The sequence below is a fragment of the Hydra vulgaris genome, chromosome 06, assembly GCF_038396675.1.
Source record: "Hydra vulgaris chromosome 06, alternate assembly HydraT2T_AEP".
Classification (NCBI taxonomy): Eukaryota; Metazoa; Cnidaria; class Hydrozoa; order Anthoathecata; family Hydridae; genus Hydra; species Hydra vulgaris.
In genome coordinates, this window is record NC_088925.1 from 54,702,070 (window position 1) to 54,774,158 (window position 72,089).

The 72,089-nt window shown below is 30.8% G+C and overlaps 2 protein-coding genes across 2 annotated transcripts; both read right to left on the bottom strand.

Annotated features, from left to right (window-relative positions):
- Nucleotides 1–24,303: 24,303 nt before the first annotated feature.
- On the bottom strand, nt 24,304–25,260 carry LOC136081513 (uncharacterized). Its single transcript, XM_065798835.1, has 2 exons — nt 25,206–25,260; nt 24,304–24,890 (listed from the first exon to the last, which is right to left on the bottom strand). The coding sequence occupies exons 1-2, from the start codon at nt 25,258–25,260 to the stop codon at nt 24,304–24,306; spliced, it is 642 nt and encodes a 213-aa protein (XP_065654907.1).
- On the bottom strand, nt 24,444–25,940 carry LOC136081984 (uncharacterized). The gene is made up of 2 exons (XM_065800490.1): nt 25,878–25,940; nt 24,444–25,751 (listed from the first exon to the last, which is right to left on the bottom strand). The coding sequence occupies exon 2, from the start codon at nt 25,722–25,724 to the stop codon at nt 25,284–25,286; it is 441 nt and encodes a 146-aa protein (XP_065656562.1). The 5' UTR covers nt 25,725–25,751; nt 25,878–25,940; the 3' UTR covers nt 24,444–25,283.
- Between the last annotated feature and the right edge of the window lie 46,149 nt (nt 25,941–72,089).

Below are 72,089 nucleotides of genomic sequence, written 5' to 3' on the forward strand. Positions count from 1 at the left end.
CCAGTCTTCTATGGAGAGCTTTACCTATCTCCTTTAAATAGCCATCTATCAATGGACCAGCTAAACATGGTTGATTTCCAATATTTTTTATTTTTATATAATTAGTGCCATCGTTATTAAATAGGGAGAACATGCATGGGATATATGTAAGTCGATAGTTTATGGATTTAAATGTGCAAAATTTATATATATATATATATATATATATATATATATATATATATATATATATATATATGTATATATATATATATGTATGTATATATATATATATATATATATATATATATATATATATATATATATAAATATATATATATAGATCTGATTTTTTGTCAGAAAGTTTGTTACCTATTTTTTTGACAAAAAGTAAAAATTAAAATGCAAGGATGGAATTTTTTTTATTAATTGATAGACTGCCTGCCCCAACCAAACCCTCAGTCGATGTAGCAGCACTCCCTTGCGAGTCAGGCTATGAGATAGTCGATGTAGTAACACTCCGCGCATGATTTTCAGTAAAAAAAAATGAAAATAAAAACGCTTTATTAAAAAAAACAAATCATTGTTTATATTGTTAAAGACATTCAGAATGTTTTAAAAACATTCAGAATGTTCAAAAAACATTCTGGTCAATTAAATTTGCGTTTTTGTGGCTTTTTTAAAAAACGATTAATTTGTAATTAAATTAATGATTTCGACTTTCGTCCAACACGCAAATGTTGGACGAAAGTCAAAAGTAATTAAAAGTGACGTATATGTTGGCGTAAGAATCACTTTTTTCCTTCCGTGCTTCCCTACGCAACAAACTATATATAATATATATATATATATATATATATATATATATATATATATATATATATATATATATATATATATATAGATTTGTGTGTTTAATTTAATAGTACTTATAAAGTTAATTATTTTATATTACGGGCAGTTGTAGTCATGTAGTTGGTATGCTATTTCGTATAAAGGCTACAATATTATCAAGTTTTACACAGCGAACATGCACTGAACAACTTGCAAAGTGGAACAGTGGTTCCTTCTGAAATGAAAAAAATAGAACCAGGAAAACTTACTAATTTTGTTGTTAGAACAGACCATTACAGAAAAAAGGTTTTAAAAAAAATATCACTCTATTCAAATTTTGTGCCCAAAAGCGCCTTGAGTATGTTCCATTTTGTGAAGAAAATAAAGTCTACCTGAATGTCAAAGAGAAAACAAGAAAAACTCTTTTCAATGAAATAAAGGATCTTATACCTCAAAGTTGTTTTGCAGAAGAAATGATCGGAAAATAACTTTCTTCTGGAATAAATGAAAATAGTCAAGTTATTGATTCGATTAAAAAATTGTGATGTTATAAAATTTAAATAGTCAACCATTTTCAGCTAAAGAAAACATTACTTGATTTGTCGAAAAATCAGTAAATTACTTTTATTTAAGTGATGAACAAATTGATAATGTTTACAAGAAATTATATTGCAATCTAAGTCTAAAGATTGGATACTTCATCGAAAGTGCAGGATGACATCTTCAAACTTTAAGAAATTTTACACACGTACAAAATCATATTTAAACAATCTGACAATTTGTACTGCTTCCATATCAAATATCATATTAGGTGAGTCAGAAAATATGCAATTATTTTCAATGAAGTATAGCATTGCTCAAGAAGTTCATGCTAAAATTAAATATAAACAGTTAGTAAAAAAAGCTCATGAAAATTCTAATTTTGCTGATCCTGGAATGACTATTTTTAATACTCATCCATTTATTAGTGTTTCACCAGATATGGAAGTATTTTGTACATGTCACAATGCAGGATTAGTTGAGATAAAATGCCCATCAAGTTTAATTTTTGATATTTCATCCATCGAAACTTATTCTACCCATTTAAAGGAAATTGATGGCATAGTAAAACTTAAAGTTAATAGTAGCTACTATTTTCAGATACAGGAACGATTGAGTGTCACGAAAAAACTATATTATGACTGTTTTATTTTTTTTGAGTGTGGTTTTCATCTGGAACGAATAAAATTTAATGAGGTTTAATGTGTTGTATCACTTCAATTTGTTTTGGCAAAAAGTTATATCACCCATCCTCTTTGATAATATTAATGAGGATGAGCCTTATTTAGTTATAATTAAGAAGCCTTTTAGTGGATTTATATTTGAAAGTGTTTTGGACGACAATTGCAAGGATCATTATTTAATTGATTTTAACTTTGATATTCCTCTAGAGAATAACATTTAATTTTGCAAACCTTCTAAATATATATTTTTTAATGTTTGTTTTATTTTTTTTAAACAACTACATCATTGAATAATTTTCGGCTCAAAACTTCTTATTGTATAGAAAAATCATGGAAAAGTTTCACTTGTAAAAAAATCCTATATTTCTTGCTAGGTTCATATGATATATAAAAAATAGCCATCTCCTTTTACAAACAGGTTTGGGTTATTACAAAGAAACAGATTTGTCATAATAGGTTTAACAAACCATTAGTATTCATTCTAGTACTAAAAGTTTATTTAATTAACTTATTACTTTAACTACCGGAAATCTAGTACTAAAAGTTTCTTTGAGTTTTTTTTAAGTTTCTTATTGTCAAAGGTGAAGCCGCACAGAAAAGCAAACTTAAATCAGTTAAATCGCATTTATTTATTGATTATTCTATAAAAATAAGTTTCTTATCAAAAAGTAACGTAGTACTAGTAGTTTCTTAGAATTTTTTTCTTTGGGGGAGGGGGTCTAGGTTTCAGTTTATGAAACTATAACTACTTGAAAAAGAAAACGTCTAGTATTGAGATCTTGCCCTCTTGATTACTTTCCATTTATATTGAAAGAATCTGACTTTGAAGTAATCTAAATAGATTACTTTTTTCATTTGCTCAATTTTTGAAATAAAATACTGACATGATTTGAAAGAAAAAAAAGGACAAAAACCACACCTGTCCAAAATTGGTAGAAACTACTTTGAAGCCCTCCAGAAAAACCCTTTGGAGGGATGATTTTGGTATTATTCCTGATCACAAAAATGTAAAATTTAAAATCATCTGTAACCGTCCGTGAAAGAAAATTTGATTTGAAAAATTTCTCTGTTTTAAGATAATTTAAAACAATGGTTTAATATCTCATTTGCATTTTTACAGCATTTTAGGGTAAAATAGCAATCAAATACTTAAATAAATACTCAAATAACAATTTTTTTTGCAATAATTTTAGCTTTCCTGGAATTTAAAATATTTAAAAGTCAACAAAATTTTTTTCGGGAAATATCAAATTCTCTGATACTTTACCTTTAAAATTAGACCTTTATTGAGCAAAATTTTGCTAAAAGTCTGAGAAAAATGCCAAACTCAAAGAAAACTCATGAAGACTGTAGAAAAACAGTTTGTATCTTTTGCTTGAGAAAATGTACAAGAGAGTTGAACAATCAATTGATCAATACAGTTGAAACTGTGCTCCAAATAAAACTTGACATATCAGACTCAAGAGTTCCAAAAGGGATTTGTGACACATGCAGGATTGCTCTTGGAAAGAAGAAAAATGGTGAGAATGTTTCACTTCCTCTTATGTTTCAATTTGAAACTATAAAAGTCAGACCTTCAACTCGGAAACAGGACTGTGACTGCCTGATTTGTCAAATAGGACATATAAAGTCTTATGAAAAACACCCACTGGAGACTTCCTCTGAACATTCACAGTCTTCTTCAAACCAAACAAGATGTTCAGAGTGCTTGTCAATTCTTGGAAAAGGAATATCACATAACTGCTCTGACTTCTCATTTCGTGGAAACATGAGAAAACTAGCAATGAGGGATTCTTTTGTCAGTGAGCAAATTGCAGCTTCAGTTGTTACTGTCAAAGAAGCATCTCCACATGGAACTGTCAAACTTGCACAAAGCAGAGGTGGCCGCCCTTTGTGTCTCACAAAAGGTACATAAATTTATGCTAAAATTACTATTGTGTTATGTACAAGCTTTAAGACTAAGCATTCTTATCTTTAGTTTACTATTTTAAGAAATCACAGACACGTTATCAAAAAGCCCCTTGTAAAAAGAGATATGTTTGTTAGTTATCTCTTATAATAAAATAAAAGATTAGTTAGTGTTTAATGTACCCTTAAATTTGAGATAGGGCAATGTTTAACTAACTACAAAATTTATTTTGTTGCATGACAAAGTACACCAAACTTAACTTACAGCTGAATTTAGTTGAATCAAACATATCAAATAATTATCCAGGTTTAGTGTAGTGTCAAATCAGTAATTGCATATTTTCTTACACATTTAGACTATCACCTAGCCAAAGATCAAAATTTGTTAATTAGATAGTCAAATGCTTTTTACTACTTATGTTTGTTTATCCATCATAATATCATTATACTTTAAGTGTCTATTTTACTTGTAGCAAACAAATACAACTATATATAAATGTTTTCAACTTTATTTTAGGACCATCAAGTGCCAAAAAACTTTTTGGAGACACCCCACTACTGACAGCAGAAGATCTGGTGAATGTCTAAGTCAACACTGGTTTGTCCAATTCGTCAATCAATAAATTGGTGTCTACCATAAACCAAGTCACCAAAAGTCACGTTGTGGAACACAACTTTAAAACAAAGTTTATTGAGATTGGAAAGAAGCTGTCTGCTCATTTCACTCAAACTGACATTTAAGTCTGCAATGACAAATCACAGAGAAGGAAGCAATTGGTTATACACTGCAAAAACCTAGGAGAACTTCTGAAAGATGTCCTGCTTCAAAGACAAGTCTATATACAGCACATTGTGAAGCTTGGTCTAGATGGTGGTGGTGGCATCTTTAAGGTCAGTCTGGGCATTCAAGATATGGAGCAAGTGTTAGAGTCTAGGTCTCCACCTTGCAAGAAAACCTTGACATCACAAGTAGCTAAAGAAAGTGGAGTGAAGCGTCAACTTCTTGTTGCTGTAGCAGAAGTTTCAGAAAACTTCAACAATATAAGAAAAATTTTGAATCATGCAAAATTTTTCTTACATTGTTTACCCATGTACTTGGTGTGAAGTTGACTGGAAGGATTTGTCTGCATGTGGAAGTCCTCGAACATTTAGTTCATTGAGAAAATGCTTCAAAGCATTCCAGGACAATGGTCAGGACTACAAAAGAGCCAAAGATTTTAAGAATGTTGTCCATAAGCCTCTTTTAAGCTTGCCTGATAATGTCCTAGTCTTGGACTTCATTCCACCAATGGAACTCCATCTCTTACTTGGAGTAGTCAACCATCTGTTCAGAGCATTAAAGGAAGAGTGGTTGAAAGCTGATGAATGGCCCAAGGCTCTTCACATCAAGCCTCAGCCTTTCCATGGTGGTCAGTTTGCAGGAAATGAGTGTAGAAAACTCCTCAAAAATGTAGATATCATTCAAAGGCTTGCAGAAGAAGACTGTGCGTTCAACATTTTTGGCATTGTTGATGCACTGAGAAAATTTAATGCAGTGGTGTCTGCCTGCTTTGGAATGAACCTGAAACCTGACTATTATGAAAAACTATCATCATTCCAAGCCTCCTATCTAGCTCTTGACAGAGTAAGTGTTACTCCAAAAGTCCATGCAGTGTTTTACCACATCAAACACTTCATAGAAAAGAATCAAGACTCCCTTGGAAAATATAGTGAGCAGGCTACTGAAGCTCTTCACCACAGCTTCAAGTCTAATTGGAGCAGATACAAGAGGCCAGTAGACCATCCAGAATAAGAAAAGAAGCTGCAAACTTGTCTCGTAGACTACAACAGCAAGAATATCTAAATTGGGAGTAAAAACTATTTTTATTCTGCCAGTAAACTAAGATTTTTTTTTTTTTAGGAATGAGTAATTTAAAACTTTCTTCCTTCTTAGAACACACAGAATACTTCTTTTTATTCCTATCAATATTATGGACATGATTGTGGTTTCATGTGTGGTTAGGAATGCTTTGCAATGTAGAATTTAAAAACTAATATTTACTAAAGAATACATCACTTTATGAAAATGTCACAAAGTTTTTTAGCACTTTACCTCATGTTTTAATCGAGTTATGTACACATATGATATAATTTATGTTTAAATATAAACTTTCAAATTTGAATGCTCTAGAAAATCAAAATAAACAGAATGCTCTTATTTTGTCTCTATTGTGTAGGATGTAATTTTCAAATCAAATTTTTTTCCAAGGACGGTTACAGATGATTTCAAATTTTACATTTTTGTGATCAGGAATATTACAAAAATCATCTCTCAAAAGGGTTTTTCTGGAGGGCTTCAAAGTAGTTTCTACCAATTTTGGACAGTTGTGAAATATTGTTTTGATTTTCATGTATTGTTTTATTTTAGGGTCCCAAAGAATTCCTAGAAACAGGGTCTTCCGCGGTGCTCTTTGATACAGTTTTATCAGAGTGCACCGCCAAAGATTATTTAACAGTAGGGATTATCTTTTTCCGTATATTCCCTGAGTTCCGGATATTTTTCTGAACTTTTAGTTTTTCCGGATATCCAAAAAGTTTTTCATACATACATGTTTAAGTATTTGTATGTTCATATTGCATATACATACATGTTTAAGTATTTGTATGTTCATATTGCATATTGAACAGCTGCTACCGCTGCTGTTCAATATGCAATATGAACATACAAATACAAAAAACACGATTGATTCCAGTTTTCCATTAAAAAAATAAATATCTAGAGGCTAATTTAGATCGAGTCTCTTGTGACAAATACAAAAAGGGGACATTTAATAATATTAATAATAATGTTAAACAATAGGGCGATAATAAGTTTTCGCTCTATCGTTTATTATTTTCTCTAATTTTCAACAAAGAATTTAACCAACCAAGTAATAAAAAAATTCAAAAACTAATGTTAAATTAATAATGAAAAGAGTTGATAATGAAAGTATTTAGAGGAAAGTTGGGTAGCAACGGAAATTTAAGAAAAAAATAAAGACTTTACACTTGTACTAACAGAAAATAAATTTTCATGAGACTTTTTTGAAAGTCACAAACATAAATGTAGGAATAGGAAAAATATAATGTAGGAATATAATGTAGAAATATAATGTAGGAATAGGAAAAAATTTGAATTTTCCATTACTTAACCATAATTTCAACTTTCCATAACTTAACCATAATTTCCATAACTTAACCATAATTTCAACATAATTTAACCGTTAGGCAAAGTCATAACATATATTTATTTAGTTACAGAGTGAGCCATCACAGTGGCGTATTTTTCTATGTTTCAGACATGAAACTTTTATGTTTGAAACATAGAAAAAAACACAAGAATGATCTTGTGTTTTTTACTATGTTTCAAACATAAAAGTTTCATGTCTGAAACATAGATAAAAGTTTCATGTCTGATTTAGCCATTGCACAGTGATCAGGAATAACTTAAATTTAGGCCAAAATTAATTTTGTCAAAAATATTAATTCAAAATTGCTGAAAATTTACTCTAAGATGTAAAAAAAGTAGACAAGGAAAGAAGACTTAAAATATTTTAAAAAGGGTTAAGTATGGTCAGGGGTAGCAAATTTTACTGGACCCCCCTCCCCACCACCTTGCCCTTGAGCAATTTTTACTAATTAATTTTTAAACTAATTATTATTTTGAAAACCAAATCAAAAATTATGAAAATAATTAATCAACATGATCTATACGTTATATATTTCATCTAAATTAAAAAATAAGCTTCAAAATAAATCAGCATTGTCTTATTCATTATGTTCATATACATCTTTGTAATCTATTTCCTCAGTAACTAATTCATAATTTTCTTCATCTTCGTCTTCATTGTCATACTCATTGTACTCATTATCAGTTTCATTATCACTTTGGATTTCATCAATGGTATTTTTATTTGATTTTTTTATCAAGTTCTAGAGCGCTCTTTGATAATTGAATTGTTTTAACTTTACTTCTATCTTGAGAAATTATTTCAGTTGATATTTTTAGATCACTTTTAATAAGAAGATAGTGAAGTTGGTCCTCAATTGTATGGAGTCTTGTGTCTTTTCTTGATTGGTGAAGTCTGAGTTGTTTATTATCTTTATTTCTAGATTCTTGAGCTTCTTCTGAATATAATCCAATTGGCAACAAGAACTTTGAAATTATTTCAAAACTGTGAAGCAATAACTTATGCATAGATACAGGCATATAAAACCAATTATATTTTTCACAATAAAGCTTTGTTGTTTTAGTGTAATATTCACTGACTTTTATTGTATCTATCTCATAACTTGAATTTATTATGTTTAAAGTGTTTGCTAAACGTTCTATTGATTCTTTATCTATGCCTGTAATAGAAGAAAATAAATCAATTTGTTTAAATGCTCGTCGGGCAGTATTACCATCATTTGAAGTTCCAGAACCACCTTGTCTAGGAAAATCTACTCTTAACCCTAGCTCTTCCATGAATTTATTTTGTATGATTCGTTTTTTTTTTCCACAAACTTTTTTGTTGTCATTACCACGAATTTGCCATTTTATTATTTCAAGTCTTTAAGAAATGTGTAACAAACATTTAAAACACCTTATCCGAACATGCAATGGAGAAAGACCTAATTCAATGTTATCTATATTAGAAGTTGGAGTTGGTATTGAGCCACATGCAATAGAATTCATTTGTTTAGGAGAAGCTGAACATATATTACAAACTTGTTGTGAAGAAATTGAGCATATTGCATTGCCTTAGTTACAATTACTTCTATACCATTTATCAACTCAAACTCTGAATCCTCTAGTAAATTTATTTGATTTTAAATATATTCTTTTTCAAATTTCAAAAAGCTTCTGTTTCCTTAAGATATTGAACTCGTATTGGTCGACAAAATCTACTTGACGATGGTTTAGTGTTTGTCCAAACAGAAATGTATCCAAATGAAAGATTTAAAGGAACAAAAGTGGTACTAAATAAATCAGAGTCTTTCAAACTATCATTGTCAATTTTTTTCTTATATTCACTTTGACCAGATGCACCATCAAACCCCCATTTACAACTTAATATTCCTTTTGTTTTATCGTTATTCACTAGTTGCATAATTTGATTTATGATTGAATCAATTTGAAAAAAAAAAATTATTGTGATCAAGATCACTTTGAAGTTTAATTTCAGCACTTTGCTCCCTAAATATAATGCCATCAGGATAGCATTCTTTTCTTGCTAATAAAATATCACTATATAAAGGATATATATTTGCATTTCTTTCCTTAGCTGTAATCCTTATTTTCTGATAAGCTCTTTGTGACAAACCAGCTGAGACCATCAAAGCCAAACCTTCTTTTGGAGATAATTTTATAATAGGCTATTCATTTTTAATCATATTAGCTACTTTATTGGGTTGACTGGGAAAAGAAACCAATTGGTTTAAAGTAAAACACAGACTATAGCATTGACTTCTCCTTGAACTTACTATAGCAGATAAGATCAACTTGTCACAAGTATGGTTTGTTCCCATTTTTTCACTCTTTCTTCTTTTTGTTCTATTGATTGTTCCCATTCAAGGCATTTTCTTCCGAGTGTTTTCTTTTCATTTTGATACGTTATGTTATTAAAAGTTGACGCAATGAAATATTAGTCTAATTTTTCTAGAATAACTAGATCTGATTGAAGCCAACTTGCTTCTTTAATTTCAAAACGTTGTCGATTATGATTATAAAGTTTCTTTTTTAAGATTTGAATAAAATTTCTATATTGTTAAACTTCTATATTGTTTAGAAGAACGCAAGTCTGTCTGATTAACTTCCAAAATGTAATCAAAAAGTAAATTTTGAAGCAATTCATTTTTATCGACTAAAACTCTGTCTTTAATAACTAAATAAAGCTGATTTTTAATAAACTTTATATTCATTTTAAACTAAAAAGAGAGATAAATTATTTTAACTGTTGTATGCATATATATATATATATATATATATATATATATATATATATATATATATATATATATATATATATATATATATATATATATATATATATATATATATATATATATATTTATATATATATATATATATATGTAAATTATGTTAGTGTATTTTACAAATAGAGTGCTCAATGTTCTTAAAGAACAGAGCAATAATTAATTAGTAAAAAACACTTATCTAACTTTTATCTTCGACTTGAAGTTTCACCATTGCTGGATCATCAGGAAGAGTTACTAAATCTCAAAAAAAATTTAATTTATAGAAAAAAATATTTTACAGGAAGTTATAAATTATTATAAAACTATTATAAAATTATTATAAAAATTATTATAAAAATTTTTTATAATAATTTATAACTTCCTGTAAAATATTTTTTTCTATAAATTGAATTTTTTTTTAGATTTAGTAACTCTTGCTGATGTTCCAGCAATGGTAAAACTTCAAGTCGAAGATAAAAGTTAAGTAAGTGTTTTTTACTAATTATATATATATATATATATATATATATATATATATATATATATATATATATATATTAGGGTGTCCCAGAAATGCACGGTAATTTTTTTTTTTTTTGAGTAGTTGATGTCTCACCCTCTGAAAAGTGTCTCTTGGGTACAATAATTAAATTGGTGAAGTTACAGCTCATTTGAACAAGTTTGAGAGGTCCCCCTTTTACTATCGAGTTAATTCAAAATCCATATCAATAATCTTAAACAATATGCACAAAATGAGTGAAATAAAGCTAGAAATGCAAACTAGTTTAATTATCTCACTGCTGACATTAATTAGAGTTTAAAATATTATCAACAATTACCTATAGAATGATAATCTTTATTAGAGAATGCATAAAATGTATATTTTTGACCAGTCAACTCGCTATTTTAAACAAAAGTTTAGAAACAAATTTTACTTTTACTTATTATTATTTTCTGCTGTGCTATTGTCACATGACCAAATGGCTATTTTGTTCACTTTTATTTTTAGTAAACACAATTTGCTCATGTTTTATTGTATATAAATTTGTGCAAAAAACAAGAAATACAGCAGCAATTCGTGGGTTTGATAATTATTGTCCTAATAATATAACAATTATGTAATCATTTTTTAATTGTATTCTCCAAATATTTCTAAAATATATTAAAATATTGAAATACAATATTAAACTACTTATACTTAATAACACTTATACTGTCATTGGCACTTGTATTATTTTTTTAGGGTATGGCTAAATCTACAGCAACCAGAAGCAATAACATATGGCCTATCGGCTTTCCAAAAGAAACCATTTCAGGTGCTCGCCTCCCTTCAGGCCAAGATCTCATTCAAAATTTTGTATTCTATCACCGTCTACAGAAGCTAAACAATAATAAAGCCGCACAACAAGTGCACGAGCAACTGCTCCCATTTTGGTTAAAATCAAGACTGCCTGTACGACAAAAACATCACATAATCACAGAAATTTAAAGATCTGTATGCTGACCAAGTTCGTTTGATGAAGCATCGTAAGAGAAATAACTCCACTGATCAATTGAACCAAAAAGAATACACAAATAAGTTGAGTCAACTTTTCGACATCAGCCATGCCAACGCTGAACAGTTGATAAAAACTAATGAAGACAGACAGTTTTTGAAATTACAACAACAATCAAGAACGGGATCGATTGGGTCTGTGGACAAAAAACTTATGGTTAAAGAGAAACGAGTTGCTAAACGTCAAAAACAATTTATCAGGGATGTCGATAATGCAGCAAAAGATGCTGTATCAAAAATTGTTTACCGTGGACGGAGTGGGTTATCATCAACAGCAGAGTCAGCTGCAGACCAACAACTGGACAGTGCAACACATTAACAACATCATCCTTTTGCCATGATTCTAATTTAAAATGATAAATCTGATGACGAATTTCTTGTACAATCACCATGCTCAAGTAAAACAAATTCTACAACACAACGCAGAAATGGCAGAGACATTATTCTTCCAAAGTTGCAGCTGTGCTGGATAGGACAAATACCAGCATTAGAAAGTCAACTATGATTCTTGCATCGGCATTCAACGAAGCTGGTGTTCCGATATCAGAGACAATATTTTCAAAGAGTACAATGCATAGACATCGTCAGCGCCGTCGTCAACAAGCTGCAACTCTTATAAAAGAAAATTATGTTCCCTCAAAATCCATTGTTCATTGGAATGGGAAACTTTTGACCGATGTTACTGGTGTGGTCAACTTAGATCGGTTACCTGTCCTGCTCTCATCACTTGTTAATGGCACTACAAAAGTTCTTAGAGTGCCAAAGTTAGCATCTGGATCAGGACGAGCAGCTGCTGATGCAGTTCATGAACATATAAAATCTTGGAAGTGTGAATCAATGATTATTGGCATGTGCTTTGACACAACAACTTCCAATACTTGAAAACTCAATGGAGCTTGCACTCTTCTAGAAAAAGCCATGGAACGTAATTTATTATGGATGGCTTGCCGTCATCATATGTTTGAAGTGCTGCTTGCCGATGTATTCAATGTTTGTCATGGACCATCCACTGGACCAGAAATTTTACTTTTCAAAAGGTTTCGTAAAAAATGGACAGAAATGAATCACACCAGAAGCCAGATCAACCCCTTTAATAATTATTCAGATGCAATTAAAGCATTCATCAAATGTCAACTTGAGGTCAGACATTCACGAGATGAATATTTAGAGTTTCTACTTCTTGCTGCACAAATGGTTGGGCTGCAGCTTGATGTAGCCATTCGCAAACCTGGTGCACTGCACAGGGCACGATGGATGGCAAAAGCCATCTACGCATTAAAAATTGAACTATTATTCACCGTAAATAAAACCATTTTTAACTTAACAGCTCGAGAATTACAAGGTATTCAACGTTTGAATCGGTTTATCATTCGTGTTTATCTTCAGTCATGGTTTTCATGCAGGCTCAGTGCTGATGCACCTGTGAATGGTAGATCGAGGCCCACATCTGATGAAAGCAGATCGAGGCCCACATCTGATGAAAATACTTACCACAAATTTTTTGAAACATCTAATATTGATGCCAGTTTTCTTGATGTACCTGGTCAGATACTCCTTCTTTCCAAGTTGCAGCAGTGTTTGTGAGGAATCTGGTTTGCATCAATGACTCTGCAGATTGGGGAACATTTACAACATTTCAATGAAACCATCACCAAAGACAAAGAGCAGAAAAAATTTTTGATTCAAGTAGTTGAACAGCATAGGAAAAACTTTGCAAAATATAATCGTGAACTGCTAGCTAAAATTTGAATTATTTGCATAATCTACATAAATGCTTATTAATTAATATTCAAACGAATTGAAATTCAATAAAATCTTGTTTTTCAATCATTTTTGACCTAATTTTTGAAATTAAAAAAAAAAAGGTATTGCAGAAACAAATCATAAAACATTTACAATCATATCATATAACACTGTATCAAAAGTTGGTAGCGAACGATCAAACACCAAAATCGTTAACTTACGACCCCTTGGGGGACCTCTAAACATTGTCCAAATGGGCTAAAATTTGGCAGGTAAACTACTGTTACCATACAGACATATTTATTTGGGAGAGACATCAATATTTTGAAACTTCATATTTTTGGGACACCCTTATATATATATATATATATATATATATATATATATATATATATATATATATATATTCTACAACAGAGATAACTACATAAGCTATGTACTAGAATAAAATAAAATTAAAAATACTCAGACGTGTCAGGAAAAACTCGCAAAACATGAAAGTTGCTAATTTTTTCTATAAAATGAACTTTTTAAAACTACACTATTTCCGAATGGGGCAAGTTGGGGCAGCTAACTTATACAAACTCTCTTTAAAAAAAGAATCGGCTTCGTGAAGGAAGTTTAAGGTAAAAAGTCCTAGCACCATAAAAAACAGTTTAAAATCGTTAAAAAGCATTTTTTAAATGCACTTTTTACAACTTGTATAAATACATATTTAAATTTTCTTTTATAAATTAAAATAGAATTACCCATTATCTTTGCATGTTACAAAAACTAAAATAAAAAACTTTGTATATAGGGATAAAATTAAGTTTTAATAATGATAAAAAAGCTGTTTTCGATCAATTTCAAACGTATATTAACGTTTAAATATATTATTTCAGTATTTCTTTTTTATACCATTAGAATCATAAGAAACAGTAGAAAATAGTTAGCTAATTGAAATTACGTTATTAGTTAGCTTATTGAAATTACGCTACGCTAAAAAACTATATTTTGGCCAAATTTTCAGTGTTTCTGAACAAATTGCTCTTATCCATTATTGAAAAATTTCAGAACAAGTTGAAAATGCAACATTAAACCTAACAGCCAAATCTTGATACAAACTTCCTAATCTCAACTTCATTAAAACAAGCAAGAATTCATCTTTAGAACATAGTTTTCTTGGTCTTCCTATTTGTTTATGGTGTTTTGGTAAGGTTCTTTTTGCATTAGATACAAAAGGAGACTTAAACCTTCTTTTTACAAATGGTAGCAAGAAGTCATGAAGCTTGTAGAATAGTTTTATGGTAGATATATTAGTATAGAAATTGCATAACTTATCATTTCTAATTATTATTTCATAAGTATATTTTTTCATTATTGTCTTGATAATTTGATTAGAAGGAGTTTTATGAGGTTTAACTTGGTACTGTATAGTATCATTCTTTTTTTCAACTTCGAGAATTCGTGAGCCTTTAAATTAAATATGAGTACTGAAAGTTTTCTTATTATTGCTAATAATTCAATTGAAAAAATAAACATGTAAAGAAACTTATTTTCCTTTTTAATTAGTTGATTATCATTAAAGCAATATATGTTTGTTTTGTCTGAACTACTTACTGATGGCAACGATGAAAAAGTAGGAATAGGATTATTCACATAGGTTTCCAAGTGCAGTAGATATAAAAGTAGACAGTGGAGTCATACCCTCAGTAAAACTATTTTCTGGTTTTTTAGTTCTGATAATAGGTTTATTTAAGAGATTATACGGATTCCCCTGGTTATAACAAATCTTTAAACTGAATTGATCTATTCTCGAAGAGCCGGACGATGTCATATTCTTTGCTATATTAGTTTTTCGTATCTTAGATGGAGGAGATAGAATCCATGCCCTGCGTTTTGTATTATAGTCCATTTTTAGCGTAGGATAGGGATTACAATCAGTAGGCATACCATCTGCAAAGTGAATTGAACAAATACGAGAATCTTTAGAAGGACTGAAAAGTTTATTACTATCTTTGTCTATTCTATTTAATAACTTATTCCAAGAATCTCTTTTTCCATAATTTTTCTTTGAGGTTGGAAACGGATAAAGTCTAAACAATCAATTATTTCAATTTTAAAATTATCTATTTTAAATTATATATCAAAAACTTAATAAATTTTATTGCACTTTATATTAATTTGTATATTTTACATTATAAATTTAAAATAGATTTAAGTTTTATTGAAGAAAAATTAATTTAAAAGTGCAAATATCGCAATAAAAGAAATAATTAACTGCTAATGATGTTATCAAATGTACAAGTAAATATATAAATTCATAAACATAAATTACTTTATGAAATAAATAAAATTATTTGTACAGCAGTGAAATTTACAGCGAGCATTTGTTTTAGCGTAAAACGAATAACCCTAAAATTTAGGGTTATTCAAATTTAATTTAGGTTAAAGGTTTCTAGGTTTAAAATGTTTAATTAAAATTTAGGTTAAAGAGCTTATTATAAGCCCTATATCCAAATAAAAATAAGTAAGATGTTGGTAAAAGAGTCTACCTTTCATTTTATGAACTTAAGTGAAATATAAAATTATGCCTAATATAGCTGTTTTATTTTTTGTATAGGTTTTATTATTATTTTATTATTAAAAGTTGAAAAACTTGTAATATATTATTAACTAAAGTTTAGCTAATAAGTTTTCCTTTAGCCTAAAGGAAAACTGTTTTTAATGTTTACGCTTAAGTGTAAACATTAAAAACATTAGGTACTTAGCATAATGGTTTTGAACACGAACGCTCGTTAGCGTGCCTTATGCACATATGTTGATCACAATTAATGAAAAAAGCAAATGATTCTACTAAGTAATAGTCTGGACGCTACGAGTAATTATTTTTTGAAAATGAAGTGGTCACTACAAAAACTAGATAAATAGTTTAAGGTTGCTGTCTTTAATAAGGAAAAACTATACGTGCCTTTCTGAATGTGCTTTTAAGGGTCAAATATAGGTGATGATGACGTCACGCTGATATATACTTTTTTAATCGAACTAAAAAATAACCTCTTGAGAAAACCTTATAACAAATAAACAACATCTTGAGAAAATCTAACAAGCGATTCTCAAACGTGTCAACCGTGCGAATGCAAACGGTTATGAAACCAATAGATGCAGCGTGCTAAGAGCACAAAAATACTTTTGTATTAGCCTCTTCTTGACTTGTGTGCAGTGATATAACTTTCTCACTGAAAATCTTAATTTTATACCGAAGCAGAAATAACTTATACCAAGTAAATAAATAAAACAGAGTATTAATTTAATAAAGATCCTGATTGACTTCTTCGAGCACGATTGAATAATTTTATCGAGCCAGATTGGTATTGGTCTGTCTCAAAATATATTGGGTATCTCCAAAATACTAAATTTTTCAAATGTATCTCCAAAAGTTTTGAGTCTAATGTTGGCGAACTGTTGAAAAAATGCCATTCCGTTAAAAGCACATGTTTTTGATGCAGCACTTTGAGGAACATGTAAGTCAAATCCTTCAAAGCGTTCTTGATCCAACGAAGATTTTTTTACTGCTAAAAGTTACTAAAATTACTAAACTTATGCATAAAATGTTATCTAAATACTAAAAGTAGTATTTATAATTTTTGTTGAATGACTAATATGTTCTTAATACACAAATAAACTCGGCTTTCGGCATCTATTTCAAGTTAAACTGCTAATTGAATGAGGGGATTACCAATACCTATACAAACAGTAGTATGAGTAAATTAACTTACGAAGAAGGTTCATCTGATTTGTTTTGACAAGGCTACCATCAGGAAATCCCAACGCCCATTGGATAGGACTCAAAAGAATAATATAGTATTTATGTATTGTGCATTCAATAATTTTTTTTTAACTCATCATTTATTCTAAATTAATTATTAACCAAAAAATCTCTTTGCTCAAAAGGAATCCAATTTGTCATTAGTATCAAAGCTCTCTCTACACATTCGTTGTTGAAATCTTTCCTTGATGGTTTTAGATTTTTTGGTGTTTGTGTTTGGTTGTGATTCCAAGTCATTTTTTAAAGTTAAAATTAATTTTGAAGCAATATGACTAGTAAGTACCCTGCGTTAAATGGTTTTAAAACCTGATTCTCCCTTGGCATTTCTGATCGTGATTGATAGTTTGTTCAATGCATTGTTCAGATGGAACTTTGTTAAACGAATCGGCTCGTTCTTCTTCTACAGAGAAGTTTCCATACCTTTTTTCGAAAAGATAATAAATTATAAAGATTTAATTTAAAGCCATTTTTATAACTAAAATTTGTTGAAATCCAAACAAAATATTTTTGGATTACAAGCTTACATAAACTGTTGATAAATACCTGGATGAATTTTAAGAAGTTGCATCATTTTGGTCCAATAGATAGTTGTGAAGCGAGAATAGTTCGGAAAATCATATGCAAAAAACCAAAGTAGCATTTGGCGTGTTGCCTCTCACTGGTCCAGTTACCAACCTTTGTTGAACGAAGCAGTGCAAAAAAAAAAAACAAAGTTAGGATTTCGATAAAGGAAAACCATGAAGTTGTAACTGGTTCAAAAATATCAATATCTTTTAACACATTTGAGTAAGAGTTTAAAGTTTTGGAGATATCATCAAACGAAGATTTCAAATTAACATAATTCATCAGAAATAAATAATGCATAATCTTGATATCAACATTAGTTTCACAGATATATTAAGGAAAACATATTTACCTCCTTTAAACAGTTAATGAACTCAGGTGAAGAAGGGAAGTGATTCAACGAGGAAAGATTGTTTTCAACTAACCTACTTTCAAAATGTTTTATCCTCAGCTGGGTTAGTTCATCTTTGAGATATTGATAAATTCTAACGGCACAATTATATTGCTTTCCCTTCAAAATACGTTCTAATGAACTTTAACCTTGAAAATAAAAAAAATTTCTTTAGAATTTTGACCTTCTTTGGTCCAAAAAAATTTGCCGGAAAATTTGCTTCGTGATAAAATGCCAAAAAAATGTAAGCAGATAAAGGAGTCATTCACCAGCGGTATCAGCTTCTTTTATTCAGACTTGTAACCAGATATCATTAAATCTTTTGCTAATATACAAGAAAAATTAAAGATGTGTGAAAAGCGCCTATTTGGAGAACAATGAATCTTTTAAGATCAATATGAGTAGGTTAATGAGGATTTACAACACTTTCGCATATATAGCTTGATCCATTATAACGTCAGTTTCTGAGACCAAGATTTTTGGCTTTAGCTTTGGGCTGGAGCAGAACTTCAAGCACTGTGCTCAAGTTTGAAGGCGATGAGTTAGAAGCAGGCAGCTAACAGTGTAGATATCTTCTGATATCCTTTATGTGTAATTAGGTAGTTAAATCCAGTCCAACTTGGGACAAATGTTATCAAAAGAAAGAAATCAAAAGAAAAATGTTATCAAAAGAAATCCAGCTTTTTTACCATTAATATGCTGTCTTTTGATAACGCGTTTGTTTGACGTAGGTGATCTAGTTTTTCCTGATTACGCTTTACATACAGAGGAAACTCTTTCTCATTTGCTTAAAAGGATCTTTCTCTTTTTCTTAAATTATTTTGTTAACATCCAGCCCGTAGTCAAAATTTTCAATGACATTTTTTTTTTTTTTTTGAGATCCTAAAAGAAGAAATCTAAAGGCGTCAAGTCGCACGATCTTGGTGACCAATTTACTTCACTGTTTTGAGAGATTGTGCGATCAGAGAACTTCACATTCAGTAAAGCCATTGTTGCATTGGCTGTGTGACAAGTCCTGTTGTAACCACAGATCTTTACAATCCACATCATTTAATGCATAAATAGTTGGTAATCATGGCACGGTATCGCTCGTCTGTCACAGAATTCCCGGCATCATTTTTATATGGCCCAAATGATTACGTTAGCAGACATTGCACAACATACCGTGACCTTTTGTGCATGGAGTGCCATTTCAACAATTTTCTTTGGTTTTCCATCAGCCCAAATGCGACAATTTTGTTAATTAATGAATCCTTTAAGATGAAAATGGGCTTCATCGCTAAAGATGATTTTTTGAGAAAAAGCAGGATCGTGCACAAGAATTGTGCACGATCCTGCTTTTTCTTGAACCTCTCAACAACAACATTACATGGAATTTTGACAAAAGATTAGTGCATGCACGCTTACAAAATTCAATTAACTTAAGAACTCAAGCCTTATGACCATTTAAAGCGCCGTAAATTCGTCAATTGGGTACGAGAGCAAAGGGGAGTCGATGAAGAATTGAGGTGCCTGGATTCTCGGCCACATTCTTGCGTACTGCAGCAATATTCTCATCTGAACGGCGTAAGCGAGTACGAGTTGTTGTTTTCACATCTGTCACTGACCCAGTTTTTTAAATTTTGCCACAATTTTTCTAATTGCACTGATGGTTAGTCGATTATGTTGACCAAAGAAATCGCGAAGTGTTCTAATTTGCATTTGTGGTTGAACAACCATTTTTGTAATTCTCTTCAACAATTTTAATGCGTTGTTTGTTTGTTAATCTTTCCATTATTTTAATTGCTAAAAGCTGTAGTTTTAGAATCTGGATGAAGAAGAAAAAAATTATTCATCGTTCGAATATAATTTGCATTAAACTTTTTGTCCGTCCTAATGAAACACCCTATACATGGGGCTTTTAATCTGTTAAATGGAATATAGGGACGTTAATGAAAGCATCATACAACCTTTTTCATGATTTTCCGGCTAGAAGAGCTGATTATGTGAACTGTTACTGAATGTGATAGTTTTCCTTAAGTGTTTCGCTCAACAAATTGGGTTGAAGACCAAAAAGTTGCAAATAGACTTTGTTTAATTTAGAAGAATCTTAAAAAAATAATCAAGTAGTGGGAGACTTTTAAGTATCACGTATTGGGAGACTTTTAAAACTAATAAGCAACCAAAATGCAAGAGCTGTGACACAGTGTTAGGGGGAATAAAAGATGAGTTAACTTTGACTAAATTGAGGTTTTTTGGTTACATTGTAAGTTTGTTGCAGAAAATCTTACTGAGATATCTAACCGGTGCCCCAACGATTCCCTTCGTTTTTGAAGATTTATTATCAACTGTTAAAAGTTGAATTGGTTTAATTATAAAACATATTTATAGATATTCTTAGCAGCATCGACAATGCTAGGCAACTTCAAAAATTTGATTTCACTAAAAAGGAAAACTTTCTGCCATTAAAAATTAATGACAATTGGATTTGCTGCAGAACGTGATATTACTGAATTGAGGAGAAAGGATGCGTTATCTCAGGATGTTATCGACAGCTTCATTGCCGTCTCGTTATCATTGGAATCCTAGAAAATTTATTCGAAAGAAGTTTGAATCGACTTTCTTTTCTGGAAGCAACTGTTTGCATCAGTCCAGTGTCAATTTTTTCTAAACAAAAAGCTGATTCTCTTTATCAGATAAAATCCGTTATAAATCTAAATCTTTCTTGCTCGTATGTTACTTCAAATGAATGTGATCAAGCTTTCATACAATTTTCAAAGTTGTTAGAGGAAAGTTCATCTACTCTTTTACCTGCATTGAAAAATTTTCACGCAGGAAATTCTTTAGAAAAGTTTATTTTGTAACCATTAAAGTTGGTGTAAATTACAAGGTTTTGTCAAAAGTTCTGCTTTTATATTTTATATAAAATATTTATTTTAATGTTATGAGCAAGCATCAATTGAGTGAGGCTTCATTATTAACAGTAATTTTGTCAGTGAAAACGTTAAAGAAAAGTATCTTATATCTTGTGGTACTATCTTATATCTTGTGGTACTATCAAGGATTTTATGGTGTCAAACAAATTGAAGGCTCGCGAAATAGAAATAAACAATGAAATGATGAAGGCTGTTCGTAGTGCCTCGTTTCAATATAAAAACTATTTTAAGGAAGTTAGAAAACTCAAGCAAAAGAAAAAGAAAATATCGTGATAATTCTTTTAGATCAGGAAATATTGGGACTTAAGAAAAAGCAAAAAGTATTGAACGAAGTATGTAAACACACAATAAGGATTTTATTACATTCACCAAGAAAGCTGGCAAACAGCAGGATGTCTTAAATGAAACTTCTTCTTACAAAAAGCAATGATCGTAAGCGAAAAAGTGAGGAACACAATTAAGAAATAAAGATGCTTGAAAAGGCTTTAGTTATATTTCATAAGAAAAAAGAAGTCAATAACGAACAATTGTATTTTACTAACAAAAAATTGTTTGATTTTTATATCCAACCTTTCAGTATTTAACAATTTTACCTTTTTACAATCAAAAATCTGGAAAAAAGCAAAATTTAAGCAAAAAAATCAGGGCATTTTGTTCTTAAATAACGGTGGCAACCCTGCTTAGTCATTTCACTTTCATTTGATCCAGCTTTTCGTTTAATACTTAACCCTAGTAACACGTGTTTAAAGCATCGATGATGGTCGTTTGTTTCGTCATAAAAACATCTTCACAAAGAGTGTTTATTTTGACATTGCCTCTTTTACTTACTTTAGAATGAAATAGAATTTTAGCAATAAAAGTTGATGCAGAAGAGGTGGAATTTCATTCTTAACTCTTGCAACTCGTTTTCATAAGGAGGCCATTCAAAGTATGTTCTTTTTTTCCAAAACCTCGCTGTAAATTTATTGTGCGACATGACCGATAAGCTGTTTAACTAGTTTTGGAATACCTTTTTTTCAAAATTCTCAATCTTTTTAAAAAAACTTAAATGATTTTCCCTTTCTCAATGTTATTGTTGTATAAGAAAGAAAGAAAAACCGTAATTTGGTGAACACTACTAAACAGAGCCGCCAAATTCTGCAACTACAGCTTCCTGCAAAGAAGTGACGGATCCAGGGGGGGTTATGCATCCTCCTTCACCATAATTTAATATAGATAAGATTGAGGCGATGTATTTTTAAGAAACACAAAAACGAGCCTTTATTAATCACAATTTTATCTTAGAATAAAAAGGATTAAACAGAAAACTGGCTATTTTACGAAAAATTGGGATTAGAAATTATAATGCAATAATTTTTAAAAAAAAAGGGTAATAAATTTCTAATAAAAAAGCGTCATAATTTTAATAGTACTATTTTAATTGTACTTTTAACTAGATTGCAAGCAACTACTATGAGAGTTTAAAGTTAATGGAAAAGAAAATAAAAAGTTTATAAAGTAAAATAACAATTACTAGACGACTTAATAGACTGCAAATTATGAGTCAAGATTTATATTTCTCTATTAAATTGTAAACTGTCCTCTAATATGCATAGGCGCCAATCCCGGGAGAGACAGGGAGATATGTCCCGACTCTTTGCTCAGGGGGGGGGGGCGACTATTTGATCGCCATTCTCTTTTAAAAAACTAAAGTTCGCGCCGGAGTCTGTTTTTCTCCGATAGATAGTAGAGTACCAGGAGTTATGGTATATGCCAATACTTATGGTTCCTCTTATTTATACGCAGTGTGCATTTTTGTGGGGAATTTTTGTATGTTTCCCTGAGGCACTAAAGATAAATTAAATTTGTTATATAAGATATATTTCGTCTTACACGTTATATTTCTTACGGTCATAAAGTAATTCAATATAATTACAATATATAACATAGCATAGCGTAATTCCAATGTGGTTTAAAAACTTGTTCATGCTCAATGAGCCGCTAATTACTCTCAAACAAATTAGACGAGATTTACAATATTTTTACTTATTCTGAACGATAATACATTGTTTTGGCGAGTAATCGCCAAAACAATGTATTATCGTTCAGAATAAGTATGACACTTCGTATTTTAGAATTTTTGCTTGTTTATTGATTTTGGTTTCCGGCGAAAATTAAAAGAAAACATTAAAAAAAAAGATATTTCCGGCTATTTCAAGTAAGGATTTTACTAGCTTTTTAGCATGTTATGCACCACATAACAACGCCCCACGTGGTGTGATCTGGACTTCAAAGGTAAATTCTACTATGTTTACATAGGGCTCTTTTACAATAGTTACCTTAATACACTCAACTCTTTAAGACCTTTCTAAAAGTATACTACGCTATGTATTATTGCCGTCAGAATCAATGTTAGATCTTAGAATACGTTTGATTAGTTTAAGAGGTAAAAAGTACCATGTTTTCAGAGTGCTTTTAGGTCAAATTTTCTTGTATCAGCCATTTAGGGGCACATTATGTTATGTTGACTTAGTGCACTTCACCCCTTGCGGCCAACTTAAAAACTATTTGACATAGTATCATTTTCAAAACAACATGGAAGGTTTTATTTTATAACCTTTTCCTTGTTGTTGTAATTAAACTTTTATTGTTTCTTTAATGTTTACTATTGTGTAATATTCAACAGTGTTTGTTTTTACTTATTCTCGGTTTCATTAGTGTCTTGAGTTGTATAAATATAGGGCAGAGCTGTTGTTTTGTTTTTTTTTTACTTATCTTTGATTTATTAGTAAATGTGTTGTAAAATTTTACAGCAGTGCTAATTTTTACTTATTCTTGGTTTCATTAGTATATTGTGTTATATAAATATATGGCAGAGCTGTTGTTTTTTACTTAGTCTTGGTTTTGTTAGTATACTGTGTTGTAAAATATACGACAGTGCTTGAGGTCTACTCATTCTTGGTTTTATTAATATTATAATTTGTTGATAACCTCAAGGAACCATTATATTCACGTAGTAAATGTTTATAGAGATGGCTTTGCAAGGAAATGACGTAAAACATTGTGGTAAGTAACATGAATTTCTTAATTACACATTATTTGTCTTATTTATACTGTTTTACTAGGAATGTTCATTAAAAAAATAGAAAGACAATAATATAATGTAGCCAAGACGATTCTCAGGCCCGGTTCTAACAGTTTTCTATGTGTAGGCGAGATGCAAATTTGCCGCCGCAAAAATTAAAAATGCAATAATTTCCAATTTGAAGGAAAATAGAAAAACACTGAAAATCAAACTTTAATATATTTTTACTTTATTACGAAAAATTACACAAAAACAAAGTAAATAAAAAATCTGAATTTATACAAAAATAAAAAACAAAACAAATTCCATTCATGAAAAAATAAAAAACAAATCGTAATTAAAAGTGAATTTTCCTAGCTTTTAATTCTGCGAAATCTTTAACCAAATCTTCTATGTCCAAATGATCAGCAATTTCTTTCTCGATGGAAATCGTAGCTAGACCAACTAAACGATTTTGACACATTTGTGATCTGAAATAGGATTTTATTATTGTCAGCTTTGAAAAGCTTCTTTCAGCACTAGCAACTGTGACTGGTAACGTTAGTAGTATGCGAAGAGCTATCGAAAGGTTTGGGAATACTTCGACAACATTAGATGTGTAAATACATTTTAATACACTTTTTGGATCGCTATTGGAAGTACCAAGTCGTCTCCCAATAGCTTTAATTTCATACCAAAGTTCGACCCCGTTGATATCAGATTGGCCATCAGACATAAGCGCTAACTGCAAGTCCTTACAGTGTTTCAATAACTCATCATCCGTAAAGTGTTTGCTGCCGATATTGTAAAGAAACCCAAATAACTCGTTATATTCCGATAATTGCGTAAATCTTTCATTTATTGCTTGAATTGCGATGTCCAATATTCGATTGAAAAAAGATACTCTGAAGTTTTGTTCTGGTGATACTATCGGTTCATCACGACCTTCGTATGTATATAATTATTTTCTGATTAATTTGATCAATCGTAGCCCCTTATTTAAGTCTCACCTCCAGTCTCTCCAATTTAGATATGCAGTAGTGTGGCCACTTGATGTTTCATGTCGTTTAATAATAACAGAAATATTTTTCCAATCTCGGCAGCCGTCATGCGATGTCAGGGAGAATTTATTCGGACTAAATATCCTACAGCAAAAGCAAAATACAGTGTCTTTCGTAATGGAGTACACCAACCAAGTGCGTTTAATTTTATCGCCATTAGACATTCGGCGATAAAAATGAAAGCTTGAAAATTTTCTACCTTGTTCATCTTCGGGAAATAAAGACGGCAATTTTTGAATTGGACCATACTTCATCAGCAATGCTTTAAATTTACCATCTATTTAAGGCCATTTTGCCGGATCATAAAATTAAGAGGCAAATCTTTATTGGTTTTGGGGTCTTCACCACTTTGATCTTCATTGTTTTCATTTTGTCCTATATCATCGACGTTCTGTACAACAACTTCACTTAAATTGGAGATAAATTCCACTTCATCAACATTTTCTGGTTCTTTAGCAGTTATATCATTTCCAGAATTTCTATATTCATTAACACTAACACTATCCGCATATTCTATTTCTCCACCCCTTTCGATTTCAATTTCAACTTCATTTTGGTTTGAAGTTGAAGCTACTATAGGTGCCAGTGCTTTTTCGCTTGATGACCTGCTCAAAAAGTGCAACAAAGCATTCTTCTGTTTGGCAGAATTTGCTTCACGTTGAAGCCTAATTTTCTTGTATTGTGACCCAGACAAGCGCTGTCTCTTACCACGGTCCATTATATTGTATCGTTTAAAGAATTTAAACTTAAAAAAAATATAGCATTGATACATATACCTAAATTTTTATATTTAATAATAATAATAACAATAATAACAAGTTTATTCAAATACATGAAAAAGAAAACGAAAAAACAAACTTTAACTACTTACTTATAAAAATTATTGTTAGACAAATATTATTCAATTTATAAAAGGGTATAATAATTTTTTTTTTCAAAGTTAAAGTTCGTTTAATAATACACTTTTATAACAATTTACAATAGATATCTCAAAGATAACTTCAATAAAATTTTTAAGAAAGTTTCTTAGGAATATTCTGGAACTTTAATTTACTTAGTCAACGTATTTTATGAACCTATAGAATTCGTTTGTTTGTATATTTGGCGGTTTGCTAACATCCATCCCTGAAAAAGAAAAAAGAAACTTTTTTTTACTGTTTCTTCTTCGCCAAATCCCAAATGTAAAACATGTATACAAACAAACGCTTTTATTTCTATATTATTTATTTGAAAAAATTAGTATGTAATAAAGTTCCCGTAAAATACAACGCCGCCTAAGCAAAAAATTTGTGGACAAATAGGAAATGTTATAATCTACAAAATCCATAACTTTAAATTATAAAAATGGAGTGAGTACGTAGAAGAACTTGGAAATTTTAAAAAAAAAATTAAATAATTTCTTGTTACAAAAAAAAAATTAAAAAATTTTTTTTTTTTTTGGGAAAACACAAAATAAATTAAGAAAAAGCCGCTCTAGAAAAGTGCCGCCGTCGGCTGTCGCCGACGTCGCCTACGCTTAAAACCGGGCCTGATGATTCTATTCAATAAAATATAATTGGTAAATCTGCACTAATTGGCTAACCTATTTATTTCAAATTGTTCCTTTTTTTTCATCTTAGAAAAATAAAGGGAGGTTATGCATAGTTAGGTCGAAATGTTTAAAACTTAACCAACTTACAACTAAACTAGCAGTAACCTTATTTAATTTTTCTTAGGGAATGACACTTTACGAATTTTTAAAAAATGACTATTGATGGTACAACCGGAATTGTATTTTATAATGTAGAAAGGAACAGTTTAAAAACAGATGTAAATCAGACTTTAGAAATAGGTGGGCAAAATAGTGCAAACTTGCCTAATTTTATTTTCGTAAAAAATCTTTCTAAATTGTGTTGTACATTTAACAGCAAAGGATGTGTCATTTATTAGGCCCTTTAATGTTGATAATAATAACAAGAAACTTGAAGGTTTTGCTGAGATAATATATTTTTGCAATGATTCAGATGAGTTCCAGCACTTAGATCAATCCAGTGAGTACATACTATTTAATGGATCAAATTATTGTTTCTTATTGGAATGGCCTGTAACATCCTTATTTTTCACACCCGACCTCCTTAGTCACAGGTCTCGGCTCCTTTCTGGGACCTAAACCTTAATGTTTAGTATACATTTGTTAATTTCACTTTTACAGATCATGGTTTAATATATAATGAAAAGGACGTGATAATTTTAGAAACTAGTGAAGAGGTGTTAATGGATCAACAAATGGCATAAATAAAACATTAGGTAATATTTTTTATCATGTAGAAATTTTATCGATTTTAGAAAACTGAGTTCCAATCGAGAAGTTTAATAATTAAAAATTTTTTATTTTTGCAGGAGTGGATGTCATTGTATATGAAGTCATGACAAATAATTAAGAAGTTTACAGTGAATAGGCAAGTCTGTACACAGCAGCCAAAATCTTCGCTAGTCAGTAGTCATTCAATTAATTTTGAAAAGGACGATAATAATTATAAACGAAGCTCTCATTAACTAACAGCTTCGGAGTCTGATTCACAAGTAAATGGAAATGACATAGGAAATTAGTCAGCTATATTTAAACGCAAAATTAAAAATGCGATAAAAATCAAGCAATCTGGTACAAAACGAGTGAGACATTAGAATTTATGTTTATGCAACAATAGAAACACAAACTGCGCTTCAGGAGAAGCGTACATAAGCAAAAGAGGAAAGACTATTTCAGAAAGGGAAATCAGACCACCATGCTCATGTAAATTGAAATGTTACAAAAAACTTACTGACGCACAAAGGATGGAAATATTTAGAAATTACTGGAGTTCGGAAAGAGACGATGATAAGCGCCAATTTATTATTGCATCTCTAAAATCGGAAGAAATAATTATTCATCGAGCAAAAAACGCTAGTTTCCACGTTTTTTATCAATGATATTGATATTAAAGTAAGCAAGGTTATGTTATTGAACACTTTTTCAATTTGACAAACGTTTATCAGGTGGACTGATTAAAAAAGACGGCAGGGGCAAACATGAGCCAAAGAATAAAACTCCTCAAACTGTGATTGGCACAGTCACTAATCATATCTCCTCCTCTCCATCTTACGAGAGTCACTACAATAGAAAGAAGGATTCAAGAAAATACCTGTCACCAGAACTAAGCATTGAAAGAATATATGAATTGTACATTGAAAAGTCTAAAGAAAATGGTTGCAAAAAAATGATTTTATTTTTAACAAACATTTTAACCTGGGATGGATGCCAACAAAGAATGATACCTGTGGCACTTTAGTAGCTGCAAAAAAAAAAAAAATAATATAAACATTGAAAATATACAAAGGAGCACGACGGCCATCTTACAGATGCAAACATTAGATATAAAATGAAGAGTGCCGACACTGCTCAAGCAAATACAATTCTTAGAGTTTTGACTATAGACTTACAAAAGTGTCCCAAGACCTTCGTTGACCTGTGGCACCTTATTTTATAAAAGAAAATTGCGGACCTTTAATTTCAGTTTATGATTCGTGTGACAACACTGCTCATTGCATGATGTGGGACATAATTAACGCAGGACGAGAGGAAGAAAAAATTTCTTCTGCCTTGCTAACCTGGGCAGATGCAACACTTCCAGGATTTAAAATTGAAAAAATAATAATTTGGTCTGATAATTGTTACGACCAAAATAAGAACATGATAATAATCAGCTGCTATTTTTAGATGATGATCAAGTGGCCACAAATAAGGAAAATCAATCACAAATTTTTCTTAAAAGGCCATACACACATGGAGGCAGACCCTTTAAATGCTGTCATTGAAAAGAAAAAAAGATTCGTGCAAAATTCTAAGAATATTTTACCTCCAACTCACTGGCAGCAGTTGGTGAGACAGTGTTCAAAAAAATACGTGGTCCATAACATGGAGCTTAATAATTTTTAAAACTTCAAGTCACTGTTCTATGCTTCAGGATCACCTTACATATACAGGAAATTAAACAGTGATAAGAGATCATTTCTACTTTTCCAATGTACCCACAATTATTCAAATTTTTATAGTACAAAATACCAATGTTTCTTGGCGAACTCAAGCTTAACTGGCTTATAAACGTTACTAAAAGAAATACTATCAAATTAAAAATCATTGATACTTGAAATGATTAGAGCTAGGCAAGCTGAAAGTAATTGCTGTCAAAATGCAAGAAACGCTGCTTGGCATGAAAAAATTTATTTATACTTAAATTAGTACATTATGGTTTCCGCAAGCTTTAGAAGATTAGCAGGAAATTATATATATCATAATTCCAATACCAATTTTTTGATATACAAAGTGGTGCAGAGTAACTGCATGTTTTTCGAACCGCTAGTACGCGGCGACGGGAGGGTGTATTAACCTTGAACGAATGTTGGCAGACGACCCAAACAATGCCGTTTCAGTCGCTGTGGAGCATTGAAGCGTACAACATCGTGTGTTCGTTGTTGAGCAGTTTTTTAGAATGATTCTGTAGTCACAGTGCAACGTCTTTTCCGTCAATATGTTAGAGTTGGACGTCGAGGTGCAGTGCCTGACCAAAAAACCGTACTCCGATGGGTTGCAGCGTTTGGAAGTACTGGTTCTGTGATGAAAAAAAACCACCTGGTCTTCCCCGTTCAGTTCTTACTCCGGAAAATGTAGACCGAGTCAGAACGGCAGTCGTTTACTAGTCCTAGACGATCGACTAGACGACATGCTGTAGCGCTGGGTATGTTACGTCGTTTGTTTCACCGCATCTTACATGATGACCTCAAGTTCTATCCGTACAAAATAATGATTGTCCAGCAGCTTGATGAAGGGGATTTTGTACAGCGCAGAGAGTTTTATCGCATAATAGATAAAAGTTTACGGAAGATCCCGATGCTACATTCTTCATGAGTGATAAAGCACATTTTCATCTTGGCGGTTACTTTAATGTTCAAATTGTTGGTGTTGGGCATAGAACCTAAAAGAATTACACCAAAGACCTCTGCACAGTTTAAAGGTAACAGTGTGGTGCTACATTTTAAAGTTGGGGATTGTTTTTTTGAAGGGATAAGAATTGCAGTTACTGTTACATCAGTTCGCTACGTTGAAATGTTACAGCCTACATGAGTGGTATATAAAAACCAATATGGGTGGGGCACTTGCCCCACCCATATTGGTTTTTATATACCACTCATGTAGGCTGTAAAGTAAGAAAATGTAGTTTATATTTATGAACACACAATATAATCTGGGTGTTCTCTAGTTTAAATATTTATTAGAATGTAGCATTACACTGCGATGGTGTTAGACCATAACGAAGACACGCAACCGTTAATCAAAGATACAACTCTAATATTTGGAATAAATGGAATTAGGTATGCGGAAATCGCGTTTTACGGAACCGTTAAATGTGCTAAAATCTTGTGCGACGCTTTTTGAAGATTGCTTTTAGAGATAGAGGTTGTACCAAATTTTGTTGACTTATTTTTTAGAATTTCATATAAACATAGATATTTTTTTCAAAAATAGAATGATTTAACTTGAATATGTGTCTTCTGATTACAATGACGAATTTTATAAGCGGGTTTATTGATATTCAAAACTGTTATTTACTTTCTGTATCGAGCAAATATTGAAGATAAAGCCTGACAAACTCTATCTTTTTCTGACACTCGAGTATGCTCATCTTTTATGTTCCTGCCAAATTCAGAGGCGGTGACATCCTATTTGGGCGTACAATTTGGGTACCTAATTTCCTTTTTTCTAAAATCTTGTTCAGACTTTTGTTGGTTTATTTTTCAGAATTTCATACCAACAGAGATATTTTTTTAAAACTTGAATGGATAAACTTTAATAATATGTGTTTTCTGAATAAAATAATGAACTTTATAAGTAGATTTATTGATATTCAAAAGTTTTGGCAAAAGTTTTTTTTAATTTTAAACTATTAAAAAATATTGGAAGTTGTTTTTATGTTTGTTTATTTTCTTTAAATGGATCTCCAGCTGCACCCACAGGTATGCTTACATATTAGAATTTTTTACAAATAGTAAAAATATGTAGCATTAAAGTATTGTTATGCTTATCTCATAAAACTAATGCTAAGTTTTCTTTTTACACTTAGTTGTGAATTTAGTTAAGCATCAGTGTATTTTTCAGAAATATTCTTATTTTAAAAAGAAACTTATTTTTTGGTTTCAGAACTTACTTACCAAAATTATATGGTGTATAGGCGCCAGCACCCGGGACCACATTCACACTATTCATATCTTATGTGGTTGCATTATGGTGGTGAAGATAGGCAACACTTTAGTTGGTATCATGCTCTTCCATACCCGGGTGCTGGATACCATGGAAGAAGAGCTAGAAGAGGAAGAGGAGCTGGAAGAGGCAGAGGAAGAGGAGGTGTTGTTGAAGCAGGCATATTTCAAGATAATCAAGAAATCGCGAATGGATGGGGAAAAGGGGGAATATTTTTAATTACAATGTCTACAGTTAGTGAAATAGGAGATTTTATATGTTTATTTATATGTATATGTTATATTTTATATGTATTATCTAGCTTACATGAACATCTATTTACAGATACTATTTACACTAAATGTGGACATTGTAATGGTCTTTTAAAAAACAAAAAAATGTATATATCATTATAAATTAGTCTTTTGTTTTTGTACTATCAACAAATATTAAAACTTGCAGATAGGTGGTTGTAGGAAATACTTAAGTTTTTAAAGCATTTTTAACATAACTTTTTTCTTTTTACTTAATGAATTGTTTATCTATCCATTTTTTGCTTTTTACATTGTTAATTAGTTAAATGTAGAAAAATTAAAGTAGTTCATTTCTGCTTTAAAAATCATTTAAAAAACTAATCCAACTAATATAAAATCTTACACTATTATGTAATACTTAGTTTTAGTTTCTTTTAAGCAATTTACCTTTTTCAATATTTTTCTTTAAATTCTATAGAAAAATTTAAAGAAAAAAATGAAAAAACAGCTAAAGCGGAAACATACGTTTCTAAGAAGCGTATCTTTCCGCTATAGCTGTTTGTTTTTTTCATAACTATTTTATTGTTTGATTTGATTAGATGAAGTAGTACTATTTATTTTACAAAATGTAATTAGTATTTTTTTTTATATATTTTTCAAAATGTATATACAATAAATTATTTTGATATATATTTCCCTTTAGATAATTTTAATAATAAAATTAGATATATAGAAATTGATTGGACTTAAGGAATTCACACAACAATTGTTTTTAGTGGCAAAATACGTATCATACTTGTAATACTTGGCACTGCCAGTGATAAGGGTTTTAATTTTTAAATAAATAATAATTTTTAAGGTCATAATATATATTAGCTTCAAATAATTTTAATTGCTAAAGTTTTGTGCTTGAAAGGTAAAATGACTCCACACAAAAAAAGGACTATATTTAGAGGAGAATTCAAAAAGTATTTAGCAGATAGTTTTTAATTGTCATCTTACACAAATAATGAGTGTAAAAATGGACATGTACTGTTTCTTTACAGTACTAATAATCAGGTATTAACCGAAACGACTGCAAAAGTCAATGAACATTTTAACTAGAATAGTTGCTCAAATCAAATCAAAATGTTAGTGTATAAAGCCGAAAAATGAGCATGTGTTTTTTTAAAACAACATAAAGATTGTGTTGCATTTTGTATTGAGCCCTTTGCAAGTATTGCACCAGCAGTTACACTGTCATTACAGCCAATAATTAGTAGCACTAATTACACTATCTCGTGTTCTTCTGTTGTATTAGTGTCAGAACACCCAAGTGCTTAATCTATGATAAGTAATGAACCCCTTTGTTCCACTAGCCATATTGTAAATTCAAAAACTAGGTTGACTTTAAGAGAAAAACCTATAACAAAAAAAATAAAAGCTAGGTTGTCTCATTTGTCTTCTAGATTAACTAGTTCTTCCAGAGATAACCGTAAGAAGATAGCTTTTTTGAAAGCCAAATTAATCAGCTTTCCGTATAAATTGAAAGTTTTCAGGCAAAGTGTTCAAAGAAAAGATCAGATTATTAAAAATTCGAGAGCTGAGGTTAGAGACTTAAAAAAGAAATTAAAAACATACTATTACGTAAGCAAATTCGCAATTTTATTGCTCAAAAAAAGGCAATGAAAAATAAAGAGAGAGAAAAGTTTAAAAAATTAACTCTCAAACATAATGCTGATATTAGAATAAATACAAATGCTATTAATAGCTTAGAAAATGATATGACCCAGCTGGAGGATGGCAATTTAATTAATACAATTACATTAGATGATAAAACTTATCCATTAAAAATGAGGATGATAATTTACAGCATGATATTGTCCAACGTCCCAACAGCTAACATTCCATTTTTAGTGGACAAAATTGCCGAATATTTAGGTGTTGTGTTTTCTCACATTCGTCATCGTAGTACTGTTGACCAAATGGCTCGTGAGCTCGGCAGTATTGCAGACCTCCAAGTAGCAGAATGGACCATCAATAATAATTATCTTACTCTTGGGTTTGATGCAACAACACAAGAAGGCGTTCATGTCAACAATATTCACTTAACGTCAAAAAATAAATGCCAGGTTATTGCTATCGACCAATTACCGGGTGGGACAGCTGTTGATTATGCAAACCACATATGTAATGAAGTTGATCATACTGCTTTAGTTTAATCAGAGTTTCACTTAAAGCCCTATGATGAATCGCGTTCTTTGATCATTTCAAATATATCAAACACAATGTCTGATAGAGTTTCGGTTAACCATCTTACAATTACAAAAGTTGGTTAAATCTGGGCTAAAAATCTTAATGAGCTAAACTGCCATTTGCACCCTCTCGACACAATTGCTACTTCGTGTCGTTTAGCAATAAAGTCACTGGAAACTGAAACTTGCCAACTATTTGGATATTATTGTATGGCAGTGAAAATTGTTTTGGCTATGAATAAGATGAGGTTTAAAGACGTCAAAGGCGATCCACAAAGATTTGTAAATTTTTTAGACAATAATGAATTACCACAAGGTATTATTCTGAGGTATCGTGGAAACCGTCTTCACATTCTGTTCCATACTTGTTTTATATTTGTAAAACACTATAAAAAATTTATGAATTTTTTGACAACTGGAGCAGTAAAGCGAAAAACTTTACAAAAAATTCTGTGGGAAGCATTTTGTAATACAACTGCTATAAAACAAATGTGCGTTCTTGCGTTATTTGGAAAAATTCTTACAGGACCCTGAATGACAACGTTTTATGTATCATCTGAAAGAGCAACTTTTGATCATGTTGGTGGTATTGCAATAATTAAAAAACTTGTGCAAACAATTGAAGATTGCAAATGTAATCCAGCTTTTGCAGAGAAACAGACTTTTCGCAAATACTCTTCTTCCAAATATATTAGAACCAATAAAAAATTATGTACAATTGATGCACAGGTTATCGCTATGACTAAGGCTTGTCTCATTGCAATAAATGAGGTTTTGAATAGACAGTATAAGCGGTATTTTTCAGTTACAATTACACAGGCACTTCTAGAGGAAATAGCAAGTGCACGGCTTCATAACATAGACAGTGAGGAGTTAATGGGAATGTTCAGTGCTGCTAAAGGAAGATCCCCTAACGCAACAATTGACTTTATATCTTGCAAGTTAAGAACCAAGAAGAATACGACTGTGGATTATCTTGACAATCTTGATGACTTTTCGAGAGTAAAGGTTATTAAATGGGCTATTCAGGCAGCACGAAAAAATCGAATAAAAACGTGACTCCAACATGCTGAAATAATAACTGAGATTTCTAAAAGACAGACTGATAAACGACAAAAAATGGTTGAAAAAGTGAAAAGACAATTAGAGCGACAGTTATCTTTACTAACTATCAGTGAAAATCTGAATTTGTTTCAAAATTTGTCTACTAAGCAAATTCATGATTTGAATGATGTCATGTGTGAAAAGATTGTTGGGAGAAATCTATGTCATGAATGGTTTGATACGAATTCAACAATGATAGTTTCGTATGATGGCAGAGTGGAAAAACTTAAAAAAAAACACAGAACGACATCATTCACACTATTTCATACTGGACTAAAGATGAAACTGATTTTAAAGCTATTGACTATTGCATGAAAAAATTCCAGCTGGTTGCTGATATTGTGTCGGGCCAAAATAATGTTTTCATAATTTGAATGTTGCCATATAACATAATACTTGTGCAATAACAAACTATGCAACTAATGTCAAAACATGGTTAAGTGTTGATAAGCTGGGTCATATCACTTTCATTTTAGAAAAGTACTGCAAGTAGTGGAACTTGCAGAAAAAAGTACAGCAAGTATGGAAATTTGCAAAAAAAAGTACCGCAAGTAGTGGAACTTGCAAAAAAATACAGCAAATCTTGCCATTATTTTGATAGACGGCTCTGGCTTACGTTCTCGACGTGTCTATTGTTACAATGGTTATTATCTAGTTTCATTATTGGAAATTAATATCCTAATCATTAACTAAAAGCCAAGAAAAAACTGAATTAAAATATTATTTAGAATTATTTTATAATATTCGTGTATTCAAAACTTATTCTAATATTTTTAATAAAATCAATAATGTTTCTCTTGTTTTTGGTGGAAGTCTGGAAGGGAATTAAAACAAGTACTTTCATATGAAAGTGAATTAATATTTACACCTTTAATAATGTATTTATGTTTGTCTAGGTTTGAGGTGGAGGGACACAACCTGCTCCCAATTTGATGTGCGCAGCTAGTATATGTTTTAATCTAGTAAAATATAATTTGTATTTTTTATACTAGATTTAATTTTTTTAAATAAATAAAAAAATAAAATGAAATAATCATTTATAATTTGAGGGTGTTTAACCCAATAACCCTCCCCCAACATACATCTTTTTTTTAGGTCAGCCCCACCCTGACTCAAAAATCAACCTCTCATATTTATTCTAGAAGGTAATAAAAACAACTACTTGCATAAAACTAGCAATTACCATAAAAAATACTCTTTTAAAGATGAATTATTGATATTATGAAGTGAAGGTGGAGTTTGGGTGGCCCCTCTAACCTACCAGTTACGCCCTGAGGGTGTAGGACAGTGTTAATGTGTAGGCTATTCTTATATCTATCTATTTACACTAAGTTTTAGGCATTTATACATGAATTGATAAAGTTATAATAATTTTAGTTAAAAAAAAAATTTATTTTGACCACAGTTTTATCAACAAATCCATATATAAAAAAATAGGAACTTAAAACGTCATGACTTTTTGTGGAATTGTTCGAATTTAATAATTTTTTCACTTTTAAAATATTCAATTGAAGCTCTATTTAATGATATAAAACAACCTAGAATTTAATCAATAATAAATTTCATGTAGCATACCTAATGGAATGGAAGCTAATTGTAACAAATTTTTATGTATAAATATAACTAATTTTAACAGAAAAACACTTTTTCATGTTGGAAACTTGTATTTTTTCAGGGTTATGATGGTTCGGTATCCCCCGCGCCCCCTAGAGACGCCTAATATTTATGGACTAATAAAAACCTGTAGCCTACTCTTACCATCTATCTTTTGGTACCAAGTTATAGATATTTGTATAAGATTTGACAAAGTAATAACAATTTTAGTGAAAAAAAATATTAATTTGGCATCAGTTTCTTCAACAAATCTATATAACTAAGATATGCTACTAAAAATGTCATAACTTTTTTTAGAATTGTTCGTTTTCGATAATGATTTTTCACATTTGAAATACAGTATTGAAGGGCTTTCAAATAATATATAACATTCAAGTACACGCTCAATTTAAAAATTTCAGTCCACGTACCTAGTTATATAGATAAGGCAGCCGTTATCCCGATTTTTACGGAGAACACAATGCTTAACTAATTAAAACTTTAATAGCGTTCTTCAGCGAAAAAAACGGGACAATGGCAGCCCGTTACTTGAATTTGTATTTAATATTTTTCAGATTATATGTCAAATCAAATTGTTATTTATTTGTTACAAACCCATATTACGGGTTGCTTACTGCTAGTATATATAATTAAATTTAGAATTTAAGTGTCTAAAAAGGTAAAGAAATTGAATATCTTACTTTTTTCTACCTTTCGATCTTGTTCATAAAAAGTAATGGCAAAAAAAATACTCGAATTCGGTACATCCCCTCTCTCCTACTTACGTAAATAATAGAATATACTTAATACTTCCCAATAAAATTCCTTGAACGACTACATTTCTATTAAAAACCTTTAACCATATGATTAGAAGGTCTGACATTTGAAATATAAATACAGAGACCATCGCGCAACCCGATGGTTAAGGAAAAATGTTTAAACTAGGTGGTGCTGAAATCTTAAAAGGAAAAAACTTAAGCATTTGACTCAAAACCCGACTGATTTTATTCTGAATATATTGTGAAAGTCTTAAGTTATATTTTGATGCCAGGCGGGAAATTTAATGGCGGCAGGCCGGCTGAATATAGGACTAGAATGATGAAAATTAGGAACTAATAATTCTATGCTTATTGTTTACCCTCAGTATTCTTAATAGTGCAGTGTTGCTTTGAATGCTTGAATTAGAATTTATAATTAAATCACTGAAGTGAAATTACGGAGAGCTGAGAGAGTCGAAATAATGACTGTTCGTCAACAGTTACAGATTACATTGCCTCTTATAATAACATTGTTTACATTGATATTTTGTTTCAAATCAGACTGGCTGTTCTGCACTTTGGCGTAAAGATAAAATTGTTTTGACGTAACGCAGTATTACTTAGTTTATTTACTTTATTCAAACTCATTCAACTGTTTCACGACAAACTCATTCTTATAGTTCTCCTCTTTATTAATGTCATATTCAATCAGTTAAAGAGTTAATGCGGCGACTAATAATTTCCTTAATCATTCTAATCTACTGTTCATTGAAAATTACTTCAGTTCAAATTTTTCGTTGTTTTCATTATTAACTTTTGTTAGTTCTGCTTAAATACCATAATATGGTTTATAAGTTGCTACATAATAGATATATTGTCTATATTGTATTTTCATATTTTGTAAGGCATGTATGTTTTACATAAAACATTTTTATGCATATTTATGTATATATATGCATATTTATGTATATATACAGATATATGTGTATATATATATATATATATGTATATATATATATATATAAATATATATATATATGTATATATATATATATATATATGTGTAGATATATATATATATACGTATATATATATATATATATATGTATACATGTAAATACATGTATATACATATATATATGTATAGATATATACATACGTATATATATATATATATATATATAGACATGTATATATATATTAATATACATATATATAAATATACGTATACATATTCATACATGCGTATATATATATATATATATGTATCTACATATATATAAATATACGTATACATATTCATACATGCATATATATATATATATGTATCTACATATATATGGGTTTATATATGTATGTGTGTGTATATACATATGTATGTGTGTATATAGGCGATTCCATGTGAAAACATCCCGGACATGCAACCCTAAGTCTCAGATTTTGTTGATTTATAAACCACTTAAAGCCTTTAGTAAATAATAAACAGCCTAATAATTTTATCGTTTATTTTCAATCAGTTTCTAAGATAAAACTATTTTGAATTTCCTTCGAACCAGCAAAAATCCGACATTTTTAAAAATGGTTCTGGCCCTATTTTCTGTCATAAGTGTGTTGGAAAGCTAAAAATTTATACCTTTACGTATTTTGGGCCAACGAATCTATTAAAACAACATCAAATATTTTAAACAAATATAACATCTATAATTTAAAAAATTACCACAATTTTACTAGGACGAGTCCGATCTCTATAATGCTGATGTAGTTCGTTTTTTTTTTATTTATTTATTTATGCTAATTAGATAAGTTATAGTTATTAAAAGAAATGAAAAGTGGTCTTTTTTAAACAGAAATAAAAACATAGTCAAATCTACTTAAACTTGGTGCTTTAAAACAGGTATTTTGATCAATTAAATGAGAAAAGAAAGGTTTAATTTGACAGTTTTGTAACTGAAACTGTTTTGGCAACATTAAACTGTTCTTTTAGTTGATGTTGATTAGCTGTTTCTGTTTTCTTTATAATTTTGTAAAATCTGATACTTAAGAATTATAGTTTCAAAGGAGAAGAATTATGTAAATGTAGATGTATATCACAAATTTAGTTGTTTTTTTTCAGAGGTTGTATTAGATACCTTAATCAGAGTTTGTTTTTTTACATCTTCGCTTCAATCAACACTGCATACAACACTGATTTAAGTTGAAAGTTACTAGCAGAAAAAAGATAAAGATTCTAAAGCAAGATAACGATTGACGGACGACTAAAGGATTGCAAATTATATGAATCAGTAAAGCAAGATAAAGAAAGCGAATTCCAAAGAAACGATGTTCAAGTAAAGAAACTTGACGAATAAGCGTTTTTGTAGACTTAGTATTAGTCACAGAAATAGGATAAGACTTATTTAAAGGACGAGTAACACGAAAATGAATTTTAGTAGATAGCACAAAAGACGCTAGCTCTTTAGAGCAGTGCCCATTAAAGTATTTGTAATAAAGAGAAAGAGAAACAACATTACAACGATGTGATAATCGTTGGAGGTTGGCTGCAAGAGCAGGTCCAATTATGTTTACAATGCGTTTTTGCACCATGTCTAAACGCAAAAGGGCAACATTAAAAGATCCGCCCCAGATATAGCAACAATATTCCATACAATGCCGGATTTGAGAATTATATAGATAAATAATAGAATCCGTAGTAAGAAAGTGTCGAGCTCGATAAAGAGATGCAACCATAGCAGATGCTAATTTCACAACTGATTTAATAAATGGTTTCCATGAAAAATTGGAAGTAGGAGTTAATCCTCGAAGACAAAGAGTAGATGACTTATCAAGAACATCACTGTTCATAAATATAGCTAAATCTAAGTTATTGCTATAACGATTAGCTGAAAAAATTGAGTTTTATCTGTATTGAAGTTCACCAGCTACTGTGAACCCCATGCTGTGGCAAAAGTGAGATCCTTTACAAGCTCAAATGTCCCATCCAAGCAATCAGAGAGTGTTGGTTTCTTATCACGACAAGAATCAATGGTAGTATCATCAGCAAACAATGTCACCTTAGTTGTGACAATATCAGAAAGAACTTTAATGTAAACTAAAAGGAGTGCAGGGCCGAAAATAGAACCTTGAGAAACCCCTTAAGTTACAGAATAAGAAGGAAAATGCTGTCGAAGACAACTTTTATACTACGATTGGAAAGGAAAGATTTTATCATCTTCAAAATGTTGCCAGATACACCATAAGAAGAAAGCTTATGGAGAAGACCAGTATGCCAAACTTTATCAGAAGCTTTTGAAAAGTCAAGAACGATGCCCTTAGCATCTCCACCTTTATCTAATGCACGATAAAACCTATCAGTTATTACTGTTAGCAAATTAGCAGTAGAACGAAAAGATAGAAATCCATACTAATGGTCAGAAAGTAAGTTATTACAATCAAGATAAGAAATTAAGTAATTGTTAATTAAAGTTTCAAAAACCTTGCTTGCGATAGGAAAAAGACTAATGGGACGGTAGTTAGACAAATCAGATCGCTTTTCAGAGTTTTTAAAGATACGGTAACAGATGGCGCTTTTCAGCAGGCATGAAAACAAGACTCTGATAAGCACTTGTTGAATAGTTTTGAGAGTATAGGCGACAGCTCCGGGATCACTTCTGCAAGGCAATAACAGGTATGTTGTCGGGGCCCCAAGCTGTAAATGAGTCTAGACAAGAAATCACTTTAGATACAGAGCTGGACTGATACAAATGTCAAGCAATAGATCAACCTGCTTGTTGGCAATATCCGGTAAAACGCAACTAGTGGAATCAAGAGATGATATTGATAAATGTTTTTTGCAAACAATTCAGCTTTGTTTTTAGATAATGTGACAAAGTCTGAACCATTCAAGAGAGGTCAAATTAAAGATTTGCCTTTATTGTTAATCCTATTAAAGATTCTCCTAGAGTCGCGAGATCCTAATTTTTGAGATAAGACATGAGATTTCATGACTTGAGAACAGCGGGCTTTGGCGTTAAACAAAACATTTTTACAATAGCTTTTAGCAGTAATGAACAGACGTTTGTTTTCTGGGGAGTCGCTTTGCTGATAGATAAGGAAGTAACGATATCGATTGGCAATCGCAACAGCACAGTGAGGAAAACCATGGAAAAAAGTTAGGCTCGACTTTGAGTCGTCGAGAGAGAACAAAAGATTTCACGCCAGCCTGAATTCACAAAGAAGCACATTTGACGAAAGGAAAACAAAAGATTTCTACTCGAGGGCTAGCACGAAGAAAATCACAGGAAAAGTTCTCGTCAGCTTTAAGGTAGTTGTAAGAGACACAATGATAGGGGGAGTCAGGTGATTATGAAGAGTGAAATATTAGTTTTAGAGAGATCAAACTGTGATCAGAAGCACCTAAGGGTGAATGTGTAGAAACTGAGCACTGTGTAGGATCAGAAACAAGACATAATTTGTGTTTAGAAGGTAAATGAATCAGGTTGTCTGGAAAGCGAGTTGGAAAGTTGACTATTTGAGTTACGGATTGGGAAAATCAAAAGTTGTGGGCTTTAATGCCTGCAGAATCACTGACACTAGAGCCAAGCCATTCAGAGTGGTGAGCATTAAAGTCACTGACAACAACCATATTACCTGATGGATAAAGGTCATGATAAATGGTCAATATAATCAGAAGTAACATCAGAAAGAGTGCAGTCTTGAGATGAAGGAGAGCGATATAGAACAAAGAGAAAGGCGATAGAGTGATGTGGTGCTAAGCGAAAGCACATTAAAGAATAATCTGAGGATTCAAACCTAGTTTCACGACAAATGGGTGAATTCTTACGATTGTAAATGCCCAGACCAAGCATGTGACAATTGGAGTCTTTACGAATTAAACACCAAAAGTACAATCAGAGACACCAACCATGCGCAACATGGCACTGTCAATACTTTGATATTTTTTAGCTGTTGATGTAATAAGCCTCTCTGAAAGCTACCACAAATTTCGGGAAACCTGACTACCAGCCGGCCTCAGAACCATAAAACTGAGTTTTAGAGCTGTACCCTCATTAGGTGATAATGAATGAGTTGCCTATTCTTAAAAACAGAGACAAGCAAAATACATGCATCGAGTCAAGAGGATCCAGCATTTAACATCCTAAACTGGAAACAATGTGTTAAAAATACATCTGCGCCAGCCTAAAAGTTGAAGAAGGGATGCGAGGCTGGTCAACCGATAGAATCTGTTTATCCTTTAAGTCTTTGCCCATGAGTCCTTTTACAAGACAGTAACTGGATGTATTTAACATCTATCCAAGATGAGTATTTTTATCGAGGCACCATCTCCGGCCTTTACTTAACCAAGAGCCCCAAGGCAGGGGGTGTTTTAAGTCAAAGTTTGCATCTCCTAACCTTTTCCTATAAAGGCGTATCCTAAAAGGCAGCAGGACATGAAGCAGATTGTACTGGGTTACATGTTACCAGTTGCATGATAACCTTACCTGAACTGCAATTTTAAAGTTTCAAGGTATATAAGGTATATATACATATATATGCACACAGTTTGTTTTTTTTTTACATCTTTGCTTCCTTCAAGGCTGCAAGAAACCACTGCAATAACAAGAGTTGGAAGTTACTAGTAGAGAAAAGAAGAAGTTTGTAGAGCAAGATAACAATTAACAGAGTTATTTTAAAGAATCAGATTGCAGCCTTAAAACAGATAATAAAACATCTTCAAATATACTTAACTTTGTTACTTTTAAAACGTTAGTTTCGTATTTATTTAACTAAGATAAATATACTTAAATAAAAAACGCTTTAAAACAAATAGAACCTTGCAAAGAAATTCAAGATATAAAATTAATATACAAAACTTACGAATCAAAAACTCAAAAAATCAAAATTTATTAGTTTTGGTGTTATAATTGGTGTTAAAAAATGGTGTTATAATCATTTATATCAATGATATATGTTCGCCCTAATTTCGTTGTTGGGACTGATTATTGCAATTAAGCTCGACAATGGAACCCAACAGACATTATCTCTCTGTAGCCAAATTTTGTGAGCAGGACCGTGAGGGTGCATAAACTTAATTTGAATATCATTTGTTGTGATATCTATCTCTGTAACCATGCCCATCCACTAAAGGAATCGTACTTGCATGCAACAAAATCATTTGGTACAATTACAACATCCGACTTACTGCTTAGGACAGTATAATTCTGTCAGCATATTGATGTTCGCTTGTTCTTTTAAAATTTGTATTAAGTTTTGAAATGGGTATGTAATGATAATAACTTCTGGTACCTGGAACAGATTTTTTTGTTTCAAATCGCTCCTTTAGATGCTGTCGTCTTGAATTAACTGTTTCTTTGGTAACTTTATATAATATGATTGTGCTTATATTGGTGATGCAAAGCTCAAGCATATCATCAACTGTCAATATTTGGTTTTTTAATGATCTTTGCAAACTTGCTCTTTATGTTATTCTTTTAATGGTACCACCTATCCCATCACATAAGGAATATTCATAGCTTGTTGCAAAAAATACCCATTTAGCTGTAATCTCGGAATCTTTCTTATGGTGGCATAGATTTATAAACTTTTTATAGTTTTATAACGAGCAGAACGTCTATCAGAATAATATTAAATTTTATTGACACTAACTAAATATTCTTTAACGTACTCAATAATTTTCTTTTGAAATTCATACGCAAAGCATGTATCATGATCATTGTCATCACTTTCACAAAAATTTCCTTAAAATATATAACAACAGGATGTAACGTACATTGTTGTTTATTCCAACGATAGCTTTGTATTTCATCTTATATAACAAATTGATAGTTCTCTGCAAAATCTGCCTGTATAATACATTCACTGTAACCAAAATTTTTATTTACCTCTTTTAAATAGCGAGTTAGGCACTTAGCAATAAATGAATGTGAAGTTGGTTGAATAATGTGAGAAACAACTAGTTCTTTACGTTCAAATAATTTAACTGTCTGAGTAATTAATTGTCAATCAGTACTTTGCCATTGATTAAATTGAATTTCTTTTTCTTCGTTAATCTCAGTCAACTCTTCATCCAAAAATTTCTTTTAGTTATCATGACCTGGACATTTGACACATCTATGAACCATGCATTCATTATTGTATGTATCACAAACTAATTTTAACATTTAATTTTTGTATGTAACATTACATTGGACAGCACTTACAAGCAATATTAAGTTTTGACGGTAAATGCAAACACGTACACAGTGTGTACCGTTTGGTCCCACACTCATACACCTTTGGACGCAAACTGCAAAACTTCATATATCCTATTTTAAAATTAGGGTATTTACTTATAAAATCAAAATAAAGCTCATGAAGGTTGCTCAACAAAAATCTTTTTTGTTGTGAAGGATCACTTTTAACCTTAACGCAATCTTTTTTGCCAGGCATAATTCTAGAATGTTCATCTTGTTGAATAAATCGTGAATCAAAGCTGTAAGAAAGTCAGGTACTCTATTGCCTATTTCCTTATTAGGTATAGCAACAAATCCATTTTTTACATTTGAGTTTCCTAGCACGTTGTATATGATATTCAGAAACTTTAACATATTCTTAAGCATATTTTCTGGACCATTTAGGTGTAAGTGATGATATTTGAATTTTTTTTTTTAATTGTTTAACTTCAAGCTTCTATTTTATTTTAAAAGTTGCGGCTACACTTAAGTTATCTAAGTTTACTTCATAAGCACTTGCTACTCCTTCCATTTTTAAGAAGGCTTTGACTAATTTTCTTTTAGCTGTTACAACTCGTTGATGCTTTATGACTCCATGAACTTTAATTGGTAAGACTTCAATTGATATAAAAGAGTTGTGTAACTGTTGTTTATTACAAGATTTACCAAGATTAAGTTGTTTCATTGGATTCGTTGGTCCAAAATATGTAAAGGCACAAATTTTCAGCTTTCCAACACTCATATAACAGAAACTAGGACCAAGCCATTTTTAATAATGGAGGATTTTTGTTGGTTCGAGGCAAACTTAAAATAGCTATATCTTAGAAACCGATTGAAATTAGACGAAATAATTTTCAGGATGTTCATAATTTACTAAAATCTTTAAGTGCTTTAAAAATCAGCAAAATCTGTAGATACGTGAGTAAAAATTCCAAATTGTTTAAGTATTACGATGTTATATATCTTAAAAAAAAAGGATTATACAGTATTTCAAAGGTGAAAAATTATTAAAATCGAACGATTGGTTCAAAATTTATGACGGTTTAAGTAGCGAATTTTCTATATATCGATTTGTTGAAGAAACTGTGGTCAAAATAATGTTTTTCTTCACTATAATTGTTATAACTTTGCTAATTCTTATCAAGATACAAATATCTTGGTGTCAAAAGATAGGTGTAAGAGAGGTTTACAGCTTTATGTTAAACTCTAACCACCGGGCGTATTGGATGGACAGAAGGGGCACCAAACCACTACCTCGCCCGTTTAAAACTGAACACTTTTTATAGAAAAAAAAATTTTTTAAAGACATAAGCAATATAAATAGACAAAAAAGTTGTTTTCACTTTATAGTAAACCACCAAAATATATGAGAGGTGTATGTTAGCAATAGAGGTGGGTGTGGTGGCTATGGTTTGATACACCCTAGGATCAAAAACAAGTTGATTTTATAAATATTAATATCTTTATTAAAATGAGTAAAATTAGTACACAATATAAAATAATGTTATACGATCTTACGTAAAAAAGTAGTGTTTTTATTACGTAAGGGGCATATGTCCACCACCTACCAACCCACCCACCCCCAACCTAAAAAAAGTTATTATATTCAAAATTTGAACATTAAATTTAAAAAAAAATTATAAAATTGGAAATAAACTAAAAAATAAATTCATACTATACAACCAACATATATGGGAGATGAAGGTAAAACTCATAGTAGATATGTCGATGATGTTTTAGTACTATAATATCAAAAAATGTTTCAATTCTTGAATTATCTAATTGAATATTTAAAGTACAACAACAACGAAGAAAAAACATATTCCACTAGATTAAAAGATACATTTGTGGTGCATCCATGGTCATAAGAGAGTGGAGTATAAGGGAGGGCGTATCCAAATATGTCATAAGAAAATGTCATTCTAATGCCCTTTCCACTTCTAACTAAAAATTATTATTGAATAAAAATATATATGACTCAAAAAATTATACAACTGCTATTGTGGGACTATAAGTCAATTGGCTGTAAAAAACGTGTCATCTTTCTAACCAAGTAAAACAAAAACCTATAAAAAGTCTTTCATGTGATTATTACGTTGACAGAAGTAAGGACCATACAGTATTGTTAACGAGCTAGCCATTTTGTTTGGTTGACAAAAAAATTCCCTCTTTCAAAATAAATGATAAATAAAATGTTAAAAAAGAAAATAGTAATATAATTTAATGATAACATAATATATTTTTGTCTTGGCTTTTAGTTTATGATTAAAATGATTAATTCCAGAAATGAAACTATGTTTTAATCATTTTTAACGATAGACACCGCGTGAAAATAAGCCAGAGCCGTCTATCAAAAAATTAAATGTCACAACACTTGCTATTTAATTTAGGCAAGTCACAACACTTGCTATTTAATTTATGTAAGTCACAACACTTGCTATTGATGGTATTCTATCACGTGACGTTAAAATTCGCGGCCGCCATACTGTATGGCAAATAAAGTAAACAAAGCGAACGTTTATTGACATAACGTATTTAATTACAACTATTTAGATAACATATCTTGTAGTGGATAAATTTTTAAAGGTTATTTTTGAGTAAATTTATGTAGAATTTGATTCTCTATCTCACGATATAATTAATTTATTTTTGCTTAAAATAAAACTCTATTAAATAACTTGTTTTCAAAAGTGTGTTTTAAGTAATGTGCAATTAAGTAAACTGAACATAAAGTACTTCAAACCATTCAAAAATAGACTAAATTATTTGTGTTTTACATTTTTAAGATCTTCTGTTAAGTTTTATAAAACATTCAATTCTTTTATATATATATATATATATATTTTTATCAATTAGTAACTAGCATAACTCAGAAACAGCGAAAACATTTTGGTTTTTTAAGCATGTTAAATAAGTTTATTAAATTGTATTATTATTTTAAAATGCTATGTATATAAATTACTTATTTAATAGCTGTAGTATGTTAAAAGTATTTAATAGTAATTAGTAACAATAATAATTGGCAACAAGCAAAACCACAAACTTAGAAGAATGTGTCATTTTAGAGGCAATCAACACTCGTGCAAAAAACGTAAACAAGTTGCAAAGGATCCAAATGATTATAATTTTATTATAAACTTTGAGTTGTTGAAAATATATGTGTATCTTTTTGCTGTCATGTCAAGAATGTTTTTCATAAAACATTGACTTTTTATTGACTATTTAACTTATCACATGAGTGCTGTTCATAAGTTAAACTTTGACTTTAAAAGCTTGCTTAAAAGCAGTGTTTTTAATTAACCGTTCTTTACATTGAATTCTACTGGAAATAAAAGTATATATAGTAGACGAAATTCATTGGAAGATCTACATTAGCTTTAAGATATGTAGGAATAGGCACAAATCAAATTAAAAATTTTTTTTGAAATAAGTTGCAACATTTCAATGACTTCTATTAGTAAATCTATAGTAAATCTGTAAGTATTAAAACATTTTCAAGGAATATATGTATCCATTCAAACAATAATGTTTAGAAGATCTTTTTTATTTCATTGATAAACGTGCAATGATTTTCTCAGAAGAGGTGACTCTTTTTTATTTAAAGATGTTGTTAGTTGTGGGCCTTATGTATAATTCTATATACCACTGAAAGTAAAGTGTGTTGGACATGTGCAGATTTTTAATGATTTCATTGAATTCAACGATGAATGCAAACAACTGGAACTTAATAATTAATCTCAATAATGACTTAACAACATAACCTTTTGTTGATACTATAAACAAACATGATTCTGAACGTTTTAAGTTATCTGGATTTTTAAGAAATCAATTTTCAAATACACCTTAAAAATATGCAAATAGACAAAAAATGCTGGACTAGCACGTTTAAAATAATATACATGACAACTTCTTTTAGAATTGTGTACTATATAAAATACAACTTCTCTAATTCGAATTTGATAGGTGAAATAAAAGTTTAAATTAAAAGATTTTTTAATTATAGAATATTTTTTATTTATTTTCATTATACATTTAAAAAAGATTGTTTTAAAACATGTGTAAAAACATTGTTTTTTTTTTTATAGAAACTATAAATTATTTTATCCTTGTTAGCAAAACTATGCCAAGTACTTGTTTTGTCAACGGTTGCTCAAGTAGAGCAGACCGTGGCAAAATGTCTTTCCATAGCTTATATTCTTTCCAAGTGAGAACTTGCTTTGGTCCAAACAAAGTAATCGCAAAACTTTACTTTGCACACAAACATTTGTGTTTGAACCTGGTAATAATGTGCATGAGATTTTTTCAAATGCAGTTTGCCATAAACATTCTCCAGTGATGACTTTTTGACTACGCAACCCTGAATATCTATATCTCGAAGACAAAATGGGCATTTTATTTCTAATACTCCTTTGCCACAGCAATTACAAGATACTAATGAATCTGGAGTTGCTCCTAAATATGAGTTGTTGTGGTCGATATGTAGGCCACTTTTAGAAATTTTTAATTCAGTATGCTTGTCTTTGATTAAGTTAGTATAGCAATCTAGAGCTCCTGATTCGTGCTGACACCCCCAGTCTGTAGCCGCTGTTTTAAACTTAAGTAATGAAGGATAGCATATTGATTTTACAGTGCTTATTGATGGTTTTAAGGGCGAAGTAATGCATGCTTTCTTCATATTTGAAGAAGTTATTCTGCCTGCGTGGAATCTAAACCACATTTGGCTTGCAGCTTGACTTCTAGTCTGCTCTTCTACAAGTTGACACGCTTCCTTAGTTGTAAGCAGCGTGTTACTAGTTAGAATTTGAGTACACAACTCATCTATAGCCTCAAGTGTTGCTGATGTGCCTCGGTCTTTTCGTAGTTCTACAGAAACCCAGGGGTACAAGGAAGATAATAACCTAGGAACGTAAGATTCAACAAAGTTAGGTACTATTGACAGTAAACTTGGTTTAGCGCCAGTGTCATGTAATTTTTGAAAAAAATTGTTCATTTCCGTAATGTTGGGAGGTTCTACAAACGGAAGAGGCTGTAAATAATATTGTCTAATAGGTGTCTGAGATAACTTATTATCAAGATTCTTTTTCATCGTTGTTGCCGATGTAAAATCAATGTCTTTTAGCCTAGAATATGTTACTTTCTTCACATTTGATGGTAGCATCCAGTATGCTGCTTCTTCAGTAACAGTTCGGCTTTTCTCTAAGCGCACAGAAGCATCTATTGCAAAGAGCGTGGCACTGACATGAGTACATGTTTCAGCTAAACCTGCCATACAGTTGCAGTGTGCAGCTAAAATGTTTCCACTCTTTTCAGCAATAATCCAAGGTTGTAGTGGTGGCCGGCTGATACTCTGAGAGTGCCTCACCTAAACAATGAATGATATATATATTTGAATATATATATATATATATATATATATATATATATATATATATATATATATATATATATATATATATATATATATATATATATATATTTATATAGTATTTTAATTTATAGTAAGTTTATTTTAGTTTATAGTAAGATAGTTTATAGTAGTTTATTTATATAGTATTTTAGTTTATAGTAAAATCGTAATCATTTTGAACTTCTGTAACTTTTTGTACGCTTTTTGCATGAGTGTTGATTGCCTCTAAAATGACACATTCTTCTAAGTTTGTGGTTTTGCTTGCTTGTATTGAATTATTGTTAAAAAATTATAAACACTTTTAGATACTACAATAGAATAAACATCAGCATATTATTTATATACAGAGCAATTAAAAATACTAAAACCATTTAATACTTTATTGAGCATACTTAAACAACCAAACTATGTTTACTGTACTATGAGTCATGTAAATTAATTCAAAACAAAAATTTAATAAAATGCCTTAGAATACATAACATAAGGTTTTTAAAATGTTAACACAAATAGTTGTATTTATTTTTTTGGTTATTTATTAAGTTTGAGAATGTTTCAGATTATAGTATTTGCAATTTACTTAGCTGCTAAGGTTAATTAACTTGTTTGGCAGTGTTTAGAAAACAAGTTATTTAATATTGAGTTTTAGTTTAAACAAAAAAAATTAATTACATCATGAGAAAGAGAATTAAATTCTATATAAATTTAATCAAAATAATAAACTTTTTAACAATCTTTTTCTATAGGAACCACATTAACAGATAGTAATTGGCCTTGCGTTAAAGCTCCTTAAGCTAATGCGTTAGTTTGACCTACAAGATGGCGTCGGAATAGTAATGTTTACATCGTGACGTCAATAGAACACCATCAATATAATTGATGCAAGTCACAACACTTGCTGTATTGTAATAAACATACATTTATATTATTGTAGTATTATAATAAACATACATTTTACCAAAACTGTAACAAGAAAAAATTATATTTATTATAGCAATAAGCGGAAAAACTATTGCATTTGTAAACGCCCATGCTTAAACCAATAATTGCATGCAATAAAACTAGCCGCGAAATTGAATGATTTAACTACTCGTGCTTTAATGTAACTTGTGCTCCAAAATGAATTTGGATTTGTCCGAATAGTTTAAAATCATATTTTGTACTATTTAGTCAAACATAAAATTATTATTAGACATTTTTTATTTTTGTACGACACTTTTATTTAAATTTATAGTCTGAAATCATTATACTGTCAAGTAAATCAACCTGGGTTACAGGTTTAGTTGAAGTTTGTAGTAGATATTTTTTTAAAAGCTCAATAGCTCTTTCTATATTGATTCTCACAGGAGTATTTGAAAAGATAAATCAATGTCTTTTACAGCCATTTGATTTTTACATTTTGTAAATGCTGGTGTTATTAAAAAAGGCTCTGTTTGTTGCTAATTCTTCTTCCACTAAAAGTCCTCTATCTTTGTATGAGATTATATCAAAATTTGAATTTTTATTGATTTTAGACGCAAATGCTGGCAATTAAAGTCATTCTTACGGGCAAATTCATTTTGGAACTTGTTATTTAGTAAACTTACGATCTGATTTGGGTCATTTGTTCCTATCTGTATCTATATGGGCCATTTGTTCCTGATCTGTTGTTGGCTATTCACATATTTGTAAATTAACTTTTTCTTAGCCATCAGCAATAGGTTTATTTCATAACTTTGTCTAGCTTTAACTTGATTCGTTTTGTCTATTTTGCAAATTTTTTTGTTATTTATTCACAAGAGAAGAAATATTTCACCCCAAAGATCAGTTGCAAAATCTAAGGGTCTTTTTTAATTTTATAAATTTTTCAAGATCATTGTTTATCCAAAATATTCACTTTTTTTTTAATAATATCTGATTTTTTTTATTGAAATGTATTGCTTATACGCTGCATTCATGTAAAATATCAACATATACATTTCTTGGACTGATTTGCCATTAAAACACGTTAAGCAATCCACTTTGGAAAACGATCTGTTTTTTGAATCGAAATTTGCTTTCCTATAATGTCGTACAATTATTCCTCATTTAAAAAACTTTTCTGATCTAACAAAATTTTGTAACTTAGAACTAACAGCCTTCTTTCAATATTTCCTAGAACTTGATGTGATTTAATTCGGAATAATCTTTTCTCTTGTGTTGTAAATAATTAATCAAGATTGTTAAAGCATTCATTGTTTGATAATTATAACTTTGGAAAAAAAACGTGCTGAATGAGAAGGAATTCATATCATAAAATCTGTACTCATGAGAGCTATCATTGTTTAAATCAATTTTTTAACACCATTAGAGCATTTAATGTTTGGAAAATTAAAGTAACCCATAAATTATAATATCCTTGATATTGCGTTTATCCACATAGCGTCTTGCAGTTTCGAATATCTCATTAAAGATTTCCATATTAATTATTTCATTTGGTTTGTATATACATCCTATTAAATAACTATCATTACAGATACCAAATGCATCCCATATTTGCTCAATTTTGTCATAACTCAGAATTTTATCTTTAACTTGATAAGATTCAAAATTGATATCTATGTATATTGCAACACCACCACCAATTCTACCACCTTTACGAACATTTCTATTCAAAAAGTAGCCTTCTATATTTGCAATCGAAGTCTCTCTGAACCAAGTTTCCGCTACTTCGATAATACATGGATTTACATCACTACATAATACCTTGAACTCCTCCGTTTTATTATTGCATTAGTTGCATTCATATATAAACACGTAATGTTGTCAATCAGCTTGTAGTTTCTTAAATTCAACAATTTTGTTTCCACGAATAGCATATCAAAACGTAGAATCAGTAGCAAGTTGAGAGTTTAGCTTATTTCTTTCTTGTCTTAATTAAAAATCTAGTATTCTCTCTGCTTTAGTAAGATCAAGTTAAATACAGACGAGCTAATAGAAACCATCAACCGACCACGTGGGATCCCACGTGGTCGGTGGATGGTTTCTATTAGCTAAACAATAATATAATATCTCATAGTTATATGATGGTCGGTGGATGGATGGATGGTTAGTAAGGAATTTATAAATGTTTCGTACTATTTATGGTTTACAATAACGGCCTTACTTGTATGAATAGGGCTTAGCTTTTATAATTATTTGTCATTATGTTTTTAATGTTGTTAGCGTTAGCGTCTGTTACACATTGCGATTGGTGTGGCAGAACAGCTTGTTCTAGTTTGTATAATGAATGTATTGATCACAATTTATTTGCTTGTGATATTTGGAATATTTGCGGTTGCAAAAATACAATTCAGTTTTCAGATGGGAGACGATTATTACTTTCCAATTCCTCCAAATTTCAAGGCCAACGGACCTCAGTTTAAACAAAACAAGGTAAACCCTAAACAGTCACTTCAAGTGGCCCCTGGTTGGGACAATCAAATATTTGATGTTAACGAGAAAAATTTTAAAGATCAAAAAAGTGCTCGCATTGCTGAATCTGTTGTTACTGGTTTAACCGGTGCTTTAAATCCTAAAACTGTTCTTAATGTTGCTAAAAATGTTAAGGCTGTTGCTGGTATTGCTAAGGAAACTGTTCCTTATATTAAGTGCCCAATGTTAGGAAAATATTGAAAATTGCTATATTGCCAAAAAATAATATTAGTTCGACTGAATATATTGCTTTAAAGGAAATGGGTAAAACCCGCCCCACTAATATATTGGAGAATATGTTATATTCTGATTCTGATTGGTCTCGAAGTAGTTCGCTTAATACTAGTAGTGTATATTCTAATTCCACTAAGTCCTTGAATGTTAGCGATATTAGTACAGCATCTGAAAGTATTGAAGGTTGGAATTACGATCCTGATTATCAGCCTGTTCCTACTGATGATTTGCCTGATTATATGCGTCTTAAACCTGGTGTTCCTGATATTTATGACCCAAAAGAGATTCCTTATATCAAGGAAGCTAAATTGGCGAAGCAGTTGTTTAAACATAATTTTGAACCTTATCAGTTTCCTAAGTTTTATGATTACTTACCCAAAATGGCCTCTCCTTGGAGTGTTGTGAAGGAGAGCTCTGCTATATTAGACAAGGTTTGGGGAAATTATTCATTTGATATTGCTGCTGCCTATGGTGCGGACAAGCCTAAGAGTATTTATTCATCCAAGAGGAAGAAAAGGTTGGTCTCAGCGCGGAAGTCACGTAAGTAATGGCCGAACAACCTCCGAGTCACGAAGTGGGCGCATCGCCAGATTTCGTTATCGAAAGAGGATTTGATTGTAGTAAAGGTTTTTATGACGAGTTTTGTGTTGAGCAAAATATTTATTGGTATTGTGATTGTACTAACGATACTGTTCAGAATGTTTATTATTTTCTTGTTGATTATCCTAATTTGTGGACTAATATAGATCAATATTGGATGACTTCTGGAGGTATATTTTATGTTGATAAATCAGTTGAATGCGAAGTTATGGATGTTCGTGTTGAAAACCAACTTAAGACTACCCAAAATTCTTCTGTTCCTCTGGAAATGTCTAATATTGGACTTAGATTTTTTGATATCGAGGGTGATCAAATGATTTCTGATGTTATATATCCTCTTGCTGATGCTGATGATATTATTAAAATATTTAATTTAAAGTTATCTTCTGCCGATAAGAAACCGTCTCCTTTGCCTACTATCAAGTTATTGGAGAATTCTTTGTTTTTCGATAGCGTTGATGGTAAACCTGTTCAAACTAGATTTGGCAATGTTATTAGTACTAAAGATCCCCGTTTTATTGAGCGTAACAATGTTGCCGAAAAGGTTATTTATAAAGTTGTTTGGAATAATGATATCGGTTTACGTAAACCTATGAAACTTTTGCTTAATGATCCTTATTCTGCTGTTAAATTTAAATTTACTGATACCTCACTCGATAGAGGTGGTCAATTTATAGACACTAATGCTAGTATAGAGCGTCAGAAAGCTAATGGGTTCTTTGATGAAAAATGGAATGTTGTTAATACTTATCCTTGTGATTATCGTATGGGTCATGTTCATATGCCGAATTATGGACTTAAAAATCTTATTGGTCGTGCTATTACCTCTGAAGATGATCTAGCTCGGAAAAATGTTCGATATCCTGTTCAAATTGACCGTTGGTATACTCAGCGAGAGGGCATTGGTGATGCTTATAATACTGGAAATATGCATTCTATATATGCCCCTATCACACCTTATTGCTCCGATTCTAAAGAACCTTATAATATTGAACAATGTTTTGATGTGTTTTTGCAACCTTATGCAGAGTTTGATCATTCTTCTGTATTATTTAAGAATCGAGAAAATTACGATATTGCGGCTGGTGATAAAATGGTCGAAACTACTTATAATACTTATTGGAATAATTTGCCTACTGTTATGCCCTTTAGTGGTAATAAATGCTGTAAACGCTTGTATTTTTGTATTGATCCTGCCTATATTGGAAAAGACGTTATGCCTACTACTGTACGTGGTCGTTTAAGGTTGAAACATCGTATTCAGATATTCGATAAAGATTGGACCTATGGTCAAACCCGTGTTTATCCTGTTAACCCATTATATAAACGTCCTAAAATAAAACAATTTAGATTTTGGTAAAGATGCCTTGTATTCTACTGTTACAATGGCTAATCCCTTTGTTAAGGGGAATCCTAAAATAACCTTTATGAATAGTTATCAAAAAATATTTTATCCCTCTTTTTCTTCTATGTTTGTTGGTTTGGCCCCTTTGTTGGACGAAGAGGAACCCGCTGAGAAAAAAATAAGACTGTAAATAATTTTATAGAATATATTCTTTAAATTTATCTAACACGTCGTTTTCTTCTATATTGCGTTGTGTTTTTGATAGACTTAACAGGTATAATAGTTCATCCCCACATCCGCTTACTGCTATTAGCTCCTCGTGCGTAAATATGTTTGTTAGTGGGCAACCAAACCATAATATTGTGCATTTGTTCTCGAACGCCGGCTAGTCGCTGGGATGCCATTTTAATATATCGTATTTAGATGTACTGTTCATTGTTATTAAGGTCGGGTGTGGGTCTATTGCCAGCGAGTCTTTGTATTTTACGTCAGTTGTTAGTGTTTTGCTACCTTCTAATAACTGCTTCATTTGTTGTATAACGCCTAGGTGTTCAAACACCATTTCATCGCAACGATATACAATCGCGTTTGATAGCGATTGTAGCATGAAGGCTGAGGGAGATGGTCCTGTTAGGCAGTTAAAATACCCTATTTCATGTGGTAAAAATTTACTGAATAATAGATTTGCGAAAAATGTTTTACCTGAATCTGATGGCCCACACAGGATTAACCCTCTTTTCTTATAATTTAAATTAAAGATAAATGAAGATAATAAATGCCTTGTGACTCAGTAGGAACATTATTGCTCCTAATTTAGCGTCATTGTCACATGGTGTTATCCTAGGTGTTAATATGTCGTTATTTCGTATCCGTAAGTAGTTTTGTCTGAATATTGTTTTCTTTGTGCTTTCTAGTACGCGTACGTCGATTTGGTATTCTAGTTCGCGTAGTTTGTTGTCTGTCTCTAGTAGGTTATCGTAGTGTCTAGAATTTATTACACAGTTGTTTATTAAATAGGAGCAAAATGTGTTCTTACGTGCAGCTGCAGCGTTTCTTGATGTAGTTGTTTTCGTTGTCACAATATTATCGTCGATTACCCATCCCAAGTCGAAGCAGATGTGGGCATGTAGGTATTTAAATAATGTTTGTAACGTATGTAATGGCGTTTTTATAGTATTTGCCGTTAGCAACGTGCTTAATTTTAACTTGCATCTTGCATTTTGAACACTGGACTCCAAATCGTTTTGCGTGTCGTCTCTGGCATCCTGTACATTTCCATCGTCTAATTTTAATGAATCGTCTTCGTAGTGCGAGCAGCTCTGTATTTGGCTTACATCGTCCGTAGTTGTGTTGTGCATATATTTCATGGGTATGCAATTCTCCATCAAACTCTGATGCGTTTCCGTCGAAATATTTACAGACGACATGGGATCGCGTAAGTATGAGAACATATTGCATTTTTGTTTCCTTTTCATTGAACCACATGTAGGGATTCGGTTTGCCTGTATATATGACATGGTATATTTCAAAGCCATGTTGTAAATCGGGATTATACACAAATAACTCCTAAATATTATTGATATATCCTTAAATAATAACAATTACAGTTAGGATTTATACATACTTTACAACAGTAACATGTACCATTTTTACAATAGTTACAATAATTATCGTTTGTATATTTACTTACAGAATTGTCCAGTGTTATTAGTGGGCAGTTCACTCCTCGCTGAGGTCCATTGTCGCAACAAGGTTGCGCTTGACATTCAGCAGGGCTTTCTGGTGGTCCTGCAACATCACCTTCGATTTCGGAATCCGATTCGACTTCAATGATATTCGTTCCAATAGATTTAATTCTTGTCTCTTCGTCTTTAATAGACGCTTTATCGTTTTCTTTGACTCGCTCTTCATTTGTCGGAACGATTTCTGTATTGTTTCTACACTGTCGTCCAGTTCCGGCATCATGTAACGGTTCTGAAGGTCTGTTTTCGTTTTCAGAAATTGTTCTATTTGCATCTCTTGTTTCTTCATTCGCACTAACCATTGCGTTATTTCCGACATTATTTTCATTTTCTTCAGTCGTGTACGTATTTGGGGAGTTTGGTTTTGTGATACAAGATTTCACGTATGTCCTCGACGTCGTTGGAGTTGCAACCTCTGCTGATGATATCGTTGTATTGTTGCTCCAAATTGGCGACATATTCTGCATCTCGTCGTTTGGACATTTCATTTCGTTCGTTTCTTGAAAGTTTTCGTTTTGTCGATCTTGATTTGCTATCTGTTCTTTCAAACTTAGACATCTTTCGCAGTTGTTATTAATACAGTCACAGAATAACTTGCAATAGTCGTTGTCGTTGTATACACTCATTATGAATGATATGTTAATGTATAAGCGTTTTATATACTGCTGGTAATCTCATAATTGGGAAAAAAACAAAAAGTTTATCTCTTACCATAAATAACTAATCCTATTGTTTCTAGAACCATGACTAATACGAAACATTTATAAATTCCTCTCAGACCGACCAACCAACCCTTGACACACCCCCACCCCGCCCTCTATGAGATCTCATAGTGGGCGGGGAGGGGGTGTGTCAAGGGTTGGTTGGTCGGTCTGAGAGGAATTTATAAATGTTTCGTATTAGTCATGGTTCTAGAAACAATAGGATTAGTTATTTATGGTAAGAGATAATTTTTTTGTTTTTTTCCCAATTATGAGATTACCAGCAGTATATAAAACGCTTATACATTAACATATCATTCATAATGAGTGTTTCTCATACTGGAATTTTCTAATTCAGCTGAAATCGGCCCCGGTGTTTCCTTTTTTATTACCGCAATCTTCTCTCAACCTCTGCTAAGATTATTAAATATTTCCGCAACCTCGGCTCCAAGATTATAATATAATTCCTCAATTTTTTTTTTATTATTATCTTCAATTTTTCAGATTGCAAAGATTTTTCTGACTTGGCTAATCCATTAACAATTATAAGAACCAAAGTTTCATTTCATTCATTTTGCTTATTGACAGCTGCATTTACTACCGATAGTTAGGTTAAATTAAATTAGATTAAAATTTATTAGTACAGTGATACAGTGTTTAATTTACCTATTATGAGTATATATATATATATATATATATATATATATATATATATATATATATATATATATATAATACAATTATATATATAATACAATTATATATATAATACAATTATATATATAATACAATTATATATAAGACCATGGTTATAAAACAAAACGAAACAGTAGTTTGTACGGAACAGTAGTTGATAGAATTAATTTTGAAGCTTTGATATTTTTTGGCGTTCAGACGTCAGACGGCAAGTTATTTCAAATATTAACAACCCAAAGTGAGTGAGAATATTTACGGACATCAAATTTACATTTTAATGTGCGTAATTTGAAATTATGTCATCGAATGTAAATAAATTTGTTAATTAAAAAGAAACTTTAGTTGCTCTGGTAGTTACTCACTCCACTAGCTGTAATCTATCCGGAATTTTTAAGTGGTGGGAATTCTGCGGAATTCTCTTTCAAACACTTCACTTTTTTCTCTAAATCGGAAAATTTGTTCTTTTCGGTTACTTCAAGTCCTACTTTGAAAATTTATTTCATCATTTCATCAATCTGCTTAGCATGCTCTATTTTAAAAGCATTTAAATTCCCTCAAAACAGTTAGAGAGTGCACCGTTATTTGAGATCGATACTATTAAATGCAATACAAAATATAAATGTTTTTATAGCGTATTTACAAGTTTTATGGCTTAAGACAATAATTAACTTCTGGCAAAATCCATTCAAACAAAACTGGTATGCTTAATCCAGTTTAAAACTTTGCTAGACTTTAAATTGCAGAGAATTCTGAGTCCGTCATTCGACTTTAATTATTCAGCAAATTATTGGTCGGGCGACATCCCGCGTGTCGCCCTACCAATAACCTGCTGAGTAATGAAACAAAAACCCGATCAAAATGCATAAATCCGTTTTTACAGAAGCAAAAATGTATTTTCACACCAGCGAAGTGTGCTAAATTGGTTCGAAATTTCTATTTAAAAGGTTAACAACCTTTTAAATAGAAAATTATTATCAGAATTAAATTCTGAGTCGAATGGCGACAGGTGGGATGTCGCCCGACCAATAACTGCTAAGTTATTGAACAAAAGCCCAATTAAATTCCATTAAAACTTTTTTTACAACAATAACGATGTTTTTTCACACCCGCGTAATGTGTTAAATTGAATCAAAATTTAATTAAAAACTAATAATAAAATTGATTCGAAAATAAATTCGAAATTAAAGTGCAAAGCAATCAAGCAAAAACCCAAATAAAATGCAATAAAACTGTTTTAACAACAATGGCAATGCATTTTACCTGCAAAATACGATAAGTGCCATTACGCAGAATGCCTGCGAGGTTGTCGTACGGAAACCCTAACAAAAATCAATTAACAACTTTTATTGTAAAAATTGTTTGATTGTCTTTTTGTATAACAAGTTTTATTGTAGAAATAGGAAGTCACTAAAATTTTTAAAATAATAAAAAAATTTATTCATAACCACTTATATATATATATATATATATATATATATATATATATATATATATATATATATATATATATATATATATATATATATATATATATATATATGTATATATATTCGGCTGACTACATATATAATATATATATATATATATATATATATATATATATATATAGTCAGCCGAAAACCGTATGTCCATTTATATATATATATATATATATATATATATATATATATATATTTATATATATATATAGTCAGCCGAAAACCGTATGTCCATTATTTTGTAAAGACATTCTGCCAGAATGTCTGATTAATTTTTTAAATATTTTCAAAAGTTGTATCATTCTTGAGACTATATTTATTGGACACATACCCCATTGATTGTTGAATATTTGTTTATTATAAACTGAAAAAACACTAAGGAAGGACATACGGCCTCTTGGTTCTCGGCTGACAATATCTTAAGCTGACCAACGTCCTTATTGCGGAGAGCCAAACGTAATTACAATTTCGATTTTCACGCCGCTCTTCCGCTAAAATAGGACGCTGGTCACCTTTTATATATACTTTCGGAAAACATGAGAAAGCTTAGGATATAATTAGGTTTACAATGAATACTGCTTTATTATTACTACACAAAAAAGATAGATAAAACTAAATATTTGTATCCAGTTCCCTTTTTGTTTAAATAGATTGTTTTAAAGTTAACATGTCAAATAGTATTATCGTAATGTCCTATTTATTTAAAAATCCGAAATTTTGTTATAAGTAACAAAACAACTGTAAACACATTTTTCTATATAAATAGATTGTACCTTTTTAATCTGAACTCTTGAAAATGTTATTGTGTTAGTGATTTTTAATGTGCAACTGAGAGATCGTCTAACATTGACTTTATCTATTCTGTTTGGTCATCGCAGAACATGAGGTCAAAAATATTATTTACAAAAGTTGTCTGGCGAACAAATTGCGTATAAAACAGTCATTGACAAGATTAAGAAAAGCATGGCATGATTGTTTCTTTTTGTAGATATGTCTCCAAAATCAGACTATTATCTAAAAGTTAAATAATATCTATAAGTTTTTACTCCTCTGCAAAATCTGTTAAAAAATTAGAAGCACCCGGTTTTTTTCCATCATTATACAATCCAACAACAAATGTTTTTAAAAACCCAAATTGACAAAGTATAGACCACTCTTAGTAGTAACTTGTAACAGTAGCACTTGATTCGAAGAGTAGTAGACCGTTCCACATTAGATATAAAATTAATTTCAAAATAATTAAACTCTCAAATTTCCAATATATTTTTAAAACCTTGTTTTATTCAAATGTCATAAGGTACATTAGGATAACTTTCATAGTTTAAAGAAATATTGCAGTCACCTTCTCAACTTGATTTACAAAGTTTTACATTACTTGAAATTGTCACATAATAAAGATTTTACAAAACACTTCGTAAATCTTTATCATAATAGAATGTGAAAAATCTAAGACAGTCTTTCTAGAACTTTGCCAGTCTGTGGGTTGCTTTCTCCGAAGTAATAATGAGCTTTTAGTTTGACTTGTATGAAAAACATTATTAAGGTATCTTTATATATATAAAACTATTTTAGTATTTAATCTTTTGTAAAGTGGCATAGTTACAAATATATTATAAATAATATTACCATAGTTATTACTTTGTTTAAAGCAACCTTCGAGGCACTAACTAAGCTTAGTCAACATAAACAACAACAAAAATACAATCACTATCTAAACTTGGTAAATATTCATTTTAAACAATTATATATACTTCAAAAAATACAGTCACTATCTAAATCTGGTAAAGATCCGTTTAAATACAATTGTATATACTTTAAAAGCCACACATAAATTTGTTTTTTCTTATTAGTAGATTCAGCTTTTGTTTTTGAGGATCGCATTTTGGAATTTTTGCATGTACTTATACCGGTCTAATCTTTTGTATGTACTAGTACATTTGATGCTCTAAACTAATTTAGACAGTAGACTATTTCACTATTGAGACTTCTTCATTATTGTAAAATGCAATACAAAGTATTTAAAGAATCCTCTCAATTGAAAATATAATGATATCGTTCGTAACAGATAGGCGAAGACCAAAGTTAAACTTTAACTTACGTACATGCGCAGATGTAAAATATTTAACAAATTAGTTTGTCCAGACCATAGTAAACCTGATTGGACATTTAAATAAGTCTTTTTTGGAGATGGCCGAAAGAACGAAGTTGGTACGCCCTATGACCGCTAGGAATACTCAAAAACTGAAATAATATTAATAAAGTAATAGAAAATATACTTAATAACAAAACATTTTTGATTGTGGTATTAAGAGCTTATTAAATAAATTAAGGAGATTCCATTAATGTGAACATAACCCAGAATAAGAAAGAAAAACAAATTTTGCTATTACCATCTATCAGTAGTTAAACTTTTTATTTTAATAGGTCTTTTTATACAAAAAAATATACAAAAGTCTTTTATACAAAAAAATAATTTTATACAAAATCACCTTTGAATTTAGTTTGTTATTTTAATGTTGATTCATTTTAACTGTGGTTACATTTTCACAAAAACGCGCTGTTTTGGGTAACGCTAAACAAATAGTTCTAAAACATTTCAAAAAAATTTATTTTGTCTTGTTAGAACTGGGTTTTTAGTTTTTTATTTAAAAGGTTAACATCTAACTGCGCAGAGGACTCAGGCACGAATAAAACGCGTACATTGTTCGTCTTGTTTGCGTCTGAAGCGTGTAGGACCTTATCGGAACCGATATGAATTTTTTAGACAAGCGCGTTCAAGATGTCTAAATTACATTCGGAGAGTATGCCGCTTCAAAATAAAATAGAGACCAAACAAACATGTTAATTAAAATTTAAATTTCGTTTGAAATCATCGCTTATTTTTCTTTTTTTATGGTTACCTTTTCATATATAATTTTTTTGATATTCTTCGATGCTTGCGCCATATTTTATCTTAAATTGTAAGAAAATAGAACTCAAAATAAAAAAAAACAAGTGATTGACCGAAACCGAAATTTGAGCTAAAACCGAAAGTATTGAAATTTCGGTTCAGTGAAGCCAAAACCGAATTTTGAGAAAGATTCAAAGACAAAAGTCTGTTTCTATCATTTTAAAGAATGTCTCCAGCAGTTAAAAACAACCTTTGAACTTCGGTAGATGTTGGTGGTAGTGTAAGGAATATCTTTGCAACTTTTAATATGGTTTCTCTTTATACTCATTTCAAAACTAAACAGCATGTAGATGTTGGGCTTGAATCTGGGATCATGAAGTGTTGCCATTACGAAATGATCAATGGTTTTGAGTCAAAAAAACGTTCCTCCGTTGCTTTCTTTAGAGCATTTTTCTTGCCCATTACTTCTTCGTGATCAGAGGGAACTTCAGATGACTTTGGGATAGTAGTCACAATTGGAATGCATGCATTCTTTCCAGAGAGTAATTTGGTGGCTTTATCGAAATTCGCTAAGATGTTTACCAGCTTTTGACACAGGTTCCAATCCTGTACAGTAGACTCAATGTTGCTGGAAAGACGGATTAGCAGTGTGGTAGCAATTGCAGATTTCAAGTACAGAATTCTTTCAATCATGTTATAAGTTGTATTCCAGCGTGTTAGGACATCCTTTTTGAGCCCAAGCCTGCCGAAATAGTTCATTTGAACCTCTTGTTGTTTGTAAAGCTCAGCAAAGAAGGAGTTTAAATAAGATACATGAGTGGAAAGCTTTCGACATTTTTCTATCAAGCTTACAGCATTCTGGAGTAGAAAAAGTTCCTTTTTACTCACTAGTTGAAGTGAATGATTAAGACACCCAGCAGATTTGTAAAAACACTGTCGATCCTTGAAAGCTGCTTTTATATTTGCAGCATTGTCTCTTAAGCAGACTGTGAACTTGCCCTTTAGCTCCCGTCCTTTAAAAATATTCTCAAGTCATTGAAAAATGTTTTGAAGCAGTATGTTTTTCATCAAACTTGGAATATGACAGGCAGAATTTGATCCGCTCCCGTTTTTCTGAAACGTAGTGAACCATCATGCCCAAGTACTCATGATGAAAGGATGACCAAGCGTCCAAAGAGATGGAAACAGTTTCAGCATTTTCTTTCGTTAAGCATAACTTTCGTTGCAAGCCTAATCTTTTCATAGGCTGGATTTAGCATGCTGCGGTAGTGTTTCTCACTTCCAATATCATAGTGTGGTGTAAAAACTGCATGATGGCGTTAAAATCCTGGATTATTTACATTTGACCAAGGTTGTAATTCGAGGATAGTCATTTAAGTATACATCTATGAAACTCCAGAATTTCTTCGGAGTTCGAATCAATTTTTGAGATATTGACATTGCAGCCAGGCATTGTAAATTGCAACATATCAGTCCTTTGCCGTTTTGATCCGATGTCAAATATGGGTATTGTTTTTTTTTTGTAATAGGCTCAAGTTGATCTGCAGTTGGTGTATTTTTAGGACTGCCGGTACTTGTGAGTATTGCTTTTTCAGCTTTTTTAGGAGATTTTTTAGAGTAAGCTGTGGGTGTCGACTTCTTAATTGTCAGAAAATCCGCTAAGTGATTAAAGTTTTGGATTGTGCGATCAATGATTCCACAAATAACTTTTCTTTTGATGAAAGTATTAATTTTGGTTGCTTGACTTAAATGTTAATTCATTTAAAGAATGATTTGAGAATAGTAATTTGAAACTATTATGTAACGTGATTTTATTTAAAGTTTCCACAATTGTTATATTTAAAAATTGATTTACTAACCAAACGATAACCTTTAAGAAATACCATTAAAAAATCTATTAAAAGTTTCTATTCATTTCGGTAGCGGTTTGAACCGAAAATTCGACCGTAACAGGAAAAGTAAAAAATTGTTAAAGCAGAAATTTCGGTTTCGGCCGAAGCCGAGAGTTTACGTTCACTAATAAAAACTAACTGTTCTAACCTAAGAAATGTTCAAAATAAATTAGGATGTAAAGATAAAGTAATTTAAATATAGCTTAAGTTTTGATAAATTTAAACTATCCAATTTGAAAAATAAAGACTACATCTATTTTTTATCTTCTAATTGCTTGTAATTGCTACATTTATTTTGTATCTCGGAATTGCTAGTTAAGTGTGCGTTCCACGGCCTACTTAATAACAGGCCTGAAAGACGCGCAAAAAAAAAAAAAAACTGTAGGCGGATATTTTGTAAACAAATATGTCGATTTAAACAATTTTGTAAACAAATAAGTTGAGTTAAAATTTAAAATTCGCTACACTAGCTGCTAAATTGCTTGTTTTCAAATTTTGAGAGCTGTTTATTTTAAAAACCTTTTACAATAAGATAACATTTTTTAATCGATTACTAAAAAAAACAACACTTTTCTTTAATAATATCTTTTCAAATTTCACAAACCCTACAACTTCACAAAACATATTTTACATACATTTACATTTCTGCTCCGCAATGATCATTTTTGTGACAATTTAAGTACTTTTAAAGCTGGTTCTTTTGTCGATCGAGGTGAGTAAAGCTTGCTATAGTTGTTAAATAATATGTTAGATAGTATTTTTCCATGAAACTTATCTATGTTTTCAAATCCATAAAATTCTGCTACCATCATTGTTATATTTATAAAACTTGTCCTACAAACTGATGACATGATGTGATGAAAAAATACATAGCAATAAATCACCCATTGACACATATTGTCTCCAGGTATCTTCAAGCCTCCTCTGTTGATTTCTTTAGTAAATTCTCCAAATTCGTTGTAATAGAACTGCGTATCATATTCATCTACATCATTTCTACTGATGTATCCTGCAATATAAACTAAAGCCATTTTTACAGACTTAGACAAGGCTAACTCCATATTTGAAAGATTATGAAACACATTGAAGGTATTGTCATCATTTAGCAAAAATCCACATTTCAAACAAGCATGTTCACAACATGTTTGAATTCCATCAAAATCTGTGTTTAAATCAAGGAGAAGCTTTGTTTTCTTAATGTTTACTTTTTGTAAAACTTGTTGAACATTAATAAAATATGTTCCACCAGAACCTTGACGTAGCTTACTGAACATTTTTTCAATGGGATCACTAGAAAAATTTCCTAGACATACATATTCGTGTGAAGTGCTGAGGAGATGCTTAGTTAACTCAACCAGTCCTCTACTCGTGTATGCAAGAGCAAGAGCAGTATCTTTGGTAAGTTGTTTTACTCTTTGTCCTTGTTTTTTAGGAACCATTTTTTCAAACATACTTGCTATATCAAGTAAAAAATCTAATCGTTGATCGTTAGGGTTATCAAAGACAGCCCTTTTTAAGTCTTTAGTTTTAACGTCTTCGAACTGACTTTTTACATTTAGGATTTTGAAAAAGTCTACAATTTTTTCTATAAAATCAACAGTTCCACCTGAATCCTGAATTTCTGGATGAATTTTTAATGCAGTTAACGTTTCAACACAAAAAATCTTAAGACATAAAGCAACATTCTGTCGTTCTATAGGTTTTGGACAGATAGAAATTTCATTAAGCTTTGATAGTTTCACAATAGAATTATTTTCTAACTCAACCAGCTTCTTCAAGTCAACCCACTTTGCAGTTTTTTCAAGGCCGCAGTCAGAATACTTTAACTCTTGCATTTTTTCAGTTAACCAATTGTTTCTGATAGATTTGATTAGATGTACATAATCATAGAGCAAAAAAATGTTTTCAGTTGTGCGCCATGGAGAAATCAAATTGAATTTTTTAAAGAATGATTGATTTACTTTATTATTATCACATAAAATTGCAACAGTAATGCCATTACATGAACGAATCAAATTTAACATATTTACAACTTGTTCATATTGAAAATCAGCACTTAAACGATACACTGGCAGTGCTTTGTACAAAAACCTCTTTCCTCCTAATAATGAGCAAATCATAAAACTCAAAACAGTGGTTGCAAAATGTTCTGGATTATTTACTGCTTTTCCAAATAAGTTACCTCCTTGATACGTTAGTTGTGGTTTTACATAAACTTCATCGATTATAATAATTACATTTTTTTGACGAGGATCTTCTAGTTGCATAAAATATTTGTTGAGGAAATCAAAATCCTCTAGCTTACTAACCTTAGATATAAGTTTACCAAGTGTTACAATACTTGGCATTTCATAGTCATCTCTAATACGACTGTAAAGAGATCTTGAAATTGAAAAATACTCAAAAGCCCTACTTAGAATTTCTGGAGAATATTTTTTATTACCAACAAATGTTAATGCATGCATGCTAACAACTTGTTGTAGGATAATGTTTTTTTTATGATCCATTTCAACGGAATGTAAATATCTAATAGCTTCTAAAATTTGTAAGAAAGATGTAATTTTATGTATTCGATTACTGCACAGTGGTATAATAGAGCATCTAGATCCAAAATGAAAACCTTCAAATCGCATATCAATTTTAACTTTTAAAAGAAACTGTGGAATAGCAGAGGTATCAATATAATCCTTACTTTGGATTATTAAACCATCATCCACTGTAAAAGATGTTACTGGAAATGGAATAACTTCTTTGCTTACTTTTAGGCAAAGATCATCAAAACAACTAATTTCATACAAATCCAAGTGAGCTGAAATTTCATCAGGTTTCATGTTACGCGTAGATGGTAGTGATTTTGTTGTTGTTCTTTTTGTTGGTGGAGGTGTAGGAATTTGACTTTGAAATACACAGATGAAAATAGTTGGTGGATTTAAGGGACGAATTTTACCATGAATTTGACAAGTTTCATAATTAACTGGCCAATGATTTTCACAAATGAATGTATTTGGACTATTTGGAATGTTTTCTCTTGGAATAGATCTAATCCATCTTTCTCTTTCTTGAGGATTACGGTTTTTGTTTGGTAATCGAAAAAGTTTAACTTTATGTTCTTTATCATAGTTTCCTCTACAACCAGTCACACAACATTTAAAAGGCATGATATAGTAATTTTTGTTTTGAAAGATTACTAAATACATAAAATACAAATAAAATAATATTGACTATCAAATAATTATAAGCAATTGATTTTGAATATATATTGTGTAGTATATCATATTATGTAAATACATTACTGCATTATATCTATATACATGACTGAATATATATATATATATATATATATATATATATATATATATATATATAAATATATATAAACACTAAAAATATAACTAAAAAAACCACAAAACTTTCTCCATTTTTGTTTTGACAAACATCCGCCTACAGTTTTTTTTTTTTTTTGCGCGTCTTTCAGGCCTGTTATTAAGTAGGCCGTGGTGCGTTCTCATAATGCACGCGGTCATTAAAGAAAGATCTTTAAAGCAAGTTAAAACAATTTACCTTTTAAAGTTTAATTATTATTTATTAGTTTAGAAATATTAAATAAAGAATCATATTAATATAAATAATTATCCTTAAGATCATAATATAATTTCAGAAAGTATAGAAAATAGTTTAGCAGTTTATATATGACATTTTTATTAGATATTAAGTAGAAAGTATCACTCCTTTTTATTTTTTAATCGTTTACATTTTGTTTGTTTTAGTTTTTCTTTCAGCTTTATTTTTTTAGCAGTTTTGTTTATGTTGAGCTTTCATTTAATTATTTAGAAGATAAATAGGGTATGGATGAGGCCTAATTATTTTTAATGCAACAAAAAAGTTATACTAATTATGCTATTTTCATGAAATTATTTTTTCTTGCTTTGAAGTTTCTATGATGCTATTAACTATTTTTGTTCTTTTTTAGAAAATTTCGAAAAATAAACCAAAATTTTGTGCTAGCACTGACATGACATGCCACATGTTATTGTACGTAAAGGTTAAATTTTGGTATGATGATAACAGTTCTTATGGAAAAAAAATAAAGGTAAAGCGTATTGATTGTATATATAAATTTTGTTTACTATAAATCTTTTTTATATTTTCTCGTGTCATTTTTTAAATTTTTGCTGGCACATGTTTATAATTTGCATATATGCTTTTTGATAAGTATGTGTATTTGGTAATATGTGTTTTATAGTTGTTTTATCAATGTGTTTTTATAATAATGTAAAGTGTTTTTATATGTGTATATATATATTGTGTTTATAGTTGATACATATGTTTATATTATGTTGTTTTCGTGTTTTCAATGTGCTGTAACTTTGTAAATGTGTAGAGCAAGATTTGTCATCCTTGCCAGCCAAGTGATGTACTAAAAGTTGAGGGTTACATGGCAGTGTTAGTGTCAAACTGTTACTGCTTTAGGTCAAGGTGTTTTCAACTCTTTATTATGAATTTTTCTGAAAATACTTAATAAAGTATTTACTAACATTTTGCGTAATGTTGTTACTTATGTTTTGTTATAATATGAATGTTATGTTACTTAAATTATGTTATATGCATATTATATTAACATATGGTGTGGGATAGTGTTGCGTGTTGTTGTTTTGATGTTGTTTTTTATTATCTTTTGAGTTAATAGACATTTGGCTTACCTTTACGTTGCACAGTGGGTCAGATATCGAAAAAGCTGGTCAAAATATGAAAACATTGAATGATTTGCCTGAAATTTCATGGCTAATATGTTTTGAGGTTACTAATTAAAATTCGAAAAAAAAAATGAAAGATCCAATACGACGGACATATATGTTAAAAAATTGTTTAAATTGTTCATAAATGGGTTTTAAGGATTCTTTTAGGCCATAAAATAAGAATTTGACAAAAAAATTTAATATCAAAATGGTGGATTGCATGAGTCCATAAATGGTAAAAAATGGATCAAATGATGGAAGATGGTGTTAAATATAGAAAAAAAACATTCTGTTTTAGTTACAATCATTTTGGTTCTTTTTAATCTTTATCTGTCTCTTTGTTGAAATCTTCATTATATTCAAAGTCTGTTTCCTCGGCATCTGCGTCAGAGTCTTCATAATCTTCTGCTACAGAAACCAAGAGGGCAACAGCCTCTGGCAACAAAGTCCTCAATTTTTTTGGTATTGATTGATGAAATGTAGGGGTCTGTGGTTGCCAACAATCTCTTGAACACGTCCTCCATAGTCTTAGCTCTTGAAACTTTTCGAGAAAAACCCAAACGATATTGCTTTATTAACTTATTGGTTGATTCTTGTGCATCCTCGGACAGTTGATCAATGGGTAAAATGGCCGAAGAAATAATGTCTGGTTCGTGGATCAGCAATCTATGTACTGATGTTGGCATTTTGTACCAGGTATATTCTTTGATAAATTGTCTTGCAGTTGCTGAGGCGTAACCTCGAAACTTTTCAACGTCGATTTCATGTCCACTCGAAATTGTTTGCAAAACTATATGAAAACGGTGGATTAGTTCTTCGGAAACACCAATTATCAAGGATGACGTTTGTGTGTTTTCAAAGAAACGTCGAGCCGTGTTTCCGTCGTTCATACTGCCCAACCCTTGCTTTGGCTTGTCGACTAAAATTACTAGTTGCTGTTTGAAAGCTTTTTGGATGCTAGCTTTCATTGTTGCTTTTTCCTGCGTATCTTCTATACGCGCTTACCATTTTTTCGTTTTTTTTTTTTTTTGTGTTCCAAATGAATACAGCATTCAAAACATCGAATCCAGGCGTGTAGAGTTGACAGTCCGTCAACTCTACACGCCTATCAATGTTATTAAATTGCTTGGAAGTTGCCTGCAGAGATAACACTGTTGCGCGGATTTTGTGTTGGTGATAGCATTGCATTCTTTACCATCTAAATGGTCATACTTAAACTGTATTAAATGAAAACATTTTTTATATGAATGGTTGTTTTTAATGGTTGAATCTGGATTTTCGATCTGTTTGCCTAAATACCTTTTCTCATTTTAAATAGTTTCCTCGGTTTCCTTTGTAAATTTCTGGTCTGCAAAAAGAGGATTGAAGTTGGCTTAGGATTACTCCTTTCGTTTCTTGATTTACACTTACAAGTTGCAATGGAACAAGCGAAGTAAAAAATAAATTTGCATCTGATATATTCCGATCTTCAAAAGTCATTTTATAAATGCTTTGTCCGGATATTCCATCAAAGCCCTACTTACAAATCAAAGTCATATTCAACATTTCTGAATCACTCTTATATGTAATATTGTCTTGGTTCATCAGTAAAACACGTTGAACGGTGTGGTCTAATAAAGCCTGCAACTGTACCTCAGCTTTTGATTCGGTCTGGAAGGTAGCAACATTTTTTTGCTGCCAATACAGCTGACTATGGTGGTTAAAGTGTATTTAAGCCTTTTTTTTTTATTTTGCTAGATTTCTCAAATCTTTCGTCACATTTAAGTCTAATAGAAGTGCTAGAGCTTTATTTGCATCATAAAAGGCTGGCAATGATAACGATAGTTGCAAGCCTTCTTTGTATTTTGTTGCCTTGAATGGGCTTGACAATGTAACGTCATTCACAATCTTAGCAGTGTCTGAATGCCCTGAAGATCGAAGGCTCATTTGCGTAGCGAACGATAATTCGAACTGAAATTCGTACACATTTCTTTAGTCCTCTTTCTTTTGGACTTATCAGATAAAATTTCGAAATTTCCGGTGGGCCGACTCGTTTATTTATTTACAGTTCCACATTTTGCATCAATCTGAAAATTTACTGAAGTTTTTAACCAGTTTTCGTTCTTTTTGAAAAAGTTATCTTGTCGTTGAGCTGCTTCCTTATATTTGCTTCTAAACTTTGTCATTAAAACAGAAGTGGTAGGTCTCATGTCGTCGGGAATTAAAATTGCATATCCAATCTTTTCTGTCAATGACTTTTCCAAATGTTCTATGATCACTTGCAAATTGTGCAAAATATTCTTTTGTTATAATGAATATCTCTTTCCTCGCAAGTTCATATACGGCAACCGGTGGATCTGAATTTAAATAATTTATGTTATATTTATTTAAAATTTATTTACTCAATATTTAGTTAAGTTTTAGATTTTTTTATTTTAATAAAGTATATAATTGTATTTATACCGTCATTTAAATGAGTTCTATCTATTTCCAAATCTAAAATGTCTAGAAGCATTATTAATATTCTTTATAATGCTTCAAGACATTGAT

What these genes read in the sequence shown, in the direction of transcription:
- LOC136081513 (XM_065798835.1), bottom strand. Translation starts at nt 25,260, where the DNA reads ATGAAGTATGGTCCAATTCAAAAATTGCCGTCTTTATTTCCCGAAGAT. An exon ending in ATTTCCCGAAGATGAACAAG is followed by an intron (nt 24,891 to 25,205) that starts GTAGAAAATTTT and finishes ATACATACGAAG; the next exon opens with GTCGTGATGAACCGATAGTA.
- LOC136081984 (XM_065800490.1), bottom strand. Translation starts at nt 25,724, where the DNA reads ATGGACCGTGGTAAGAGACAGCGCTTGTCTGGGTCACAATACAAGAAA.